We start from the raw sequence: 65,136 nt of genomic DNA, 5'->3' as shown, positions 1-65,136 counted from the left end.
TCCAATCCCCAGGTGCCTTCCATGTGTAAATTCTTCTCTTTGGCTTCTTGAACCAAGTGTTGGTAACAATCAATCCATTTCGTTCACAAAAGTCAATAAGCATTTGACCTCTGTGATTCCGTCTTCCTAGTCCATGTGATCCAACAATATTCTGATATGGTTCATCTCCAACAATGCTGTTCCAGTCTCCCAATATGATGCTGTTTGTGTCTCCTCTTCCATCTTCCTGAAGAATTTCTTCAATTGTGTCATACACTTTTTCCACTTCATTCTCTTCAGACTCTGATGTTGGCATGTACACTTGTATAATCAGTATATCTACCGGTTCCGCCTTTAACTTCAGAGCAATAATTCTGTCATTACAAGCAATCTTCTTAACCTGTATTTATTCTTCAAGTGACAAAAGTTGGTACAGTTTACCAAGTATAATACATTTTAGAAAATTCCACCATCAACATCAGTGCACTTTGCAGCTCGTATCAGGACACAGCATGTTGCTCGTCTGTACACACTGCAGTGAAGTAGCTCTTATCTCGGAAACCATTCAGAATAGGACACGTGCATTCACAGTGTGTCAGAGGTTCTCTTAGGACTGTGTTCATTAAAAATACAAGATGTGAATTATTTTCAAAATTTCACTCTTTTTATTCAAAGTAGTCTTCTGAATCAATACATAGCTGGAATTGATTGAAAAGTTTTTGAAGTCAGTCACTGTACTCCTTTTGTGGAATCACATTTAAAACAGCAGTACATTCCATTTGGATGTCCTGGATGGTGTCGTGACAATCTCACTTCATCGCCAACTTAACTTTTTGGAACAACCAGAAATCTGCTTAAGTCAGATCTGGCAAATGCGGAGGATGATCAAGGACTATGATCCCTTTTCTGGCCAAAAAAAGTCACGCACGATCTTCGATTTGTGGAGTGGGGCATTGTCAAGGAGCGACCAGGGACCTTACTCTCGATATTCAGGTCGAATTTGAAGAATTCTCGCCCACAAACAATTGAGGACTCCGAGATAGTGAGAATTCACTGTTTGACCTTCTGGCAGAAATTCCTTGTGAATGATTCCTTTGGAATCAAAGAAAACGGTTAGCAGTGTTTTTGCTTGACTCTTTTGCATGCGCACTTTCTTAGGTTTCAGCTTCTTTGGGCTCAACCACAGTGCACTCTGCCACTTTGTCAGAGGCTCATATTAAAAACACCATGTCTCGTCACAAGTAACAGTCATTTTCTAATTTTGTATCACTTTGGGGCGACTGTAACGTGTCTTTGCAGTGTTCCACTTTGACATGTTTTTCATCCCCTGACAGCGGGTGCGGTACAAACCGCACACAGATCTTCTGTTTGCCCAAATCCTCAGTCAAAATTTGATGCACAGTACTTTTTGGTATTTCCATCTGTCTGATGCAAGGATTTTGGTTACTTTTTTCACATTTTCTTCACTGCAAATTGTTCTCGGCTTTGATGCACGTCCTCCCTGCTGTCACGAAATGCAACTCTTAACAGTCACTACCATACACACTTCATCATTTCATACACTTCTTCAGCTGTGTTGCCTAAGTTCAGTATTTGATGTTGGCTCTCTGTTCAACCACCATTTTCTGATGAGCATCAGAACAGTAGTGTTACATTGAAGGTCAGAACACATTGTGCAGTGATGCTTGCACTTTGAAATTATAGACAGCCACAGCTGAAACTTCAAGAATTTTAACGCCACAACTTGCCAACAGATGACATTGCATGGCAAAATATAAAAAAAAAGAGTTCTAACGGATCCAGGACATACCGTGTGTACACTTTCTTTGCTTAGAAGGATTGATACTATGACCTAGAATATTGGCCTTTCCTCATGGACGCCCTGCATATATCCACTACATTTTTCAGTCTGAAAGATCATCAGGTGGTATTTGATATGTATACCTGTCACTGTTGAATTGTCTATCTAAAATGGGTCCATTATTTCAATCATATGGCTCTAATAGAACATCATACTTCCCAGCACTTTATGGAACCCGAAGGTTCATTACCATGTTTAAAAGAGCCCTTCACTGGTCCCTATCCTGAGCCAGATCAATCCAATCCATACCTTTCCATCCTATCTCTCGATCCATCTTGATATTGTCCGCCCGCCTGTGCCTTGGTCTTCGGAGTGGTCTCTTTCCTTCCAGCTTTCCCACCAATATCCTACCTGCATTCTTCTTCTGCCCTGTTTGTGCTATATGCCCTGCTCTTTTCATTCTTTTTGTGCAGTTTACTCCAACCTCCCTTCACTTCATCTCTTTTTTGTTCTAAATATTTTCCTCAACACCCTGTTCTTGAATACCCTCAGTCTGTGTTCCTTAATGTCAAGAGACCAAGTTTCAAACCCATACAGAACCCCAGGCAGAATTATAGTTTTGTATATTCTATTTTTATGTTTTTAGGCAGCAGATGAGAAGACGAAAGCTTCTGGACTGAATGTTAGCAAGCAGTACCAAAATTCAGTCTCCTCTTAATTTCCTCCCGAATCAGGTTTTGGTTTGTTATCGTTCCCAAGTATCTGAACTGTGCCACATTTTCAAAACATCCTTACCTATCTTTGTGTTATGATTTTGCCCTGCATTTAAGTGACAAGACAGCAACCTATACTTAGTTTTCTCCGTGTTTACTTCTAGACCAACCTTCTTACTAGCATCAGTTAAAGTTTTTGTGTTTCTTTATGGTATCTATCTTATCGCCCAGTAGATTCACATTGTCAGCATAGACCAACAGCTGATTTATCACATTTAATTTTAGTCCCACCAGGTTTTCCTGGGCCTTCCTAATGGTATATTCTGAAGCGAAGTTGAAAAGCAGGGCAGATAGAGCATCTCCATGTGTTAGACCATTCTGGATAGGAATATTATCAGACAAATGTTTACCTATATGGACTTATAATATTATATGTTTCATTTAAACACGTTTTAATCAGCCTAACTAGTTTCATGGGTACCCTAAACTCTATCAGAATATTGTATAATACTTCCCTCCTAACTGAATCGTAGACTTTCTTGAAGTCTACAAGTAACTGATATACTGTCTCGTTTTTTCTCCAGTATCTGACAAATGCAAAAGATCTGATCAGTAGTTTATCTGTTACATCAAAATGCACACTGATGATCCTTGATAATTTCATCTACTTATGGACATTTGCACAGATTTCTTTTTGTTTGAAATTTGCACTGCTTGTATATGCTTGCTGTGACCTATATGTTGTACCATGAAACATTTTTTGCCGCTAATTTTGTGTCATAATGTTACTGTCAATTGAAAATATATCATCTCCAAATTCAGCTACAATCTGCTTTAAATGACACGATTTAGATGGCTTTGCTTTAGGCATCGTGATAAAATGAATCACTAATGCAACACAGGACTGAACTTTTCACACTCAGAACCTTTTGTCAACTGTATCTTTGTCTGTATGATCAAGGGCAAGAAACTGAAGACAGAAGGAGTTTCATTAAGCAACAGTATGTCATAAAACGCGAGGGATTCTGACTAGAAATGTTTGTAACTAAGCAAATTCCTTTGCACAGGACTTTGAAAAAGCCGCATTGTGAGTGACCGCTGTCATACCCTGCTGCCAGATTAAAATGTTTTATGACTTGTAATGTCAACACTTTCCGCAAGACGAACTGAAAGGATGGGGCATTATTACATACTATGGTAACAAGTATTTGAGGTGCAGTTGCAGGCTGCCTTTGTACAGGCAGGAGAAAGAGAAAGAAAGAACACTTGCATATCATTCACATTTCTGATAACATGAAGAAAAATTCCCTAAAATAACAAAAAACCTTAAACCCGAAAAAATACTTAGAAAAGTTACATTTCTCTAACCAGCAGCTCATCGCCGGGTTTTATATATTTACGGGCGTCGAATAGGATACAAGGAAAAAAAGATGACATGTCATCAAAATCCGGCCCTAGGGATGAGACGAGAGTCATTTCCGATTGAGATACGAGGCCGGAATTTATGAAGTATAGATGGCACTGGAACCCTACCGTGAACTCAGCGTTGCCGTTTGAACCAAGTTTCTTTTCTGGTTCCATGATGATCGTTTTATATTACCAAGTTTTGCAGTTTTCTAAAAACTTGTTTTCTTTAAGAAAACCACATATTAAATATTCGAAATAAACCTTGTATAACACAATGATTTTTTATAACCGGCATCTCAGAAATACTTAAAACTTTAAGTGAAACACTCAGAAAAAGAACTAAATAAAAATGTAAAGTTGACACTATAAGTTTTAAGAACATACTATGTAGAAGTAAAGTCCAAATACAAATATAATATTTTGTTCCATTTGCAGAATATGAGCCAGACCACATTTCTTTTTTAAGAGTAGACAAGAATGTGATGCCGTGCGGATCGCGGATCAGTGAAGAATACTCTCCACAAACAGAAGGAATGTGTTACAGAATGTTTAGACTTAGACGTTGCAGATCTAAGGTCGTCGTAATCGTGGTAATGTTGTTCTTAACGTTCTTACGGGCCATAGCCAGATGATAGTAGTTCATGTACACAAGCAGGCTGTGAGTGCAATATTGACTTGGTTTGGGAGACAGAAGCACAGAGTACTATGAATTTCCATGAATTTATTATACATCAAACTAGATACCAAATTAATAAAAATAGTTTTGAATGTGAATGACTGCATAGCTTCATTTTCAGAGTTAAGGGCGAAACACTGATTTTATTGATTAAGTTTTCTTTGTCTTTCCCGTTATTTTGGAGTAGTAACACTGACCCATAATTAACGTGCCTTTATTGTCTTGTGTTGACATCTTGGAGATAAGGAAGAGGAAATATTAAATATATAAAGGTTTGTGGCATCTTTATAAAGAAACACTATATTAAGGTTGTGTTTTCTGTATAATGTACTTCGGTCAAGTGTTCGTATGAACTTGTTGCAGCACTGATTTCAAGGTCTTTGTTATTTTGATATGGAGCATTTGACAAAAATTTAAACTAATATAAGCCCGTTCGTGCTCTCAGAATTATATGTTAACTTTAAAAATTTATTACACTGAAGAATAAACCACGTGTACCATTTTTATATTTATTTCGTCATGCCTCGTCAGCAGAATGCTGGAACAAAATCATGATAAAAAATTAAAGAGGCTTAATAAATTCATTGACATTGTGGGCATAATTAAAATATATCGGAATGACGTAAATCGAAATAACATTCAGGAAGTAGATATGAGCGGATTAATTTAGGGGAATGCTTGTTACCATTCAGTTCAGAATCATTTGATTCTCGTCCCCTATTAAAGGACCCAATGATTGACGTATCGAAACTATAATTTTATCTGTTATCTTGTATGGTTGTGAAGCTTGGCCATTGACCCTAAGGGAACAGCATAGATTAAGGCTTTTTAAAAGCATATGGTTGAGAATATTTTGGATCCATGAGAGGTGAAGTATGAAAGAATGATGCCTAGACCAGCCTTTGCACTGCGACGATCAGTGATCTGTTATGCATTCCCCTCTGTTTCAACCATTCAGCACCTGGCTTCATAAAGTTGTTGCCCAGGCAATGAAATCTTAAATAAGCTGTAGCCTTAGTCACACAGAATGTGTGTGTCTATGAGAGCAGAAGTAACAGAAGGGTGCAGAAAGTGCCATAATGGGAAACTTAATCATTTCTTATCCTTACAGAATATTATTAAGATGACAAGTTAAGGGCATTTAGTATGCATGGAAATAGTCTGAAATGCATATAGATTGCGTAGGTATATGTAGAGGCCATCAGCACAACAATGGATTATAAAGTGATATTATACTGTTTAACATTTGAGTTGTTTTATTTTCATCCCACTACATATTTTGATCTACAAAGAACATCATCAGGTGGTTTTTATGGATATATGTCATTACTGAATTATCAGAATGGATCTGTTTCTTATATATGTCAAAAATATTCTGATCTGAATTTTAATTTTAAGTTTTTTCTATGCTGTATGGCTCAAATAATGTGTGTTATAAGTAAAATGTGTTAAAATATAGCAGTTAAGTACATTTGGATAAAAATAGAAGTACATTTTTTTATTTAATTTTAATGTTTTTGGAAAGGGGGGCTTTACTAGTGTCTGAATGGTATTAAAGAGTTTATGCAACATGGGTTGGTGCACAGTGAATGTGAAAATTTTAGCTCCAAATTAAAATTTCAAATATCTTCAAAATGGCTCCCATGCTTTTGATTAAATTCAACTGATTTATGGGAACCATCTCAATGAATGAAACTGCAGAGGCGTTATCTTCAGAATAATAATGGTACATCCTCTAGTGGCCCAAAGTGTGAAATGTCAGTTTACTCAAAAATGACTTGACTCATTTTAAATAAATTTTTGTCATCTGTACAAGTAGTGGCTTTGCTCTGCCAAATATATATATGAGGAATATATGAGATGCTTTTCATTGCTTCTCTTTGCCTGCTTTCCTTATTTTGAAATAAGAAGTTCTGGGAAGAACTAATTGCCTTCTTTCCTAGGATAGGACATGGACACCTCCAACATTTCTGTATTACCATGGGAATGTCATTACAAGGTTGGTACCTAGCAATAATAGGGGGATACACAGACAGACCCACAGACACGTGTGTCGAACAGTTTTTTTTTTGTGTGTGTGTATCCTCTAATCACAGTAACATTTTTACCTAGCCATGGTAGCCAGGGATACACTTTACTGAGCCATTGCCTAGCAATGGTGGAAGGATACACATGCATACAGACTGAGGGAGGAATTTGTGAAGTAGGTCATTGAGATGGGCTCAGGTGCCATGACATACATACTAAGTTTCATAAAGATTGGTTCAGGCAGTCATAGGTTAGAGGGGGAGTGTATTTACAGCAGCATGGGCATCACACTTTTAGGAGAATAGGCTGATAAAAATAACAGTAAGCTTATGTTATCACTGTGCTGCCTATGTTTCCCCCCTATCAACTTTTGAATGGTTGAACCAGTCTTTATGAAACTTGGTATTGTATATCATTGTACCTGAGCCCATCTCAATGGCAGATTGTATAAAGCCCTCCATCAGTCTCTGTGTCTATTCTCCAGTTGTTGCTAGGCAGTGGCTTGGTAAAGACATTACTGCAGTAATGAGGAATTGTTGGATGCTTCGTTTTCTATGTGGTCCATATCATATAAATCATATCTAAGGAAAGTAAGTGGTTAGTTCTTCCCAGAACTTCTTGTTTAATGTCATACCATTGCATGTGTATTATGACATGAAAACCAGGAGAAACTGTCGGTTGCTAGTTTAGGGCACAGTAAAGACACGATGATGCAGTTATACAGGATCCGTAGGTATGCAGTGGCCTGTAAACAGAACGTGTCCTTAGCAGTGGTTACAGAAACAACAGTAGAGGAACCATTTGAAATGCTGCAGCCAGTAATGACATGAGCAGAACAGGACATTGTTCAGGTCCATTACCAGGCAACAGCTAGTGAAGACATAGAAGATATAGCATGTGCTGTAGTGAGAAGCAGAGTGTGTGAATTAGTGAGAGCATTATAATTACTTGTGGTTAATGATTTATAAGTGTTCACTGAATCCAAACCTCATGTCTAGTCACTATATTGTGGCAGTATTTTGACTCATTCAGCCCCCATGAATGCATATTCAAGTTTGTCCTAATACTCATTTGCCTGCGCTTTTGTCAGTTGTATACTATTGCTAAGCTACCTGACCCTGTAACAGGCCATGGAGGCCCATGGGGTTGTGAGATGTCAAGGCTTCCACATTTTCTAGACATTTGGCTCACAGATGGTGATGAGGTTGTCAGCCTTACGCACCAACCACCCTTAACCCCCCAGGAGGATCCCTGGTACTTATTTCTGTTAGAGGCCTATTCGACCCCAGGGCCCTAGTGCTGCTGGAAGGATCAGGTCAATTGAAAAATCAAATGACCTCATCAGAAATTGAACCCATGACCTTCCAGTCTGTGGCATAGTGCCTCAGCCAACTGTGCTGCTGTGTTCCTCCTTTACACTATTACTACTCTAATAAAATATGTTGAAATTTCAGTGGAAATTTGCTAAAAATGCACTTCATAAAATATACATAAACACTCTCAGTATGCAGTATATGTTGCTGCTATCTAAAGGAAACTGTGTAATACCCAGTCAAATCTACCTTCTTGTGTTCTCATCTTTTGCTCCCATCCTTAAGCAATTGTTAAGAGAATTAGAGACCATTATTTTGGCAAGCAATTATCTTAGTTTTATCATGTATTTACTTACTTTTTCTTACATAGACACTGATAAGAGTGTTTTTTTAAACTTCTTGCAGATTTATTGCATTGTCGGTGTCACGTGGTCTAATTCCTGACGATGACATCGGCATCCGCAGAAGTAAAACTGAAAAGGTTCCTCCATTATGGGCGTGAGACAGCTTTGTATGAACCAGGTGATCGTTACACAAACAACTACTTTTTACTGGATAATGTGACTTCCATAGAGGCAATGATTGCTGATGGGAAAGAGACGGATCCAGTAGCCCACATTGTGAAGGTGCATTGTTATGCTGTTCATATACGTATATAGCTTATGCTTATTTTACCTTAGTTTTAATGCCCATAAGACCTGTGCAGATGGTAGCCGAGCTTACTTTCATGCACAGAAGTTGGAACAAAGCACTGACCTTCAGTTAGCAGAAGGCAAGGCAGTGATAAAGTTCCACCTGCCTTTCCATGTAAGATGTAAATGTTGGCATGGGTTTGGATGACTCTTGCTTTGCCATTGGTGTTTTGAAGCTCAATTTGACACGAAATAACAGTGGATGGATCAGCATCTAGCAGTTCTGTTGCACCAGTTGTCTTGCCTTCTGTTAGAGGATAGTAGAACTAATATTCTGCAGATAGTATCACTCAGTTTTTCATCTCTGTCATTAATGCAACTTAAAACTGTTCACAGTCTCTCTTTAATTTAAAATAACGTTAAAAATCACATCAGTTGCTACATGTTTTGGCCTTACTTGGCCATCTTCAGGCAGTTATTCACTTTTCAAAACTGTTGGACTGCACTAGAGCGTAAGTCAATATATTTCCATGCTCTTGCATTCTAAAATGTGTCTGTTTGAGAATGAAAATGTCTCTCGCCGGCTAGTGAGAATATACATATGAAGGGGGCACCAACATGGATGCCAAAGAAAGAAAATAACAAGGAACGGAGAGAGAGAGTTTCATTCTCATACAAACGCATTTTAGTGTGAACAACGATATGCAGTAGCATGGAAATATATTGACGTAGCATCTAATGCAGTGCAGCAATTTTCAAACAGCAGACAACTCCCTGAAGATGGCCAGGTAAAGCCGAAAGCAGTTGAGATGATTTTAATGTTATTTTAAGTTAAAGAGATATTATGAACAGTTTTAAGTTGCATTAAAAATGGAGGTGAATGAGTGAGTGGTACATCAATGCAACAGGATGCTCAAATATAATGTTCTCCAGATAGAATTACTTTGCTAACATCCATTTACCTTTGAACAAGATAGGGCTGGGGACAGGATATTTAAATTTCTATGTGTGATCTTTTGTGCTATATCATCATATAACTTGTGGATGGATACCAATGTTTCAGAGGAGCATTCCACATCCATCATGAGCCTGAGAACTGAGGTTAGCACCCTCCTCCAAAACATTGGTGTCCTCCTACAAGACCGATGTTGTCACAGCCCAGGAGATGATGGTCTGAATAGTCACTGTCATGAAAGCCTGAAAAATTATATAAATACTACTGTATAAAACCCACACAATCACTCATTGAAGAGACAACACCATTTGCAAGAAGTTTTGCTACAGGAGAAAGCAAATGCAAAAATAACGCGCAGTACCAGAACCAGCATACAATTAATTTTTCAGACCACACAAATGAAGATCATATTCTGCTGTGATTCAACAGCAATAGGTAGTGCCAAAAATTTTAATTACAAATAAATACAGTAATATACAAAATTATACTTTGATATGAAACAGATCACTTATACATGACCAAATAAACCAACAACGTTCTAAAAACTAATTAATTATTAATAATAATATATTGTGACATATTTGCGCTATGCAGGACACCCCCCTCCCTTGCAATTGCTGCTGCTACGGTAACAGGCCAGTGTGTGTGAGATCAGGAGTGACACAGTGTGGATTGTGAAGTTGTGGTTCTTATCAGTCATTTAATATTCTCAAACAGTGTTCACTGCTCCCTATATAGGCTCGGCATGGACCACCCACAGAAAACACATTGCAGATCAGCAACGGATATCACGTATTGTCAGGCGTGTCCACCCATGTGTTGCCTAGCCACAGACGTCCTATATTGTTCAATGCTCATTGGTTGGAATATGTTTATGTATTCATTTCCTAGAAGCAGCCCAATCTGGAGAGGTAGTAATGGTGAAAAGAAGTTGCTGCAAGAAAGAAAAAAAAAAAGAGCCACGCGAAGGATGGCGAGGCCAAATGCAGACATTGCAAATACAGCCCTTGAAAGAAGAAAAAGGTGATACACTGTTAGGCTGTGCAGGATGAACAACCTTAAGGAGGGAGCAATGTGACAGATTGAGCCGTTTGTAGGAGACGATTATGTAAACATGTTCCAACCAACGAGCATCCAACAATATAGGGCGTCCATTGCTAGGCAATGCATGGATGGTGTGTGCTGAGCCTATATAGGGAGCAGTGAACACTGTCCAAGAAGATTCAACAGGAAGATGTCAGTATGTGAGAAGACCAGGGCGGAGATCAGATCAGTGATCAGCAAAAGAAGAACCGACAGCAGCCTTCATGTGGTGTAGTTACAAGGAACATTAGAGTGTGTTCTCAGTTACAAAGTGTTATAATTATCGTGTGTGATAATTTTCTGTAGTTCCACCTGGCGTACTTCTCAAATAAAACAGCTTTGTCAGATCTGTAATCTGTTAATTGTTTGTTATGGACACCCAGACTCGTGACAGTATTTTAAGTTTGCACATCAACTGTAACTGGCTGTAACACTGTAAATAACACATATGACCTACCCCCAGTGGGGGGCTGTCAGGAAACATAGAATGTGAATAAAAATGATTTACCTGATGTACAGGAATTGGTTTCATGGAGCCTATAATGATAAATAGTTCTCACACACAATATGACATAAATACAATGTTAATATAAGATATCTGTTCATGTTTGGTCATCTGCACAATAGTACCTAAAACAGTCTCCATTAACCTTTTGCATTGTGTTGTTGAATTGTACTTTGAGTTGTTATCCCTAAGTGGGTATGAACACTGAACTGCAAAAAGGTGTAACTCTGAAACAAATACCAGACCAAAGAAATGGTGAAACTTAAATTTTCTCTGTTCTGTAGGCATTCAGTGATGGTTATTCTGCTCATCCGCAGTCATTGGTGTATGCTTTAGCACTGTGTACCCGTCAACAGACAAGTGAAAATCTGCGGGTAGCAGCTTACAATGCCGTCAAGACAGTATGCAAAGCCCCAAAGGATTTTCTCCTGTTCATCAAATTTGCTTATGATCTGGCTCATGAGAGCTCAGGTAAGTTAGATTTAACCTTTTGCTGCTGAGTAACTAGTGATGAGCAATATCCCCTGTACTGACTAATTTTTGCTGTTTTCTTAAATATGTAAATGAAAACAGATCATATAGAAATTGATTTAATATCTGTAGTAGTGTGTAGAGCCATTGCTATGCAAGACCATGAGATGTGGGCAGCTATACCAGGGCTGTTTCTGGGCAGTGGCTTGATAAACATGTTCCTGCAGCAACATGAACACAACAGTAGAAAAGCTGTGTTTTCTATGTGGTCTGTGCTGAAATGTTATAAGCAATGGACAAGGTTAGAGAATGCAGTTTTCTACTGGAGTCTGTGAAGAGAGGACTTGAGCACATGAAGCTGGAGAATCTCTGCTGTTAGAAGCCATTACCAGGAGACATCTAGTGAAGACACTGCATGCTAAAGAAGACTTAGTGTGTAGTGATTTGTGAAGTGTGGAAATCAGCAATAGTGTTATAGTTATTTATAATTACGACCTGTAAGCAATCAGTAAATCCAATCTGAACGCCCGTTAAGAGTCACTCTAACATGTGACAGTATTAAACTCTTGCCTAATGTTATGAAGATGGTTTGGGAACACATGTGTATTCCATTTTTACTCTCTGTGAGATGTAGGGTATCCCCACAGATAGATACAGCAGTTTCTAAACTCTCCTATAGATGACATTGATAGGAAGCAGACCGAGATGGTTTGAAGTTTATCATTTTCCTTATGTGGGGATTGGACTTGTGAGTTAATTGACACCAACTTATGTACATTACATATTCTCTTCAGGATCAGCCTTAATCATGATATGATATTTTATTAAACATTCAGTCAGTCTCATTATTTCTTGTGTTGAAATTCCTCGTTATAGTTAACATAAGGTAGCATGTAGACCCGTTGCTAGGGCAGCAGATTCTTAATAAATAGGGTTATGCAACTCATTGTTGGGTGACATGAACACATTCCCACAGAAATGGTTAGCATACGAGAAGTTACTTGGAAGACAGTTGGGGCAACCAAGTCAGTTCTGTATGGGAATCTGTGAGGAAGAAAAGGCAGTTGGAAGGGAGCCGTCATTCAGAGAGGACTTGAGCCTGGAAGCTGAAGAATATCCACTGATAGAAGCCATCACCAGGGAACAGCTGATGAAGACACAGCAGGCTGGGAAAAACTTAGCGGGTGCTGTGGTGATTTGTGAATTGTGGAGATTAGTGATGGTGCTGTAATTGCTTGTACTCATGAGTTTTGTGTGTAAGTGGTCAGTAAATCCAGTATCCAGTCCAAAACCCCATTTATGGTCACGCAAATGCTATGTGACAATACTGAAACCAGCATCCACATGTGATATTGGGGTGACAGATAAGGAGAAGGTTCCACCATACATTGTTTCTTTTGGGGTTTCAGTTTTTGCTTTATTTCTGAAAAGGAACTACAGGCTATGAATTTGAACATTGGAATAACCAGGAATGCACGTATAACTGCATGGAGCACTTTCAGCATCTGCTGTGATTTGGTGGTCTGTGGCCTTGTCGATTGTGCTGAGGGTCCCAAATGCACTCATCAAAGTTCTCAGAAAGATCATGTGTCCCTCCCACTGGGGTTGGTGGAATGACTTGAAGCATGTTGTCAGGTAGTGTCTCCACAGATAAAAACAGATAGCCAGTGAGTTTTAATGCATTCATTCAGAAAATTGGTTTGTGATATGCATGTTTCTAAATGCCACACTTGTAATGCTGAAGATGCAGCATGGATACAGTGTTGAATGTGCATGTAATGTCATGTCCTCTACACCATAAGCATTAATGAAATGCTGGTCTTTGTGATCTGGCTGCATCTATGTATAAAACCTGTTTCACAGTACAGTTTTTAACACTTCTTATTTATCACACATTGCAGGTTGGGGTCGTGGCTGGCGACGTGTTGTAACTGATTGGTACCTGAGGAAAGAGCCAATGGAACTGAGTGAATGTGTAACAAAATTCCGTGGTCAATATGGTTGGACACATCGGGATGTTATTAAGCTGTCACATCCAAAGTCATCAGATGTTGGTAATGATGGCTCATGTCACGAAATTGGTGTTTCATATTCCTTGCAGTCATTAATTTTATAATGAATCTGTTCATAAGATTTAAAAGTTTGTGACGATGGTATATTAATACAATTATTCTGTTTCTAGACATTATCCATCATCCTGTTTTTATTTAAAGCACACAGCCTTTCAGGGACTGGATTCTGTTTTAAGGTGGAACCCACTCAGTTTGGGCCCAGCTAATAGAGTTAATCCTTATCTGTGCACACCAGCACCAACACAAGACAGGACATATAAACCATTCACAGCATAAACTATCTGCCAGAGTTAAGAGAAACATTGAAAACATTAAAAAGGCTCCACACATGTGAGGCCTAGCACCTATGCCAGTGCCCTAGTTCACAGCTGTTCTTAAAATCAGAGTACTATCAGAATAAAAAAGAATCATGAAATAGTTCATGGACATAAGTGCTAGGCCTCATATGTGTGGAATTTTTTTAACGATTTTAATGTTTGTCTTAACTCTCACAGATGGTTTATTCTTCTCTTGGTTTATATATCCTATCTTATGCTGGTGCTGGTGTCCAGAGATAGGGATTAGCTCTGTCGATGGGACCAAACTGAGTAGGTTCCACCTGAAACTGGAGACAGAATTCAGCCTCCGAAACGTGGTGTGCTTTAAATAAAAACAGGATGATAGATAAGGTCCTGTAACACAATAAATGTATTAATCTGTTTGTTTATTTAACCCTCTCTATTATACAGATGTGCATGTACATTACTTGACAGGCACCTGCATCCTTTGATACTTTGTATTCAAAAATAGACAAAAAGATACAGCACAGAAACAGCTCAGTACTTAGGTCCACATGACTAAAGAGATTACATTTTGTCCATGGTTTATGCTGACCGTCTTACAGTGTATAGACTTTTTCACCTTATTCTTCACTTCCACACTACATGTTTCAGCACTAATGTGCCATCTTCAGATGTCTTTATGCACGTTAAACTATTGTACTGCATGCCATAATGTCTTCATTCTGAAGTGACTAAAATCTGTATTCGTCATGTAGGACGATGAATTCTAAATAATAAAACTTTTCAGGATTCTTCCTACGTTGCACTCAAACACGCAAATTACACCAATCCTCTTTTATGTGAGCATTCTTCCTACATATATTTGTGTATCGTGTTCTGTGTTGTGTTTTGCTCCTGTTACTGCATGTGTTGTACTGCTGGATCCAGATGAATCAGTGTAGCAGGACGCTAAAATATAACATTGAGATTACATTTCTCGGAAATGTGTCAGAATGTAAAATAAAAGTTCAAGTTACGATTACAGTAATTAGATATTAAACTTACTCAATATATGTAATAAAATTAGGAATAGTAGAAGGAATTTGACAAGGCATGTGTAAAGAATGGAATTTTATCAGATATACAGACAAATAATGAATTAACTACCTACAAGGGGAGAATTGTTTGATGCCTAAACTGTGGCAGAGAAGTCAGCCTGTTCAGTAGAACAGTACAGACCTTCTGATTATATTTTGTAAAGAGTACAAGTTATGAAGCTCCTCATTATGCAGTTTTCTCCAACCTCCTGTCACTTCATCTCTCTTCAGTCCAAATATTCTCAGCACCCTGTTCTCAAAAGCATTATTAAATAAGTCATAAAAAAGACACTTCTTTTGGTCTCATAACCAAGTACATTTTTCATTTTTCAATATCACATCAAAATTTGGACCTGCTTTCCATTTTATAAGTTTGAAAACTGGAAGTGTGTGAGAAGTTAGGGAAGTCATTATGAAAGTCTTTGCAACCTCTGAAGTCTGAACTCTTTGGATTCTGAAGTAAAGTACATTGTCTTATGTGACCTGTGGTTTCAGCAATAGCTGCAGTGTTGAGGTATGTTGTCCATGGCCTGAAAGAAGCAAAGAAGGATTTTGGGGATAAACCGGAGGCACAGCAAGTGATGTCCTATCTGCAGACAATTGAGGATTTTAAGCATTGCGATGATGAACACCATGCTGCAAGACTCATAGAGATGCACTCCCTTCTGCTTGAGCACGTCCCTGGCCACTTCCTCAAATCAAAGGAGGTACAGGAAGTTTGGAACACATGGCTGCTTACACAGCATTTGGGTCCAAGAAATTATATTTATTTATTATTTTTTTCATTTCATGCATCCTGTTGTGTTATTACTTGTGTATACAATTCTTTATTGGAGTCCGTCATAACACAACCACATAATGGTCAAGGTCAACGTTATCTTATCTATATGTTCCGGCTTTTAAAGCCATCATCAGGCAAAACACATGATTACTATATTCACACACTATTGAACTGCAATTTCGTTGTGACAGTAAAGCTGGATACTTGACAGCTGTTACATTATAAAATACAAGATATAAAAATACAATGAATTATAAAATTATTATAAAATGAAAGTTATGGAATAAAAGATTGTTAAAAACTCTTCATGTGATATTGCGTATCATCAAGTCAGTTGTTGCAATTTGGTTATATTCCAGTGGACATACAGCAGTATATTCAAGACTTGTATACATATAGTAAACTGCGTGGAGGCCCGGTATAGATGTAGTGTAGTTTTGACATTAATTGTTTGGCCAGTTCCTCATTTTACAGTGTATTTTGTCTGTTTTGTAGGGAATACAGATTGCTCTTTCTAATAGAAACAAGAGTCGTTGCCTTTCCACCTTTTCACCTGAAGATGGAAACAGATGCGCATTCTAAATTGCCATGTTCTTTAGACTAGCAGCTGTCGGACGAGGTCCAAAAACTCAGTAATACTACGAGTGTGTGTTACACGCCATCATCAGAATCAACTTCAGCTGCATTTATTTTATTTCCTTTTATCATCAGGTGTGGACTGCACTTATACCACACCTTCCTCTGGGAGTGCTACTGCAGAACCTCAGGAGACTTGGACGGCTGTGGCTTCTCAAGGGAAATCGACCCATTGTGGCCAAAGTATTGGATGCTCTGAATAACCAGTCTGCTATTGCTGAATCGAACTTACATCCAGCTCTTGTGTTTGTGACACTCCGCAATTATGAGTGTCTGGGAAAGTATGTCTCATATATTTATTGTATTAATGCATTCACTGCCAAAAGAAAAAATTTATGTGTATGGATACTGGTTCCTCCATCAGGTTTTGAACATAACAGACATTCGTCATGCTCTGAACACTGCAGCTGGTGAAGGTTATTGTTTTCTTGGATATGATGCTGTGCTGTTTGGTAGATGGGTTTGCAATGTACTGTACCATCATATCCCAGAACACTGTGTAACCTTTATGCTGATGTGAGAACCTTGTATATCAGCACAGCGTATTGTTAGAGTAGGTAAAAGATAAAGTTGTCCCTGTTTTTAATTATTTAAGCACTATACCATGAAGATATAAGAGCCAGGATAGCAAAGTTGGTATGGTGACTGGCTATGAGCTGGATGGCCAAGGTGAAGGTGTTTGAGACCTTGAGAATACTTTCCTCTCCATGTTGCCCAGACCAGCTCTGGGGTCCACACAACTCTCTATCCAGTGGGTACCGGGGATTCATTTCCTGGGTGTAAAGCAGCCTGGATATGAAGCTGACCACTCTCCTCCAGCTAGTGTTGAGGTCAAGAAGGTGTGGATATATATATGTCCACTCCCCCATGCGCCTTCATTGCATAGTGCTTAATTAATTAAGCACAGGGACAGCTTGTCTTTTTTACCTTAACTGGATTTAAAAGACTAATAACTGCATGGAGATGAGCCCCTTTTTGGGAAGCTAATCATCTACTCAAGAAATTCACAGCATCCTATGGAACGTGGAGATTCGTTACCACGTTTGCAAGACCCAGCCACTGGTCCCTGTTCTGAGCCAGATGAACCCAGTGCACACCCTTTCGTCCTGTTTCTTTAAAATGTATTCTAATGTTAATCTCTCATTTTGCATATGTCTTCAAACTTATCTATTTTCAATATTTCCTATCAGAGCTTCATATACAGCTCTCTTCTCTCCATTATGACGTCATTCCCTGCTTGTCTTGTTTGCTTTGATTTGTAGGCACGTGTGAAAACAACTTTCTTTTTTCAGTTCAAGACAAGGTCAAGATGAGAATTTGAACAGATTTTGAGAATTGAGTATTACAATTATTCCTAGTAGGCCTGCCTTTGTGTGTGGGGGTTATATGTCAGTTAATTATCTTGCTTCAGTTTCTGTAATGCTTTGAAATATGTTGACAGGTCACCAGCATATGGACCACGATCGCCTCGGCCAGATGCTAAAACAAAGTCACCACCACCACAACCACATCCAAAAGTTGTAGAGGTGTTGAATCAACTGTTGATGACTACTTTCACGGTAGGCCCATGGACCAGTTGATTGATTTCCACAAAACCTGAAAAAAGTAAAGCTATCCCTATACCAGGTCGTGAAGGCCCATAGGGTTGTCAGACATTGAGGCTCCCACATTATCTAGATAATTGGCTCAAAGATGGCAGTAAGGTTGTCAGCCCTGCGCACCAGCTGTGCTTTACTCCCCAGGAAAATTATTTAATTAATTCCTGGTACTCATTTCTGTTAGAGGCTGAGTCAACCCCAGGGCCATAGTGCAGCTAGAAGGATTAGGTCAACTGAAGAAAATCCAATGACCTCATCGGGAGTTGAACCTGCGACCTTCCAAAATGTCTTCTCACAAAGTTATGACCAAGAAAGAAAGCAGAGATGTCACATTGTGACATTACACTGTCCCACCTCCCATTTAGTCCCAAAAAACATGCACAACCAAGGGCCCATGCAGTTTTGCATCACTTTGTACCTTACAGGTCCTGCCCCGCTTTGTTTGTTCATGCTTCTGATTTCTGCAAATTAAATCATGTTAACTATGTTCCCCTCACAATGTTGGAGAGAAAATTTACTGAACGCTGTTCAGGACTATTGAAAACAGTAGAGGCGATCATGCTGCAGATATCTGATAGGTTGCACAGGATAGTTCAGAATGAAATGAACACTTTCAAGAAGCTTTAGAAATAAAATTTATGGTACAGTATTTACATAACACATAAGATTGATGCAAATTTTCTCCAAAATTCTTGCAAACTTTATGGACACCCAGTGTGATCCCAATGAGGCACACAGCAGACGTCAGTCTCATACTCCATTTCTTCTCACAGTTTTATCAGCGTGTTACTGGTAACGGTGGATGACCAGAACTCTGTCCCTTGCAGTGTACCCTTTGGTATCAGACTTATACCATGTATAGAATGACTTTTGTTCCAGTGGGTCCTACTTGTATGCTTCGTGGTACTCCCACACATGTAGCAGAATTCATCTTTACATACCAATGGACATATATTGTTTTATCTATGGAGTTGTCATTTTCCTAACATGCACCTGAAGTGGATGGAAAGAGAACCACATTTTTGCCTGGTATTAGAAAAAACTTGGGGGCACACAGTAGCATAGTTGGTTGAGGCGCTATGCTACAAGCCAGAGGGTCACAGGATCGAATCCAAATGAGGGGGATTTTTTCAGTTTACCTAATCCTTCCAGGCACACTGTGGCCCTGTGGTCGACTCAGCCTCTAACAGAAATGAGTACTAGGAATATTCTTGGAATATTCTTGGGGGTAAAGGGCGGCCAGCGCGTAATGCTGACAGCCTTACCGCCATCTATGAGCTGATTGTCTAGAAAATGTGGGAAGCTCAACATCTCACAACCCTGTGGGCCTCCACAGCCTGTTAGTGATACTTTTACTTTGTTATTAAAAAAACCTTGGTCAAATTAACTACCCATGAGTATGTAGGTATTACCCGGAAATGAATATTGTATTGTGGCGTGGATGGCGTAGTGGGAGGTGGGGGTCGCGTGAACTTTGTGATCTCGCGAGTGACGTCACATACCCCCACTCTGTCGATCAGTGTGCAACGCTCGGTAGACACCCCTTTCCCCGCGGTGACATGACACGGGACGCCGCAGTTGCTACGTAGCCGTAAACGACTCCCGGCCGCGCTGCCCAGCAACACCTTTGTAAACAAAGCGGGGAGTCCGTGCAACGACTGTTCCTAGGCAGTCAGTAAACACAACGTTACGCAACAGTGGTGCCTATTACATAACTGTTTTCTGTGTTATCCATAACGGGGTTAAGTAAGGAGCAGCAAACACTATTCAACAGTTAGTTATGAGTTAGCCAGTTTGTGAGTAGCAGTTACTAGTAAGTGAGTTACTAGAGAAAGAGTAACCAGTCAGTAGCTGTCTGCCTTTCGTCGGAGTATTTGTGATACTGCCGATGGCAGTAATTGTGAGATTGTAAATTGTGTGATTGTAAGAGCGAATGTGCAATAAATTCGCTATATCCAATACGGTGTGAAGTTACTTGTCGCGTTATACACCCAACACGTGACAGTATTATTAGTAATCTGAAAGTGTTTACTTTGTTTTGAATTACCCTATATTTGTGTTTCAGTTACTAGTACCAACAGGGATGCGTTACTTAGTGGCAATTGACGTACGGAGCCAGATGGTACATGGCAAATGCTGGCACTGCTCTAACATTTCGCCCACACAGGCAGCTGTGTTGGTAACGCTTTGCCTGGTAAAGGCAGAACGCGATGTGACAGTGGTGGCTTTTGGTGCTGAAGGTTCAATGCAACCAGTGGAACTGGACAAGAATATCACCATGAAAGAAACGCAGAACAAACTGAAAGAGGTATCGGAAGTGTTTGTGTGTTTCTGTTTGTTAGCACATCTTTTCCATAATGGTAGAATGAGGATATTTAGAGTTGTGTAACATATTGGCCTGCTCATATCTTCATGCTCATAAGAGACACTGCTTTGTCCAAGTAGCAGATTTTCTTGCAGATAACCTCCTCATCCATCCTTGGCTTGCCTTCAAACTATGAATTTTGTGTTCTTTGCATTTCAAAGACCTTTAACTGGAACATTTTTCTAGATGCACTTCCAAACTGCAACCTCTCATGTATTCGCAAAAAGTTTCATTCACTTTGAAGCTTTATCACTTCCTTGCCATAAAGAACCATTTGCTTTTCAGGTTGAAATGTTCCTTCATACCCCGATCTCTCATACAACTTTCAGTAACATATTGTGGCATGTAGACCTGTTGCTAGGCAAAGACCACAAAACAAAAAACTAGACAGTTGCCACAGGCAGCTGCCTGTAAATAGCAATAGTGTCGCAGTTTTTGTGTGCAATGTGCGCCAAGATAGTATAATCAAGATGAGTCTAGTGGCAGTCAGTCAAGAGTTACTGTAGCTGAGGCCAGGGAGAGCTCAGAACCCAGAAGAACGGGAATGCTCGCCGTTGGAAGCCATTACCTGAAGACTGGTGAAGACACTGCAGGCTGAGGAGACCTTAGTTTGTTTTCTAGTGAACTGTAAAGTGTGTGTGAATTAGTGAAACGGTTATAGTTTACTTACAGTCAAAGATGTGTAAGAGTTCAGGAAATCCAATTACCAATCCAAATCCTGTATATAATCACTCGAGTGACGTGACAGAATTTTCCAGCGGTGTGATTTTCAGTTTTTCCTACATCTTGAATTATTTTCATATAGGCATAGGCCCACTATCAATAGCCATAATCACCAAATTTTCAAATTTTCCACAAAGTTTTTTCATTCCAAGTTTTTACATCTTTGTTCTTTACAGTCTTTGATGTCTGTTATAGTAATTTGTATATAGAGATAATAGATGGCGGTAGTTGTGTATCATATGTATATTCATATATATTCACTGAACCCTCAGTAACTACTGACAGGATGAGCGGTGCTAGTTGAAACTTGTTAGACAAGCCTACAGAGAAGGGGGGGGGGGAACACACTATGCACGCTTATTTCATTTGTCACCCTCAATTTACAGCCAGACATGCTAATTCACCATAATTTTTATCACACCTCCTGTGTGTGTATGTGTGTGTTGTTGTGTGTATTAGTGACTGTACACAGGGTTTAGAGTGGTGAATAGATTTATTCAACGCTCACAAGCCGTAACTACAAATGCTTATAAACCTCTAAAGATTAATGCAACTATAACTTATAAAATAAAGTCTTCAGCATCTGCATACTGGTTGTTGCTTTCTAACGAATCTTATCTGGTTAACACTGCAACTATTGAACTGCTTTGAATGACATCTGTCTGTTAAATGACTTAATGAAGAGTCTCCATGGCACCTTATATAGGCTAGCTCGTATACACCGAAATTCCTTTTTCATGAATCTGTTGTCATGCAAACTTGCTTATTGAAATGCTCACTACTATGCCATTGAAGTTCCACTGTTGACTGCGTTGGGAATGTGTTTACCTAGCAATGGGTTTTTCTGGCTGTATAGCTTAATGCTTCGAACAAATCCGTCACAGTATATATGTATGTAATGTAATATAATGTATCTGTAATGTATGTAATGTACTGTGACATGACTCCTGAAATCTGGAATAGTCCCTTGCTAGCCAGTGGCTCACCAACACACATTTTCATGACAGCAGGTCAGAATATGATCGTTGCTAGGTGACAAATTTGTAAGCATGTTCCCTCTGCAGCAAATAGCTGCAGAATAATCATTGCTGGGCAACAGTTCCCGTGACAACGGTTAAACACAGAAAGAAAGTAAGAGAGAAACTATAAGACATTGTGACTTATATTCAGTTTTCCCAAAGTTATAAAAGGAAGACCTCATTTGAGAGCTTGGTTCAGTGGAAGAAAGTGCAGTGATGCAGTCTCATGAGTTCAGTCCTTAGCTGTGGAGTGATAACTAGCAGACAGCGGAAGCTGAAGAAGTAACCAACTCATCAATCAGAACCAAGTTAGTCATGCGGAACAGAGGACACTCGTCCAGTAAAGAATGGAGCGAGTCTTAGGCAACCATGGAATGTGAGCTGTTATAATTGGTTGTAATTGTAAAGAAGTGCCAATAAATCCAGTCATCCAATCCAGAACCTGTTACATTTATCATGCTAACCCCTCATACATGACAGTATCTATGTATGTATGTAGAGTAATGTATCTTTTTATTGCTAGTGAGGTGGGACTAAGTCCCTTGTACCAGCCCAAGAAGATAGGTGAGGGTGATTGTGGAGCGGTTGGTAGAATGAAGATTGGCAGGGGAAACCGAAGTACTCAGAGAAAACCTGCCCCAGCGCCACTTTGTCCACCACAAATCCCACTTGACCAGACCCGGGATCAAACCTGGGCTGTCGCGGTGGGAAGCCAGCGACTAACTGCTTGAGCTGTGGCGTGGTCCTAGTGTAATGTATGTATGTACGAGGGTGAGTCAAATGAAAACCTTAAATTTGTAATAAAAAAACGAAATTTCGCGCCATATCCTGTAAGTTGGTAAGCGTGCTACAAACAGTGTGCAGAATGGCCTGTAGGTTGCAGCATAGTGCAGTTGCACGAACACCGCCACAGCACCAGTATAAGATGGCTGCCCACTTGAGACTTGCACCAGGGAAGAACAGCGTTCTGTTATTCGGTTTTTGTGTAGTGAAGGTGTGAAACCTATTGAAATTTATCGAAGAATGAAGTTTCAGTATGGTGATGCATGTTTGTCGCAGCAGCAAGTGTACGAATGGAGTAGGAAGTTTTCAAATGCTGTGACTTCACTGGAAGATGCTCCTCGTCTGGGTCAGGCACATCGAGTTGTGACTCCAGAGAACACTGCAGCAGTTGAAGCCACAGTGAGGGAAAACTGCCAAGTGACATTGAATGAAACTGTAGCAAGTTTAAACATTAGTCATGGTTCAGCACACCACATTGTGCACGATGTGCTCCAGTTTCACAAAGTGTCTGCAAGATGGGTGCCACGGCAGCTGACTCCTGAATTGAAAGACCAACATATTGATGCTTGTGAAGAACTTCTGCGGCGCTTTGAACGAGAAGGTGATGACTTCCTTGCAAGAATCATTACAAGAGACGAAACCTGGGTTCACTTCCACCAACCAGAAACAAAGAGAGTGAGCAAGGAATGGCACCATTCCTCATCTCCAAAACCGAAGGAGTTTCGAACATGACCAGCGGGGAAGGTTATGCTGACTCTCTTTTGGGACAAAAAAGGCATCATCTTGGAGCACTATACGCCTGGAGGGACAACTATCACCAGTGCATCATACTCAGATCTCCTAAAAAATCATCTTCGGCCTGCAATCAAATCAAAGCGACGTGGACTGCTGACCACAGGTATCCTTTTGCAACATGATAATGCAAGGCCCCATACTACCCGTACAACAGTTGCGACAATCAGTGACATGCATTTTGAGTATCTTCCTCATCTGGCATACTGACCAGACCTTGCCCCAAGTGATTTCCATATGTTTGGACCACTCAAAGAAGCAATGGGAGGAAAGACATTCTGTTCTGATGAAGAGGTACGCCATACGGTGCATGAGTGATTGCGCAGACTACCAAAAGAATTTTTTTGTAAAGGAATTCATGCACTTTGTGAGCACTGGAGGACTTGCACTGAGCGTGGGAGAGTTTATGTTGAAAAGTGATACAGCTTTGTGCCACTTGTGCACAATAAATCTCAAAAAAATATTTAAGGTTTTCATTTGACTGGCCTATGTATGTATGTATGTATGTATGGCTTGCTAGCAGTTGAATGGCTGGGTGCAAAATGTTATAATTCTCTTAGAAATGGTTCTGGTGGTCAAATGATTTTACTGTTGTTCGGCATTCAGCGTCCACCAATGGACTACCAAACTGCAATCAGTTTGATTTCCAGGGTAATGTAGTCGGAGTCAGTCGTATGTGGAAAAGTATGTGCAATTTCTTTATGTTGTCTTTTCCTTTGTCCCTAGATACCAAATGGAGCTGTTGATCTGTCCCAGCCACTGTTGTGGGCCAGGAAGATGAAGAAACTGGTAGATGTATTTATTATCTTGACAGATACCCAAGTGAGACAACGGAGTGCTGATGTTATCCAGTCTCTGCAGCAGTACCGTAATGCCCTGAACCTCCCCAATGCAAAGTAAGTCACCTTCCTCATTGTCTGGCTTGGCAGTTAAGGTGGTGTTTGTTGTTATGGTTTATTTAATGAAGCTGTCATCATCCTTGTCTTCATAAGCATCTTCATTGAATGGTAGGTCATTAACGAGTGGACAGGATGTAAAATGAAGTGATGATGGCCTAGTTTGAGGTACTGTTAACAATATTTGCCTGGTGACACTCCGGGGGGGGGGGCATATGAAATCGGTCCTGCCGTAAAATGAAACCCAGCCCCTCCTGAATATAGTTAGCCATCACCACCTGAGGCAACTTGCTCACTGTTTTATAAGGTTCCAAAGACCTGCCGCTGCTTGTGATTACCATGGTAATAGAAGATAATGTTGTTTGATGGTTATGGTTTTCTGAGGTGTGACACCTTGTAGTCTGGTAGATAGGCAAACAACATGGGATGGCATCCCAGAAATCTGTAGTCTTCACAGTCCACTGCTGTCAGAATCACTTAACCAGTTTCTTTCCTGCAGCCAACACTGTGTTTTTGTAAATAATTAAGTTGTATTTTATCTCTCCTGTTACATGCTCCAGTGCCCCAAAATATTAAATATGAACACTGGACTGCTGAATGTGCATTCTCATGTATCTTTTTGATCTGTGGTCATTTTGGTATGAGTACCTTCATTTCAGCACTTGTCAGTTCAAATTTTTATATGTTATTAGTTTTATATCCTCCGCTGCACATCTTGTTTATATTATGTTGTTAAGAGAAGATAAGAAAATTCATGCAGTATTGTTTTATCCATTTTTACTTTGCTATTTTTCACAGATAGATGGCATTTTACATTCTTGTAGTTTTGTATGTACAGGACACCCTCATGTTACGGACATTTGGGTTACAGAATTTTTCCATTATAAAAATTGTAAGATGTGACTATGAAATTCATGATACAAACTGTTTAATTTCATACTTAATGAAATCTGGGTTAAATATTTTTGGTCCTTTTAAAGCAGTGATAATTTTTAATAAACTGAGATCATATATATATATGCATTTTTTTGAAGACAATGGTATTTGTAACTGACCATTGGATAACCTCTGTCCTTGCATCAGTGACATATGGGGGATTGCTGGCAGAGGGTTGGTGTTTTTATTTTATTTTAGATTGTGCAATGTGTTACCATTGTAAGATGTCTGGACAGAGGCCATCTAGTACAGGTGCAAATAGCACACTCAGAAGTCTCCAAGAGTCTAAAGGTAAATGTAAAGCCTCTGTACTTAATTAAGCACTGCGCCATGATGACACCCTGGAAGTGGAGGTGTAGATCCACATATTCTTAACCTTTGCAATATTTGGAGGTGAATGGTCAGCTTCAATCTCAGGGAATGCATCCCCAGTAACCCTTGGGTGTTTGGCTGCATGGGCCTCACATCCGATCTGGATGCTGCAGGTAAGAAAAAAAACTCTCACCTCTGCTGAGAATTGAACCCCAATTTCTTGGCTGCCTGGCTCGTAGACCATAGCTGTACTGAGGACATCCAGTTCGGCAAACTTCACAGCTGCCGTCTTGCAGAGGTGTCAACAGGTTTCACATAGCTCTTGTATTATGCAGTGTGTTGGAGGTGAAGCCATGATGAACATAGTGGCAGGAGTGACCACGTGCTTAGTGGAGAGATGTGTTGAGAAGGGTTTCAGTGTCCGCGTGGGGGGTCCTGAACATTCGATGTGGCCTGGTCTTAAGAGTCAATGCATCACACTTAGCTCCAGCAACAAAACCCAAAAGACTAAGATTTATATGAATTTATTTATTACTGACTATTTTCAGTTTTAATACATGAAATAGTAAACAGTTACATATTTTCATTTGTGCATTATTCTTTGAATTCTGTTGTTCTTTATTGGACTATGAAGTGTCATGTCATAGCTTCACTAATATTTTACTCAAATATGATATTTGTTGCCGATCACAGTGGCTGTGTGGTCTGAGGCATTAACTGTCTTTGCTCACTTGAACTCTGGGATCATGGTTCAGATCCCACTCAAGGCATAGATGTCTGTGTGTGCGTTTATTCTGTGTTTGTGTTATCCTGTGCGTAGGTAGCAGCCTTGTGATGGGCTGATCCTCCATACATTACTACCAACTGTGTAAAAAGATTACTAAACTGAAGAAGAGGCCAGAGCCCAACAAAAAGCTGTAGAGCCACTGATGAATGAATGAATGAATGAGGCATCTGTACCTACATAGTACACAACTGAAGCAATGAAGTCTTACTGTTGGTTTCATGTCCTTGTTCCATCACTTAGGTTGGTGACCTGTGGTTTGGCTGCTTCACACTTTGCTGTGGCTTGTCCCAATGACCCTGGTATGCTGGATGTAGCTGGCTTTGATGCTCAGGTTCCACGTGTCATCGAAGCTTTCTCCAGAGGAGCATTCTAAGCATAAGCTGGTATCTCTCTTAGTTGGAGAGAAGTGGATTCAAATGTGACAATGTGCTGTGTGCTTTAACCCTTTCGTTACACCTTCAAGCAAATATTCTCTTTCTTTTTCAAAACAGAAGATGCCAAAGGAGAGGCCCTTTTTATTTGTATGTTCTATAAGGCTGGAGACAGGTTTCAGGTGTGTTGGAACCTTGCCATTTTCATTAAGCCCCTTGAGGATTTCTTCACAGGGCAACTTGCCTGCCTTGCAGGTGCATATAAATGACCACAAATCATTGCCCTTGCAATGCAGTTGCAGAATATATATTAATTTTAGATCTTTATTTGTAGTGATAAATGAAATGCATTATTTGGTGAAGGAAAGATGCAGGAGAGCAGAGGCTTCTGTGTGTAGATAAGAAGGAAATGCAGCCAGAATCAAAGTGGGAACTTAGAAATGACTGATAGACATACTACAGCTAAAAGAGACTGATATTCTGGGTTGTAATGGCATATAGTTTGGAGAGAGCCCAAAGTTTCAGGCAAGCACATTGCCTCTGTCTTCAGGGTAGAAGAGTAAATAAAGCAAAAAACCAACAGAAGCAGGCAGCAAATGGCAATTTCAATGGGTTTCTGGCTTGGCTTACCCTATGACATGTCCCCCCCCCCAAGATGGTGGTGACAGGTTCCTCCAAAAGGCCACGCTGTCTGAACTACATGGCATGACATCCTAGAATACTCTTATGTACTCTTGATAGTCACCGCTGTGAAAAACTCAAATTCAACATGGTTACAGCTGCTTCTGACACAGCGGCCGCCAGACTACTGCTTGAGGGTTAATGGCTGCATCACTGTGGAACCAGTTTGATTTCAGTAACATGTCTGGTAACGTTCATATAACTTGTACAGGAGCGTTGTGCAGCAGAGATCTTTTGACACGTTATATGAAGATGTGGAAGTGTACAAAATTTTGTTCATGGTACAGAATTCACCCTTAAGTACATCATTGGTAGGACTTTGGAAAGAATTTCTTCTTTGTGCTCATGAGCTTGCTATATAGTGGTTGATTTTCTTTCCCCTTTTTACACATTTTTCTTGAATATGAGTAGATACTTTTGAATGTAAATAAAAGTTGATAAAAATGGTCATGTTGTCAGATAAATATGGCATTGCAGGTATTTCTGTAGTTAGTTTGAAGTGATTTCTAAGACTTCTTTTTTTGAAGTCACCAGCAGTAAGAAAATAATTCACACATTTGAAAGGTATCTGTGAAAGCCATATGTCTCTGTTTTTTCCTGTTAGGTTTTTTAATAACATTTTTTATATGGCCCTGTTAAAAATTCCACATTTTTGTTATTTCTTAGACAACAATGTGCATGTATTATGTTACTGTTTTAAGGGTAAGTGAAGTTCATGATGCAGTAAAATGTGAAATGTATAACAGAAACATGAAGGCATAACTCAGGTGTGGAGTAGACACTATTGCAATCTCCATTAGGTCTGACATTTGCGTAATGTGGGCACAAGTCTCCGGGCTAACAGGCTGATGCAGTTGATCAGCAGTACACGTGTTGCACTGCGTAGAGGCACACATAATTTTGTTTGTATATCACATCAAAAAAATGTTTCAAATAGAAGTTACAGCCTTTTTATTTTATATGATATAATTGACAAATTTGTGACATATGAAGTTCTTGTCTAGAAATTTTGCAAGAGTTTAATTTTGTGTTCTTGTTAAGTATATGTATTGGATTGCTTGGACCAGGTGATATTCGCTTGCAACATAATGTTGATCCTCAGTATCAGTGTTTACTGAAATCCATTGAATACTTTTGGATATGAAACATGTGGACACATGGCCAAAAATTGCCTGTCCATTACACATTTATTTCATGCAGAGGACATACAAAGCATCTGAAACATCTTTGAGGATGCACTGTCTGTAGACAGTGATGTAAATCGTTCTGTCAGCTTTAAAATCTATTAGATTCTGTTTTCAACAACACGTGATGGGAACTGAAATCACCATACGGAGATCTCATTGAGCATGCAGGACTTTCCTTTTGTGTGGTTTCACACTCAGGGTATGTTGTACCCTCAGGGATGTTTTATATACACAGAAGGAGAAGTAGAGATTAGTATTTAAGGCGCATCCAGTTTTTGAATGTGGGATTTAGGAGGGAGAAATTAGAAGGGTGCATATTCCTGGAATTTAAGACACCTCAATTTTTCAATGGGGGAAAAAGAAATGTGAAAAATATGCATCTTATATTCAAAATAATATGATACTTGATGAAACAGAAGACAACTCAAACAACTCATCTCAAGTGGAGATACAACTAGACTGCAGGAAAGCAAAAGAAAACAACACAAAATCTCCATTGCGGCCAGTACGATGTCTGCCCACTTGAGGCAGAAGCAGAAAATGAAATATGAAACAAAAAACAGCTCACCTTGGCAGACTGTGTAGGGACTGGACTGCCCTAAGCAGGAGGTAGAAACGACGGCCAGAATGATTTTATAAGGAAAGGAACCAAACCAAATTTTAAAACAAACTTCACGAGTCGTTTCCAAGACTGCAGTGAGTTTCAGAGACATGCCCCAGAGGTCCCACAGGAGTGGAGGGGAGAAATGAGTGAGGGAGGGGGCATGTGCATGCTAGGGTTGCAGCACAAAACATAAACACATCCGAAGGGAAATTCTCCGGTGCCTGGCTAAACCAACAGCACAAAACAGACTCTCATAAACTGTACTTATTATGTGAGAGTCGTGTTACATGGTGGTGTGTCTCAGACGGACGTATTGGCAGTAGTACTAACGTGCTTATGGATCTCTTATCCTGTGGAAAGCGGACTTAGTATATGACATATAGAGTGACATGTCTGTGCTATGCAGTACCTATTGTTCATGAATGATAACATTTATACAAGCAGTTGTTTAGATACACATAAGCAGAGCGGACAGAGAGAGATTTTGGATTCTCGCGGTGGTGACTGGAGGTTAACCAGCTTGTGGGACATGATGCAATATAGTCTGGTAGATCGTAGTGATGTTTCTGAAGAACATGCTGGACTCCATCTTAAGATATTCTGCTGCTGGTATATCTGTCACTTCTTGGTGCTATCATCTGCCCCATTCTGGGTCCCTCCTCTGCAATATCAGGACAGTTTCTCTCCTGCACTGCCCACACTTGTTCCTGTGAAACGTCAGTAGTGTTCCACAAGACTGTGTTGTCTCAACTCACAAGACAGGTAATTTCGAGACTATTGTGTGTTGTCTCAACTCACAAGACAGGTAATTTCGAGACTATATTTCTTTGCGTTTCTGTTTCCTTCACATTCTTTCTAACGTTAATTGTAGATGTAATCAGTTGGCTTCATGAGACTTGTCTTGTGTTTCAGAGTTCAATCTAAGAATGTGACTGTCAACACAACAAATAAAGGAAAGATCATATTCTAATGAAGACAAACATATATTAATCTGTACCTCACTTATTTATTGTATGCTTAAGCATGTAGCATAAGTTTATGCATACATATAATAAATGAGGTACGATTGATATATGCTTGTCTTCACTTGAATACAACTTTTCATTTATTTGTTGTGTCAGTGGTCAGATTCTTAGATTTTACACATGCAACAGGTTGCAATCTGTAAAGTTTAAAAGAGTTTACCTATGTTACAGTAGAAGTGCCAGGAATAAGCCAGCAAAAGTGGAAGAAGATTGTTGTGAAAATCGGTAATGTAACTTCACTAATGCTCGGATATTGTCATGGGAAGAGGGAGGCATGACTTTTAGTAGAAAGTCTTTTCAGCATTACAGCAAGCGTGTCCAGTGGAGACACTCAGTTTCTCACTACTCTCGTCTCCTCCTCCTCCTCTTTGGTGGCCTGTACTGATCACAAATTTATACAAGGTTAAAATGTTGGAGGAGGACTGGTCCTTGTTCTTATAGCTGGCTTGTTTCTTTCCTTTCTGTTTCATTGTGTTGGCAAGGTTCCACTTTGTATTATGTTGTAATGTTTCAAAATAAAATTTCAGTTATTGGTTTTAAGTATATCAAGCTGAAAATTGTGTTTCAGCACTTCAAAATGGGATGAGTGTAGTTTTGGGTGTCTTCACATTAAAAAAATGAAATAGATCTGTCATAATCCATATATTATGCACTTTATAGTGTAATAAGAAAAGTGATTTTCTGTTTTTGATTATTTCTATATATTAACATAATTAGTAGCTTAAACTTGTCCATGAGATCAGATGTCAAAATGTCACAGTTCTTTTTGACATAAGGTGACATGAGATGTTTGGTACTGAACTGGTGTGTGGTGTGTCTCATCTATGCAGACATTTCTTCACACAAAATGTTTTGAATTCTAAGTATATTTGCTGAATTATTATATGAGAGGAGAATTGAAACTTTTTATAATGGAATTTTGTCATGGATGTATCATTAGCACGTAGTATTGTAGTTAGAAATACATTTTTCAACTGTTTGTTCCAACTGGGTATTCTCGTCTGTTAATAATACATAACAGGGTGCAGTAGACTACCTTATAAATGTAAGAAGTACCAAAAGCTGCATATGAGACTAAACCCTGAGCATAATTCAATCTCCCATTTTGAATGAAGCCTAGTCTTTTTTTAAGGATATTTACATCTCTTTGTTTTGCTCATTGCTTCAGTATGTGAGAGCTGTTAGAATGTACTGCTCCTGGTTTGCTTGGTTTTGTATTTCCAACTGCAAAATGATGAGTTACTTTCATTTTGAAATAGTAAGGGAATATTATTTAATTACATTTAGGGAAATGGGCCCATGATTGTGCTTTATCCCTGATAACAATCATAATGTGTGTTGTATGCATGCAGATGTGATGTTCCGATGTTGCGAACATGATGGATCTGCTACAGTGAGTCTCATCTTGCCTCTTCGCACCATGTGGATTTGGGCAGTGTTGCTGAAGTTTCAGAGGTACATGCTGCTCCCATGTTCAGGGTTAAGGTGAGTGCAATGAGTCACTGGTCTGACATACCCGCAGGGGAAGGGTGGAACTGGAGCCTCTCCCTCCATGAACATTGAGCCCTGATTTTGACCCTGAAGCTGGAAGCACAATGTACTTCTGAAACGTCAGCAACACTGCCTGCGTCCACACAATGCAAAGACCCAAGAGAAGAATAACATGGCCTGTGCAGAACCTAATTGATCATTTTTTTAACTTTGTTTTATTTTGAATCTCACTCCATTTAGCATCTGTGTGTTGCATTTATAGGTTCTTAGGTTCTTTAATTTTAAAGGTTAGGTTTCACCAATTTTAGAATCAGAGTCACGTAATTAATATAATTTTGTTTATGGTAAAAGGAGGCTGGCTCTTTGAGTTGGAAATGTGATGTACTGTTTATACTTAAGTGAGAATGGTTACAGTGCTCTGAAATTGATAGATTGATGGGGAGACATACTAAAAATATGTTAACTCTTTTTATTCAGTTGAACAACTTATTGGCATGAAAAGTTGGAACACATGCATTCCGATAGACATCAGTCAACTTCATATTAATCAGTTTGAAATAAAGTTGGAAGTGTGTGAAGTAATGGGATAGACTTAAAATTTCATGTTGTAGCTTATATTATTAACTAGTAGCGAAAGGGTTAACATTTATTTGAAACTATCATCGTAATTATCGACTTAACAGTGAACTTCGATTAAGGTATTCAATTAACATGGTTATTGATAGACTCTTTCTTCAATTGGCCACGTGAAGAATCTCTGTTTGTTGTGACAGTGGACTGTGTTAGTGAGATTATACAGAGTCCAATTCAACGCCAGGAACTGAACAGTGGGTCATGAAGCCTCAGACATTCACATCTTCAGATCAGCTTCTTGGTTTTAGACTCCACATTGCAAGATTTTAAATACAGATCAGACCATGAACTTTGGTGATATAAATTCAAAACTTTCATAAAATGGAATCATCAGAGTATTGTTCAGTATTGGTTTTTTTTTTCTGAAAACAGTTAATACAAGTTGATACATAAGTACACACAACCATACAGTGTTCAGAAGCTTGATACTAAGATAAAAATGACAGAAGGAAAGTATCTTGAATGAATCAGTGTGAACTGGTTTCTTCATTGTGTAAATTCTTTTGTATACCTCAATTACAAGGGTTGTTCAAATGAAACCTTTTCAGGCATTATTGTGTGTGAAGGAGTAGAGGCTGTTAAGAAGTAGTCCCCATGGATGCTGAAGGAGGCATCCCAGTGTTGCACTAGTGAACTGATCCCCTTCAACCAGAACTCCCTGACCCGCTGCTGGACCACTGCGCCACCTCGGCCCTGCCTTCTTTGTTGGACCTGAGCCTGCAGCCCTTGGATCTCATAGCCATGGCACCCTGACATCCCCATGCCAATGCACAGCGCTGATGTGGAATCCTCTGATGCCTTCATACCCTCATCTGTGCTCACGGCAGCTTGCATCAAGTTGCATGACGATACCCATCCCCACGTGGGCCACACTGTCTGGTGCTTCAGTGTGCAGGAAGGTGTTGAATCATCTCACAGACAGCCCAGACTTGTTACTTGGGATTTTTACATGTTTGGTCCCCTCAAGAAAGTGCTAAAGCATTGTCGATTTGGACACAGATGTCGAGGCCGTATTGGTGAAGTGGTTCCAGCGGCCTTGCAGAGGAGATCCATCAGCTGGTTCAGCAATGGGATGCCTACCTCATTGCCCATAGGGGATTTTTTATTGGGATCTACTCTTTTGCCCAGAACAATTGTGAAATTATGTGTCATTTGACTCGTATATTACTACTAATAGTCTTACAAGAAGCTCCTTATCCCTGTGATACAACATGCAAGCTGGATACATTACAGAATGGTAATATTTCTAACCCTCTCAAGTTGAACTCCACACACAGCTGCATCCTGTTTGATTTTCTTTTGACCTGTTCAGTGGAGTTTCCCATTTTCCGTCCAGGAACACATCTTGATAAGTTTTTGTAAGGCTATTCAAAACGCATACTGACTTATGTTTCGGTGTTCCATCTTGCATCCGCAAGACATGTTACGGTGCTCCCATCTGTTAAGCATTTAATGGGTTTAGGAGATTTGTAAATTGCTGTGTATACTGAAATTATAACCTATATTATATAAATAGAAATATCTACTATTTTAATCCTGCATAGTGTTGTTGCGTTGAGACAGGAATTGGATTAAAGTGGTTTGTACATCATGGAATTTTAGACGACTCCATGTTCATTTTTAAATATCACTGCCGTACACTTTGGAACCAGGTTTTTAGTTTAGTTTCTGACTTTGTCTTGCCTGTACCAGTAGCATATACAGTGAAGAGTATAGATGTGCCTTTGACTTGCAAATGCAGTCCAGAAATTGGCTCGTAACTTGAAAAATCATATGTTGAGCTCATTATTACATGGAACATATGGAGAGTTACAGTCACAGTCATTTTTTAATATTTTAACCCATATTATGTTATAATTCTGTTTTATTATAACATAAATAAAGGGACATCAGATGACATAGTATTAAACATTTAAAACTAAGTTAATTTGTATGTTATGAAGGATTGTTAAGGAGCTGTGGGTTAGAGTCACCAGGACATTACAAGATGGTGTAAGTCTGAAATTGAAAGTGTAATTGTGATCATAAGTTGGGAAGTTGTAAGTTGATGTGCGACTGTACTGTCATCTGGGAGGTGATGCCCTGGGGCCAGGTAGTTTGTCAGTGCTTCAGATGCATGTACTGACCCCTCTCGAAGGTTGAAGAGGAAGCCAAGCAAGTAATGTGCTTGCCAGACTTACTCTTGGCCCTGAAGACGGAGGCCGTACATTCATCAAAAACGTGTGTGAACTTCTGCTGGGCTGTACATCTTGTCCGACTCTAAGAAACAGTATTTCTGGTTGTCACCACAGTGAGAACGTTGAAGCGAACAGATACAATGAAGTTCATAGTATTTTGTTTTGCTATGGCAGTAGTTCAGCTAGAGTGCAGCATGTATTTAAACAAGTACACGCTTTAGTACTTTGATGGTATAAGTGCTGTTGTCTCCTGTTTTGTATAAACAGTACACAGAATAACATTTTCTTGTAACAAATTGTATGTTTCTGTCCTTTGGGATGTGACACCTTGTAGTCTGGTAGATGTCAATGTTTGGGAGGAGCTTACTACCCCATTTCCTCCTGCTGAGAAGATTAAGGCAGGATGTTCCATCTACACAGACTACCTATCATCACATTCCAGATGACCATAGTCTTAATATTCACTTATGTGAGAACCTCAGAATTAGTAATAGCACATGTTTCAGGTGTGCTTGATCAGCAAGACTTAATTCTGTGCTAAATGAAGTATTATGTCGCAAGAGTTAGGGAATATTAAATGCTATTTATAATTTGTGGTTTATGAAATTACTTTACTTTCCATATTAAAGAGTGGAAACATAATATTAAATGCCCACATAAAATTATTATATACATTTCTCTAGCACAATCAAAGCTTTCTTCCCCCCACCTCATCGCAGTACCACATTTTACATGCACACAGAATGATTATCTGGTAACACTCACACCTAGTAGTTGTCTCCCCTCTGGTTTCTGGATGAAATGTATGTTTGCCTCTTGGAGCATGATATGACAATTGTATGGCATTCTCAGAACTGATGGATGCATTGCATTATGCACATGTGCATATATACACTGGGAAGATCACAGGGAGAGGAGGATGTCATTGAGGTTATGGTATGGCTGTGCATGACAAGCCTAAAATAACTTGTAGGGAGATTATGGCAAGTGGATGGAACTGGCTCAACACCATGTTTAACAGCAGGCTTTCGTATTAGCGGTGTTGAACCTTTGGATTGCCAATCACAGTGGCCACATGGTCAAAGGCATGAACTGTCTTTGCCCACTCAAACACTGGGATCATGGGTTCGAATCCCACTCAAGGCATGAATGTGTGTCTATGTTTATTCTGTGTTTGTGCTGTCCTGCGTGCAGATAACAGTCTTGCAACTGGCTTATCACCCATCCAAGGAGGCCTACTGACTGTACAAAGATCAGGAAACTGAAAAAGTGGCCAAGTCAACAAAGGGCTGTAGAGCCATAGATAGATAGAACCTTTAGATTCTGCTACCGGAGAGTTTGTTAATTAGTAAGATGGATCTTAGGAAAATTGGTTGTGAGGGTGGGAGGTGGCTGGAACGGTTTCAGGATCATGTCCCTGTAAGTGTAATGTCAGTTATGTTCAGCATTAGCGCTGTTAATGTATGCTATACTTGAAATCCATAACCATCACCACAAAGGAGAATTGCGCATCCACAACATAAGCAAACTTTTCCCATTTGACGCGTTGTTCTGTTTGTTTGAGCAGTAGGAAATATGGATATACGCATTGATGTGTAAAGTCTGAGGTTCTCGCAGTAATGAGTATTGAGATGGCATTCCTCTGAGATGTGATGCCACATAATTTGGTAGCTAGGTCCCACCAAAATATTGGTATTTACCTGCCAAACCATGCACCATCACATCCCAGAAGACTCAGAATAGTGATGTGCGTCTGATAGATGCTGTGTCATTAACAAAAAATACCTCAAAACCAGAGCTGTGGCTACAGAAATATAAACAGAATAAATTATTCACAATGTAGTCAGGAGTGGTACTGGAATTGTAACGATAGCTAATTGTGAAATATTTTTATACTGATGTGATACTTTATGGATTTGTGAGTTTGAGATATTCCACACTTGCCAGATGTCTAGTTTCCCAGCAACTGTAGGACTGCCATGCTTCCTCGTGTGGTTGGTTCCATGTAGTGAAATTTTTTATTGCTTTTTGGTACAGATAGAACACCAGCGCTTGTAATTTCCTGTCTGTTAATTGTGTGCATGGTTCAGATTGATAATGATTTGATTACATATGTAAGATAAACATGGAAGTGTGATGTGTTTCACAAAAAAGAAATTAGCCATAGTTGAAGAAATTTCAGGGATACAAGAACAGGTTTTTTAAAACTATATGACACCTTTCTTAGATTTATCTAATCAAAACTACTGTGTATCTTTTAAGCTGTTTTGAGGACCAGAGACTATCTTTGCAGCATGTCTTCAAATTTCTTTTCTCACAGTATCTGGCTGCAGATTTGGCTTCTCCTCAAGAAGGGCTCAGCTCCATAAGTAAGTAAGTATCTAGCAGCAGATGTGTTTGTCATATTTACATGCACCACATTTGCAGTTACTAACAGTGCCTTTTAAAGTTTTCAGAAAATATTTAATGGATTTGTAATGAATCATAACCCATTTTTGGCTTTCTGTGCCAGATGTGCAGAAGTCCAGAACCACTTTAAGCTGCACAAAAATTCTGTTGACAGTTCAGTATGTAATTATGTTAGTGAATTCACACATAATTTCAGAGTCATGTTATTACAGTGAAACATGTTAAGTTGGCTACTTGTAAACCGGCCACAGTTTTGTGGAACCTGTAGAGTTTATTAGCTTATAGATGAGTTGTTCACCTGTCTGCTATCTTGGCCACCTCTTGGTTCTCTGCATATTTTAACCTCTCTGTGTTGGGTACACCAAAGTGTCTACTTTTTGTTGTATCAGTCTACAAATGAAAATCTCTCATCATCTGTCTCTTGTATGTTAGCTGCTAAACACCATTTCTGCTATTCTTTGTAGATCTGTCTAAAAATTCGTTTTTGATTAATCATTAAAACTCATGTCTTTCACGTCATTTCAGACCAACTGATTTGAAATGTTGTCACGAGAGTTTAACGTGGTGGCAAAGTAACAAAACAATAGTTACGTATCTAGTCATTATAGACACAGAACCTGTAAATTTTAATATTTTCTTTTAAGCTGGCCAGGTTTGAGTACAACCCTCAGGTGGCCAGCACAGCTGTCATTATTTCATTGTGTGTAGAAAGTAGTTTGTATCTGGTAACTACAGCCAAGACTGATTAACACTAAACTGTCGTGTCTGTATGTCATAAAACTGTCCTCAGTTTTAGAGTATGTGAAAGTTACAAGGTTAACATACATCAGAATATGATTCCTTCATGTATTCTTGTAGGTAGTAGTTGCAGTGAGAAGTCGAAGGTTAATAATGTAGACAGCAGAACTGTGTGGTGCTAACGAGTGTCATAATCTGAATCAGTTGTCGTCTCATTAATAGTATAGCTACTGTGGATGTTCGGTTTATGTGGAGGGCGTGCACCTCTCGTTACAGTTATGAAGAGTCAAACAGCATAAATATTATTTGTTTACTTACTTCATTTACTGATTTATATACAGTTGACAGAAGACATTTCTGGTTGACATCTGTTTCACTTCATACTCCACAATGTATATTGAGATATCAGTCTTTAAAATTAAAAAAAAAAAAAACAAAACAAAAAAAACTGCTTTATTGTCTCAAAAGTCTCCTTTATGCTTTGGCTCAGAATCTTATAAGTTTGCAGGATATTTAGTTTCTGAGCTTGGAATTTACATAAGAATAAAAGGCATGTTTTCACAAATAGTAGCATTTCTGCACTTAGGAAGCTACTCCCAAACTGTGAATGTCTGTTGTGAAATGTACAGTTCAGTTTCACAAAGTTTGTCTTGCGTGACTGTTTATTTTGAGTCAGATTGTGGTCTTCTTGAGTTATGGCAATTGTTAAAGTATTGTAGGTGGATACCACTATTGTGCATGAACAGGCCACCTCCATCTTCAGGGTTTAAGTTTGAAAGGTTGGTGTCCATCTCTGGGACTGCACTGTATCACAACCTAGAAGACCACAGTGTGAATGCTTGCTGCTATGAGAACATGAAAACTAATATGTTACTCTAATATTTATTATTATGGGGATGAACTCAGTGAGTTGAGATTTGCTCCCCAGCAGGGCATTGAAATTATTTTTACTTCCATATTTATGATGGCTCTAGGTTCTACACCAATTGCAGGAGTAAAATCAAGTGCAAACATGATACTGCTTACAACAGAATGTCTTTTGTAGCAATGCTTCTCAACGGGTTGGATGGCTGGGATGTGAGGTGTCGAGAGATTAATATAACAGTAAAATTGCTATAAAAATATACTTCTTGAAAATAGAGCTGTTTTATGGGACTGTGGTTCTCTAACAAAATGACCAGTGGTACACGAAAATGCAAACAGGTTGGGAATCACTGCTTTGTAGCATGCAGCTCAAAAGTTGTATAATCTTTTTTCACTGCCTGTTTAAGTAACAAAATGGTGTCTTAAAGTTATGTTATAATTTTGATGTAATTTTAGCAATTATAGTGGACTTAACATGTGGAAGCACCTGTCACATGTTCAGGAGTGAACTCTGAGCAATGCGCACTTTTCCGAAACATGTAACATTACATTAGCAAATAAACTGCCCATAGTTTTTCATATCGGTAAGTCCTTGAAGAATGAAATGATATCTAGTGAGAAACCGTTGGTGGTATTATTATTATTATTATTATTATTATTATTGCTATTCTTACCGTGAGGAATGAAATTATCCTTGTTGTCTACAAACCATTGAATTGAGACGTTACTACAAAGGAAAATACTTCATAACTCATATAAATGTGAATAGTTCTTAATTTCTTTAGGGTACATTGACAAAAGTATAAATCAGGCATGAACTGTGATGTTATGAAATGTGTTACTCTCTAAACTTAGTTTGTGTCGAAGGAAAAAATATATATGTAACAAATAAAGAGAAGCTAAAGGGACTGTTTCTACAAATATACAAGGTACTAGTAATTCATACTGGCCTCATGTATTGTAATACTGTAAATTGATATCTGCTATATTAATTTGAACAATGTAAGTTATTTTTTAATTTTATTAGTGTGTAGGTTTGTAAGAGCTTGTAGGACACCTGTAATAATGTTTCACTGTCTTCACTCTTACACATCAATACCTCCTCTAGCATTTCATTATTTGACAGACAGCAGAAGCTTCCATTTTATATTACTGTAATTTATATATATTTTTTTTTCTAAAATTAAATGATGTGCTGGGTACAATCGTAGTTATGGCACCATCTTTTATTTTTGCTGGGCATTTGTTATAGTTTGTTTACTTGAATTAAAAGCAATGTCTGTACATGATCTAGCCTGTATTTTTATTTGGTAATATTATACTGGAATTGATATTGCAGTTATTATGTACCTATTTATTATATCACGACAAGAAATGGAGCAGTAGAAACAGAAATGCTTGCTTTTAGAAGCAATAAAGTATCTCATACTTAATTATGTACTGTAAAGTTTGGGTATGACTATCTCAATTTCTGTAAAACACTAATTTGACCCTTAACCCCTTGAAGACTTCTTAAAATGGTACTCTGCCTGCTTCTGCAGCTTCGTTTAAATGGCTCCAAAAGTCCTGCTGTTGAAGTGTTTCATTTGTCGATTTCTTTGATATATTGATAAATGAAATGCTATGTAGGAACATAAGCCTGCCATCAAGACAAAATGTTAGCAGTTTTGAAGCACAAACTTAAAAACATCTCAAGAGACATGATATGACTATCTCGAAAAATGGCCAGGCATCTCTCTGAGGTCTCTTGACAGAGGGTTAATAACAAAAACAATAACTAATGATAAATGCAGATTTCCCAGCCATTTATATTTGTAGTGAATGTTTTGGCCCATTTAATCTGGAAGGATGATGTTTCACAGATATTCAGTTTTTGCTACCTATGTCTAGACCCCTCATCTGATGGCTATTTGCAAATATATAAATATTGGCTACCTACTTACTGCACTCAACACCTCAATTCATTGGCTGGTGCTTCATTGCCGTGAATGATCGTCATCTTCAACTGATACCTGACTGGCCTTGAAACGTGAATGTCATACAGAAACCGCTGTCTGGCTTAAAGAATGTTCTTCAAAAGCTTCATGAAGCATTTCAAGGGTTTCGGTAGAGGATTTACTGAGCTTCATGCAAAACTTGATGCAGACATGTTGCTCACTTTTGCCATCGATTGCAGACAAAATGAAACACACAGTTGAGAAAGCACTCTTGTAAAACCAATGCGTGTTCACAGTGGGGTGTCACGTGGCAGATTGATGCAATAGGCTTTTTGAAGTGTGGCCTTAGCCTCCTCTTTCATCTTTCAGAGGCAGTTACAACAGTAACAGTCCGGGAACTTTCCGATACCACCTCGTACTGCAGATGATCATTTTATCTATCTAGTATCTATTAACCTTCAAAGTAAAAGTATAGCCGAGTGGCCATGCGACACCATATGGCTACGTGCAGTCCACGTATGCACACAGTGTTTTAAAATCTAATTTTAAGATAAAAATTCTTGTTCTACTTACATTATTTTTGGGCACCCGCTTTATAAGTAGACAGTCTGACCTCCTGTATCATCAAACTGAATACAGAGTCTGACATTGCAATTCATGCACTTTGGATGTAACTCCGTTTCCCACGTGAAGAGCACACACGACACCTCGGTCTCGTATTAGAGGAAGTCGGCCAGTGATGTCGAGAGGCCTCCTCTAATCGTAACACTTATAAAACATTGCATTCAACTACCCACCATGGCTTCATTTTGCACGGAACAAGCCGAAATTGAGAAGCCGTTGATATACGACACCAATTCAGAAGGCGGTACAGACGACTCTGAAAGTGGCGAGGGAGCAAGGGGGCATTGCGGGGATATTCCAAGAACAGTACCTCTGTGTGTCCAGTCTGAGATATACACAGTCAAGAGTTTCTGAAGGACAAAATACGATAAGACTTCACCCACACTCGTGCATACAGAAAGGTTCGGGCATGACTGGAGAATGTGCAATATAAACATAAACTTCCTCCCCTTTTGCCAGATAAGACATAGTAAGACAGGTTGCCAGCAGCATGCATTTATACTGCAGAAACTGTATGCATATTTGTGGACAGACGCTCGAAATTGGGAAAAAAAATTTTTTTTGAATTAGTGTAACAATTCATGATTTGTTTAATCCATCTTGCAGTGCGTACACTTATCTATCTTCTTCTCTTACTCTCACTACATGTTTCGGCATAAAAATGCCATCTTCAGTAGCACCTGAAGATGGCATTTTTATGCCGAAACATGTAGTGAGAGTGAGAGAAGAAGATAGATAAGTGTACGCACTGCAAGACGGATTAAACAAATCATGAACTTAAATCAGTGCAACAGGACGCTAAAATATAACATAGTGTAACAATTTTTACAGATTTTAAAATCTGTAAATTAAATATCTGATTCTATATTCTTTCTAGATAAAAGCAGCATTTATTTCATTCGTTTATCACAAAAATTGTAGAAATCACAGCATTTTCAGTAACATGCTCACAATATTATATTTAAGCATCCTGTTGCACTCTACACGATAAATGATAAAAACTCCGTCCCAAGTGCAAACAATATATATTATATGGTTCAGTGTGGCAGCAACGTAAGAGTATACACCTGATGATGGCCGTTAGGGCCGAAACATGTAGTGTAGAAGAGAGCAAGATCAAAGACATATAATATATATTGTTTGCACTTGGGACAGAGTTTGTATCATTTAACATGCTCACAATTTTTAATACTCTACAATACTCTACTCTCCGGCCTGCTGCCATTATGGGAATTTAAATGGCCCGTCTCTTAAAGGTTATGAATGCTGTTATCTCACATGACAAATTTGAAGGAACTGAAGACCACATGTCATATAAATTTCAAACAAATCTGCAGTTTAATATGTACTGGGCACTGGGACTTTTGTGCAGTTGTAAAATGCATTCTTAACTGTTTAATAGTTTATTGAAGTGAATGTATGACATTCTTTAACCTTTAACGTCCGAATGTCACATATAGGTCGCAAGCAGGAACCGGAGTTGGCCGAATGACCTGTATATAGGTCGCAGGGTACGTGCTCTCTTTGGGAGTGCTGGCAGTTTGACCTTGGGTTGGAAACCAAAACAAACCTACGTGAGGTCATGTCAGTGGTTCATTCCTTAGCTCTGAAGAAAGAAATTGTTTATCCCGCTACTGGTTTTGATACTATTTACGTTTAGATATGACTGTTTATGACCTGGTCAGCCAAATATAGCCCAGCTTTGTTTCGAGAACTGATGAGGAAATATTTATCGGTGCTTGCAGAGCCTTCAAGGAAGTCTGACACATTCAAGGATTGCNTCATGAACTTAAATCAGTGCAACAGGACGCTAAAATATAACATAGTGTAACAATTTTTACAGATTTTAAAATCTGTAAATTAAATATCTGATTCTATATTCTTTCTAGATAAAAGCAGCATTTATTTCATTCGTTTATCACAAAAATTGTAGAAATCACAGCATTTTCAGTAACATGCTCACAATATTATATTTAAGCATCCTGTTGCACTCTACACGATAAATGATAAAAACTCCGTCCCAAGTGCAAACAATATATATTATATGGTTCAGTGTGGCAGCAACGTAAGAGTATACACCTGATGATGGCCGTTAGGGCCGAAACATGTAGTGTAGAAGAGAGCAAGATCAAAGACATATAATATATATTGTTTGCACTTGGGACAGAGTTTGTATCATTTAACATGCTCACAATTTTTAATACTCTACAATACTCTACTCTCCGGCCTGCTGCCATTATGGGAATTTAAATGGCCCGTCTCTTAAAGGTTATGAATGCTGTTATCTCACATGACAAATTTGAAGGAACTGAAGACCACATGTCATATAAATTTCAAACAAATCTGCAGTTTAATATGTACTGGGCACTGGGACTTTTGTGCAGTTGTAAAATGCATTCTTAACTGTTTAATAGTTTATTGAAGTGAATGTATGACATTCTTTAACCTTTAACGTCCGAATGTCACATATAGGTCGCAAGCAGGAACCGGAGTTGGCCGAATGACCTGTATATAGGTCGCAGGGTACGTGCTCTCTTTGGGAGTGCTGGCAGTTTGACCTTGGGTTGGAAACCAAAACAAACCTACGTGAGGTCATGTCAGTGGTTCATTCCTTAGCTCTGAAGAAAGAAATTGTTTATCCCGCTACTGGTTTTGATACTATTTACGTTTAGATATGACTGTTTATGACCTGGTCAGCCAAATATAGCCCAGCTTTGTTTCGAGAACTGATGAGGAAATATTTATCGGTGCTTGCAGAGCCTTCAAGGAAGTCTGACACATTCAAGGATTGCTTTTCAGTGGCGAATTATCAGTCAGGAAGTCAGTGTCGGATTGTCTAATATTTCCTTATCAGTTAGAAAGTCAGTGTCAGACTGTCATATGTCTTTGTATATCATTTTTATTTTGCGTCTTGGAAGAGGTATAAACCCCCTGAGCCAGTATTACTTTGTGAGTAAAAGACATCTTCGCCACTGCGACTTTCAGTATGTGTCAGACTGGCACTTTTTTCGACTAGTATTATAATTACTTTGCATCACTATTTTGCGAATATTACCAACAGGTGAGAGTCTCGCTTTGTCAATCAACATAATTTATTCGATTTTGCTAGAAACCCCCCCCTCCCCCAAGATGATTCTTCAATTGCACAAGCCGAATATCACGGTCAGTGGCATTTCTCAGGGGGCCCAACTGAGTTGACTGGAGTTGAAGAAGTCACAACACTGGCCAACCAAAGGGAAACAAAGATGTTGTCGTGTGTTTCACTAAATAAGAAAAGCAGGAGCACCCTCTTCTATTGTAAAAAGTGTGATTTTGCTCTGTGTGAAGTGGACTGTTTCGAGAAGTGCCACGAGTGTCGGTTTGACTATCATAGTGAAGTGACGTAGTTCATACTTGCGTACAGTAATATTATTGTATATAGAGTGATTATATTTACAATATCACCAAGTCTCAAAGCTGAATATCACAGTCAGTGGCGTTTCTCGGAGGAGGCCAAGGTTACCAGGGGCCCAACTGAGTCGACTGGAGGTGAAACATTCACAACACTGGCCAACCAAAGGGAAACTAAGACGTATTTGTTCTCAGAATAAGAAGCGCAGAAGCACGCTCTACTACTGTAAAAAGTGTGACGTTGCGCTGCTTCAAGACGTAGGTTGCGCTATGCATGTTGGACTGCTTCGAGTAGTAGTACACGTGCATTGAGTGTGAGTTATCGTAAACTGTGAAGTGACGCAGTTCAAACTCGCGTACAGTCTGAACAAAATATTATTGTACGAGTATATAGTGTGATTATATTTACAATATCACCATGATTCAAGGCTGAAGAAAAAACAATGGGTAAGTCCTTTGGAATTTCATAACATATATAATAAAGATTATATTTTGCAATTCATGACAAAATAATCACAGTTAATTTTCATTTGTAAAAATTGCTCTTCTGTGTACATGTAGAAAAATTTATTGTCTTTCAGGTTGTTCTTAGTTTTTATTTCTATGTTGCATAGAACGGAAAATATGGATTTTTTTTCTGATGGTTTGCAAATTTAATTAATTGGTGATTTAAGTACTGGCCGCAGGGGGTTCCCGGCAATTTAAAAGTCCGTACATTAAAGGTTAAAACACTTGGAGCACCATACTTCAGTGATCATACCAATGATATTTATCAGTTTTTAATAATAAATAATATATCTATGTCATCTCTAAAATCAGCTAACTCTTCTTAATAAGACTACAATATTCCAGTATGTTTTAAAATAAAAGTACATTTGTTATAAGAATGCAACTAACCATTTTCATGTGTTCAGTCCACAGTAGACTTGCTGCCGTTTATTTTTCTAATTTTGTCCCTAGATAACTTATCAAAGAACAGAAGCCCAGCAGCTCGCTCGATGCTTTCAGGTGGCACCTAAAAAAAATAGCACAAGTCAAGATCACTTACTTACACTAAATGGTGCAACAAAAACTTTACTTATAAATGGTAAAAACGTGCTGCTCTGTGGATCTGAACGTAAAAAAAATACAAGTTGTGCCAAACATACCTAAGTATCTGTACAAAAACACTTATGAAGCATGGTTGTTCAGTAGATAGAAACATATTTTTTGAATGTTAGAAATACGCATTTCATTTATAATTGTCACATATTTTACCAGAACTTATGTTGAATACTTCCTGTTTCCTTGGCTTAGGGGCTTAAACATGCATTTTCCATCAGACGTGATATACGAGAGGCCATATGTATTTGTTGCAGTACCTAACTCCAGGGGCTGAAAGGGTTGCCTGGTTCTTCTACAAAAAAACTATTTACAATCATTTGAAACACAGTAATCTTAACTGATTAAAATCTTCAAATTCTGTGGGCACTTCGTGGATTTGATGAATTGATCTGTAGTGATGTCCAGTATTTTCAAAGAGTGGGCAATATGAATGTAAAAAAAAAATATTTTTCTGTGCAGTGAATAAAGTGAACTGAATAAAAATTCATTCAAATCCATATTTACCATTAAAATCCTTTTTTGTGTCACTCAGTGTATTATAAATCAGTATGATGGAAAAATACTGTCTCTATGTTGTAAAATTGAAGGGGATCAATTTCTTCAATGCATTTCATGGAGATATTTTTGTAGGAACAAGAACTAAACATATATTTCAGTTTCAAGTACACAGAACTTTGAAGTGCATAAAATAATGGATCGGTGTTCACAGTCTCATGGCTGTCATCTGAAGTAGTTATGAAAATAACACATTTAAACATATAGCATAGTTGGTTGAGGCATTATGCTGCAAGCTGGAAGGCTGTGGATTCAATTCCCAGTGAGGTCACTGGATTTTTCAATTGACCTAATCCTTCCAGCCACACTATAGCCCTGGGGTCGACTCTGTCTTTAACAGAAATGAGTACCATGAATCCTCCTGGGTGCCCAGTGCATGAGGCTGACCTCGCTGCCACCTGTGAATTGACTGTCTAGAGAAAGTGTGGGAGCCTCTTGACATCTCTCAACCCTAAGGGCCTCCATGGCCTGTTGCAGGGAGAGCTTTACCTTTCTTTTTACCATTATCATAAAGTACATTCTCATGTTATTTACAAAGGTCTGGCATGACGCGTAACAGTGTTCCCTTATTTACTTGCTCACAATGAGAAAACTTCAAGGTGCCAGGATAGCTCAATCGGCATAGTGATGGGTTGTGGGGCCCACCCAGTGTCCCATCCAATGGGTATCAGGAACTGTTTCCCTGGGGGTAAAGCAGCCAGGCCACTCACTCCCATCAAGAATGGTGGAGATATACCTCCACTACCCCATAAGTCTTCATGGCATGGTCTCTAATTAGTTCAGCACAGGGACACGTTTGTGTTTTTGCAATCATTACTTCTTTGCAACCTACCTGAAACGCAGTCAGAGGTGTCTTGTCATCTATAACTTGATTGGGCATTACATATGCTTCCATGTCCAGCTTTTGGTCAGCAGTCTCTGCAACTATTACTTTGAAGAAATGTGTTGGCACAGCCACAGAATTTGCTCCTAGAACCTGGTATCTGATGTACATTTTCCCATCACTCTCTTTCCTATAGGAATCACAAATTATATGTGTATATGCTATGAGATCTGAGGTTCTTATAGCAATGAATATCAATATTATTGACTTCTGGTACATGACACCATGTAGTACTGTATATAGGAACCTGGTGCCTCCCATACCAAATTGAACAGAAGTATGGGAAGACTGCAGTCAACGCTAGTTCATTCCATGAAACATTGAATAGTGATCGAAGAGTACTATCTTGTGGGATATAATGCTATATGGTCTTCTGAAAGTCAACTGACGTTTCAGAGAAACATATCACCTCCATCTTCAGGGTCAAAAAATATGCCAAGCAAACCTCAAATCCAATTAGTGATTTGTTAGTGAACCCAATTTTGATATTGCTTTTCACTGCAGGACCCATAATTTCACTAATTTTATTCAAGATCTTACAAAATGTGATTAAAATGGTGAATGCTGATTGGATTGCATTACCAAGTTACACCAGAATAGGAAGGCCAATGTGACTAAGGGTGTAAACGCTGTCAATGTGCGTGCATTTGTGACTGTTGACTGACCATGGAATAATGATCATTTGGACACACTGTAGCAGTGTCAATAGATAGAATCATTGGTCAGTGAGGGATGACTGTATAATCTTGATAGATACAATAGTAAATGCTTGCTAATCTGGAGTATTTGGGGAGAGAGACCACCTGGATTAAATGATATTCCAGATTAGTGAAGCAGAAGGTAGCCCTGAAGGCCACAAAAACTTAGAACACAAATAAATGGAAAATTTCATGAGATTATATATATATATATAATGTGTGTATATATACTGTATATACTGGTGATGAAAATAAATGCTACATGTCTTTTAAAGTATGCACTAAACTGTGGACAACATTTTTCATATTTTGATCCAAATTAGTGAGTGTTTACTGTACAGCCAACGTTTGCAGATAGAGGGTGTCGCGTGGTCAGTGCAACAAATCCCCACAACCGTTAATTTCGGTTTTCTAGACTGTTTCCTTGAAACAGCTCCTCAATTATCATCACAAGTCTGAGTGGACCCCATTCCAGAAAGTTGGCACTAAACTTCGCCGACAAGTGGCGGTCGCTCAGTTGGTATGGTTCGATTCCAGACTGAAATCATGGAGTTTTTGTTTGTTTTTTTACTGTACAGCTCTCTGTAGAGCCAAGCATGATGGTCTGTTTGGGACATGCTCAGTTCGAATCTCAGCTGGGTTATTGATTATGTGCCTGCAGGCATGCGCTAGAACAGTCCCTCTGAGAGACTGTGCCTGCTTCCAGATCCTTTCCAATTCACCAACCATCTGACACTATACAATCTTTATATTGAAAGCACCATTAAATAAACCATAAAAATTCTCTGTGGGTGTATTCAAGACATATCCACATGCATTATTGAGAAGAACACGAATAATGAATATTGGCAGAAGGAAACTCATGTATGCACAGAATAGCTTCAGTATCACTCGTCTGCCAAAACTTCTTATGCACTGCCTTGGCATACAACCCAAGGCTTCACAGAAAGAAATCAACATCTGACTGACTATCCCACATTACAAAAGGATACCTTAAATATAAATTAATAAATTTTATGGCTAAAGCAACAGCAACACTGGTTCTCTAGAGCAGTGGTTCTCAACCTTTATGAGACCACGGCCCAGTAAGTTCTTTTTTTATAAGACGAGGGCCCAGTCCCAACAAATTTACTCGTAAATACCTTTCCAGTTTTGTTAAAGTTCATGCATTAAGCTAACGTAATATTAGTAATTAATTATACCAAATCATAAAGCGTACTAGTACACTTATGTCTACGGTGTGGCATGGTGACAAACATAAAATTACATTTAAATTAGTTATCAATCACTGGACTAATGAAATCTTGTAGCATTTTGTAGTTTCCTCAGACCAACATCATTAAATTAATTTGTGCTAATTTTCATTGACATATCCCATGCTGATCACCAAAAACTTATGTTATTCAGCGTAAAATATATTATTGTAAAGTTCTAGTATTTAGAGGTGACAGTCCAGGAAAAGCTGCGCAGTGGATGGGCAGGTCCATTTGTGAAAGTTGAGGGGTGTTGTGATTAGTCATTCGTCTGCATTTAGTGCGAGCAGACGTCTCAAGAGCATTCTTCCTTGTACAGTCAAGTTAAAAAGTTTTGACTCTTGGAGTCATATTTGAGTTATTATTCTCTATTTACTCTATTAATATTTTATTTTATTGCTTATTTTTATTCGTTGATTTTCTTTTTTGTTTATTTATATTTCTACATTTTTTCTGTCTCCTTTAACATGCCACCTACACAAAGTAAATTGAGTGGAAAAGTGTTGCATTCACAATCAAGAGAAATGGTTAGTAATGTATACAGGGTGATTCATGAAGTTTTACCCCGGCTTATGGTACATATTCCTGGGGTTATTTCCTGCAAAATTTCCTTATAAACTTGTGGTCGATTTTAAATAGTTATGGAGTAACAATAGATTTTCGAAACGCATCATTGTGAATGCAGCGCTATGCTTCAGCGTTGGTGACCATACGTTCCAGTCAGCTATGTCAGCAGATAAGGTAGACTGGTTTGAATGTTGCGCATAGGTAGATAGGCAGAGCGGTTCATACACGTGCGACGCATTGTGTTGACGTGCAGGGAGACATTTTTGAAAATCTTACGTACATCCAGTCGTCTTCTAAAGCACTATAGTTTAAAGAAAACAGATTGATGGAAGGGTGTGATATGCAACCATTGGTATGTTTACAGATTGGGATGCTGAAAATAATGTAATTTTGTAACACAAAATCGATGAAAAATGTTGCACAATGCAAAATTAAGAAATTGGAAAAAAATTGGTTTTAGAATGCTTCTTTCTTAAAACATTAACGATTTAAAAAGTGTTTGTATTGTATTTCTAATTTGTTTTGACTGAAATTCAAAGAAAAAAGATTTTTCGCCAGTTTTCAAATTACTGTATCTCTTTAATTATGAGATGGATGCCATTAGTATATTAACATTTTTTGTTCCAAATTACCTCAGGAATGCCCTCCCTAGGTGGGGGTAAAACTTCGTGAATCACCCTGTATAAGTATATGAAACAGGCTGGGCCAACAATTACAGTGAAGAACATAGGAGTGGAAGTAGCAAAGGCAACAGGTGTATCGGACAGTAGTGTCAGAAGAATAATAAGAGAAACAAAAAATATCGAACCTGGGGCTTCCACTTCCCTTTTGACACCCCATAAAGAAATACCTAGGAAATTTCCACTAGCCACTTTGGACGACTTTAACGAGTCTGTGGTGCGAAGAAAAAATAATGACTTCTACATACTCAAAAAACGGAGATCTACCCTGATAAAAGTTCACGAAAACTTGAAGAAAACGTTAGATTTTCAGGGATGCATCTCCACATAAAAGAAAATTACCACAGTGACATGGACAACACCAATTATGAAAAATGGTTAAAAGAGCGACTTATTTCTAACCTTCCCCCAAATTCTGTCCTTGTCATTGATAATGCTCCCTATCATAATGTACAATTAAACAGAGCCCCTAACTCAAATTCAAGAAGAGATTTTGTGATATCCTTGCTAAAATATTACCTTCCATAACAGTGCTCCCTATCATAATGTACTACTAAACAAAGCTCCTAACGCAAATTCAAGAAGAGATTTTATGATATCCTGACTAAAATATCACCTTCCACCTATTACCTTCCATAACAGTGATTTTTCATCATTGCGGAATCCAGACATATCTCGTAATATGATCATACCGCTCAAACCGAAATACCTTTCCTATAAAATAGATGGAATCTTTGCAGAACACAATCACAATATTTTACGACTCTCTCCGTATCACCCAGAGCTCAACCCAACTGAGTTAATATGGGACACCGTAAAAAACTGGGTTGCTCAAAACAATACCATATTTAAGATGGATGACGTCATTAAACTGGCAGACCAAAAATTGGCTTCCATGACTGCAGAAGAATGACAACGTAGGTGCCAACATGTAAGGAACACTGAGCAACAATTAATGGCATGGGAAGGCCTTTCGGACGCAGGACAGGAGTTCGTCTTCCATGTTGGCGGTGATAGTGATGACAGTTCTGATGATAGCTCCAATTCATCTGGTGGTGATGAGGTAGGATAGGCATGTGGAGATGATATCTATGCGGACATTGCTGGTGTTTCCCCTTTAGAATAGACCCGTGTAATATGTAAATAAACTTTTCATGTATATAACAGTGAAAAGTGTATAACAGTGTACGAGTATAGTGCATAATAGTCTGCCACTCGGCACTTAAAACTTAACATCAGATGTGTGAACATCAACACAAAATAAACCACCATCACTATGCAACACAATGAGGTAAGAAGTTATTTCCTTTTCAGAACGCCTGTACAGCATTCCCCACCACACTTGTCGGCATGCTGGAGGTCTCCCCGCCACTACCAATACTTCTCCTACTCCATGTCGGAGGACTGTCAGCTCTAAGTACTAAAGCTGTATTATTAAATTGATTTTAATGATGTTGGTTTGAAAAAAAAATGGCAGTGAGAAAAATATTCATGCATTGTAACTCACCATAGAAGTCATTTGCGTAGGGGAAGAAGCAGAAAGATGTCAACTTGCCGGCGAAACACTTATCATCACATACACACGCCAAATAATTATATATGTAAAGTATGTAATTTGATACATAAAAATGTATGAATCTCTCAATTCTAAACACTACTTCCAGAACTAATTAAGATTTTGATTTTAAAGACGCAGCACTTTAACACATCAATTATAAGTTATTGGAAGTTAAACTTAGTTTCTTTTATCACAACTGAGTTTGGAAGGTTTTGGTTAGGCTAATGAGACTTCTGTTTTCCGTCCATTAGCTTATTAATTCTGGGATGAATTGAAGTGACAGCGAAATGGAGACAGTCAGAAAATTGCAAGCAGTTCCTCTGTTTCGTTTTAAGCACAGTCATGGCAGAAAATGCAGTTTCACAAAGATATGTGGTGGAAAAACAAAGAAGAAACCTCACTGCTATTTCATGTAAATCTGGATATTCATTTTTCATTCTTATCCAGGAATACTCGTAGTATTAAAAGTACTTTCCAGTCCTTTGTCCGATGATAATTCAATAAGTTAAAGGGTTTCTTCATGGGAAAGGGCTGTCTCTTTGTGTTCAACAAAAGGGTTCACAATCCACATATTTTGCCTCCGGGGAGCCTCATGTTTGGGATAATATTTTAAACATCATCATCATCATCTTCAAGTGGGCTGCAATAATATCTGAAACTGAATTCTGTGAATAGAAATCATCTGCTTCCATAATATAATCTGAGTACGACTGAAACATTTCACTGTTTCCTTCTGCAATCATATTAAGCCAGAGTTTGAGTTTCTTCTTGAATGATTCGATCTTGTTCCACGCATTAAATATTGTTGTATCTGGACCTTGAAGTTTTAAATTCAACTCGTTCATGTAAGAAAATATGTCGCTGAGATATGCCAGCCTGGCTACCCATTTCTTATCCTGGAAATAATGGGACAGGTTACTTTTCTTATCAGTTAGAAAGAGCTCAACTTCCTTTTGCAGTTCATATAAGCTCTTGAGAACTTTACCGTGTGACAACCAATGAACTTCCGAATGGAAAAGAAGATTTTGATGATCAGAGCCCATTTCATCGCACAATGCTTTTAACAGTCTTGTATTTAAAGCACTGTTTCTTATATAATTAATACTCTTAACAAATTGAGACAGGACTTCATTAAGCTCAGGTGCCATTTTTTTGGAGGCCAGGTTTTGCCTATGAATTTAGCAATGCGTTGACACTGAGTTATTGCCCGCCATATCCTTAATTTTAGAGACCAAACCTGAATTTCTACCTGTAAGACAGGCAGCGCCATCAGTGCAAACTCCAATGCAATTTTTCCATTCAAGACCCCTCTCTTCAATGAAACCATTTAAAACTTTGAAAATTTCACTACTGGTAGTGTGCGTAGGTAATTCAGAAACACTTAAAATGTCTTCCTTCATGTCACTCTCATCAAGGTCAATATATCGTACATATGTAAGTAAAATGCTGCTGTTCTGAATATCTGTAGTTTCGTCCAGTTGTAATGCAAACAATTTCGATTTTTTAATTTTTTCAATGACTTGCGATTCTGTATCTTCTGCCATATCAGATATCCGCCTACCAAATGTATCATTCGACAGTGGGATGTCTTTCATTTTACTTGCCGCAGACTGGCCTAATACTTCATTACAAGCAGCAATCAAAGAAGGCTTAATGAGTTCTTCCCCAATGGAATATGGTTTTTTTACATTTAGCTATCTGTAGTGATATTAAATAGGATGCCGTAAGAAGTGAAGTGTCATTGGTTGAAGCTTGGTAAATAATTTTTTTTTCTACTTTAAGTGCATCTCTTTCATGCATAAAGAATTCAATGGGTTTGTTGACTAGATCGGAATGTCTTGTGTTGAGATGTCGGGTAAGTCGCGATGGCTTCATAGCTTCATTTCCCAGAACAGTAGCACAAATGACACATTGAGGTCATGGCAATTGGTCAGTGTTAGGGCACTGTATGAAACCAAATTTTAAGTAGCTGTCCATGTACTTACGAATGGATGCAGACTTTTTCTTCTGTGTGCTGGTGGTTTTCCCTTCATTTTGTACACCTGGAGATTGCTATGTAGGCTTGAGGTGGATGAATCACTACTTGTTGCATCACAAACACCTTCAATACAAGATTTCTTAACACCAAAATTAAACAAAGTCCCCTGTCTCTTATTCATATTAAAATTTAAATCACTCAGGTTTCGAAACAAGCACTTACACACAGCATGCGAACTTGCGAAGAAACAGTATTCAGTATTACTAGATTTGAGAACTGGATACAGACTGCCTTGATCTTCAATTTCAATGGAAACATTTTCTTTATACTTCCTTGCTGATTGGTCACTGACATTTGCAACATAGATGTTATTTCACTCAGTTCTGAGAACAGAGGATATGCCGCCCATTGTTGTAATCAGCTTGCAGGCAATTTTTATGACTGGCCACAAACACCGGTATTGCCTTTCCCGTATGTTGAAAGATCTGAATGTCTGAAAATTCCCAATCATTCACGAATGCTTCCATGTTTAAAAATATGCGGCCTGGTCACTGACATTTGCTACACAGATTTAGGAGTTCTGTGTCTAAGCTTCTTGACACAAATATTATTCTCCTCAGAATATTTCCACTATAAAATATTTATTCATGAAAAATGCTTAGAAAATGAAAATAACAAATTCCAGAAGAGCCTCTTGCGGCCCAGTATAACTGATGTCAGGGCCCACTACTGGGCCGCGGCCCGGCAGTTGAGAAGCACTGCTCTAGAGATCACAGTGATGTCCTACCTTGGCAAGTACAATGGACCAGTACATACATATACATTCTTGTATGTTCTGGTCATTTTACGGACATATTTCTCCAGCCTGTTCCATGAGTGTCTGTTGAAACCAACCCCAACTTGGGGAGCCATATTGGAAAGAAGAAATGTTTGATCCACATGTTTCTGACATAGACGATGATTACCAGCAGCTGCCATGTGACCCCGGTCAAATCCACTCCCTCGATAGTCTGAGTTAAGGGCCCTAAAGACAATATATACAATGGATGGCTCATTATTGTGGTTATATTTCTTTTCTCAGATATTCTGTGGAGCTGGGATGGATCAGTCGGTATAGCAACAGCTTGACAGCTAGCGTTCAATTCCCTGCAGGGACAACAGATTTTTCTCTACTCAGCAGCATCAAGACCAACCAAGGGGCCAACCCAGGCTCCTATCCAATGGGTACCGAGGGCTCTTTCCCTGGGGTTATAGTGGTAGGGACATGATGGTGACCACTCACCTCCATCTAGTGCTGAGGTTAAGAATGGTGGATCTATGCCTCCACTCCCTAACACAGCTTCATGACATGGTGCTCAATTGCTTTAGAATATGCCATTAGAAAGGTCCAGGAAAACCAGGTATATGTAAAGCTATCATTCCTGTAACAGGCCATGGAGGCCCATAGGTTTGTGAGACGTTGAGGATCCCACATTATCTAGACAATCAACTCACAGATAGCAGTAAGGTTGTCAGCCTTATGTGCCGGCCATCCTTCAAGCCCCAGGAAGATCCCTGGTACTCATTTCTGTTAGAGGCTGAGTCAACCCCAGGGCCATAGTGCAGCTGGAAGGATTAGGTCAATTGAGAAAAATCCACCTCATCAGGACTTGAACCCACAACCTTCTGGCTTATAGCATAGTGCATCAAACAACTACGCTACCACGTGCCCCCAGGAAAACCAGGTGGGACTGATATTGAATGGGACACATCAGCCGTTGGTCTATGCTGATAATGTGAATCTACTGGGTGGTAATATAGATATTGTAAAGAAAAACACAGACTTTAATTAATGCTAGTAAGGAGGCTGGTCTAGAAGCAAATACAGAGAAAACGAAGTATATGTTGCTGTCATATAAACACAATGCATGGCAATATCAGGACATAAAGGTAGGTAACAGATGTTTTGAAAATTTGGCACAGTTCAGATACTTGGTAACAACGATAACAAATCAAAACCTGATTCAGGAGGAAATTAAGAACTCGGGTAATGCTTGACAAAAGCAGTGCCATAGCTCAAGCGGTTAGTCGCTGCCTTCACACTGTGGTGGCCAGGGTTCAAACACGGGGCTGGTCAAGTGGGATTTGTGGGGGACAAAGTGGCACTGTGGTAGGTTCTCTCAGAGTACTTCGGTTTCCCTTGTCAATCTTCATTCCACCAAATTCTCCATCATCATAATCACCCAGGGAAGGTACAATAGGTCAAGCAGTGACAGCGTGCCAAGTGGACCCAGCTGAACTCCACCCCCACTATGCGAAAAAAATACTTGGTAGCATTCAGTCCAAAACCTTGTCTTCTCGTCTGCTGTCTAAAAACATAAAAACCAGAATATACAAAACAACAAATTTACCTGTGGTTCTGTATGGGTGTGAAACTTGGTCTCTGACATTAAGGGAGGAAGTGAACAAGGGGATTTTGTGAACAGGGTGCTGAGGAGAATATATGGACCAAAGAGAGATGAAGTGACAGGACATTGGAGAAAACTGCACAATGAGAAACTTCATTACTTCTACTTCTTACCAAGTATAACTAGAATGATCAAGTCAAGGAGGATGAGATGGGCAGGGCATGTACCACGACCTGTAGAAGAGGAATGCGCAGGATTTTGGTGGGAAGTCCAGAAGGAAAAAGACCACTAGGAAGACTGTATGGGCTGGATTGATCTGGCACAGGATAGGGGCCAGTGGAGGGCTCTTGTGAACATGGTAATGAACTTTCAGGTTCCATAAAATGCTGGGAAGCTCTTGAGCAGCTACACAACTGGCAGCATTTCAGGGACGGCTCATCTCCATGAAATTAGTTAGTTCAAGGACAATTTTACTTTTTTTTCCTACCTTTACCTTTACTTTTACCTGCTTACCACAAGATATCTTTGCCTCATTTTCATAAGTGTGGTACATAAAATCATGAAAGTTTACTTATTAGGTCCATATTTGGTTGGATATTAAGCTGCTTCATCAACTGCTGAGTTTACTTGTATGGTACAGAATCAGATATAGAAGTATGGTAGTATTCATGGCTTACTGCAACATGGCATTCTGACAGAGTCAGGAATTAAGGGAAAATATAAATAAGAACACTTAGGCACTGGTTGGAAGTTAAATTGGTTACCTTAACCATGGCAGGCAGTGACGAACGCTCTGTTCTGGCTAACAGAGCGCTTTCAGACCCCTATAACTGGTGGAATATAATATGAAAATCTTTTATTATTAAAAGCTGTAATTAAACTTTGATTCAGCATGTGATATTGCATTACATATTTTGTGAATCTGTTGGTTTATAATTTGTTGTAATTTTGTTGGTTTTACAACTCGTATCATGAGATATGTCCTATTTTAATGTAGTCTGATCTGTGATATGGGTAAATATGAATTGATTAATGTATAGATAATTCTGAATTGTTGGAATTGTTGCGTGTTTGATGTGAATACTCATTGCATATTTGCGAGTTTATTGGTTTTGATCTTATTGTATCTTGCTGATTTTATAATTTATTTGAGTGAATGAATGTTTGGATAAATTTTGTTATGCTGCATATTGATATATGCTAGATATGATAGTCATTACATATTTTGTGATTTTATTTGTTATGAATTCTCGCACCTTGCTAATTTTATAATTTATTACTTGTGTCATGTTCTACACCTGTGTGGTCTGATCTATGGATAGTGAATGTTGAATGTATGAATGTATGGATGGACTGTGATATATTAGATTGCGATACATGCTAGATGTAAGTAGTCATTACATATCTTGAGTGTTTACTGGCTTAGAATCTACTGTATTTTGTTAATTTTATAATTTATATTATGTGACATGTCCTATATCAATGTAATCTGATCTACAGGATGAATAAACATGAATGAATGAATGAATGAAAAGCTGTATGTGCCTTACATGCCTTTGCATGTGTTGTGAGAAAACTGATGTTATCCATACCTGAAATAAGGATGCATTGATGCATCTTCAGTGAATTCACATTTAGACCGATCAACAGATTCATTGTATACCAAAGACTCTTTTGTGAGGTGTTCAAAAACCCAATGTGGAACTCTATTTCTGCGGTCATATGACAGCACATAATCATCAAATGATCGTACAGTGTCCAGGCCTGGGAAACCATATTTCATTATCTGAAAGAAAAATGTATGATATATGTGAATAAATTTTAATTCGCCACGACCGCACATTTAAGAATATGATCCACATTTTTCAGTAAAAAAATTAAATCTAAACTTAGATGCACTGAACCTCCGACACTCTGATGGATTTACTTGGAACAGGAGAAGATTCCAAAGGAACTAACTCCTTTTCCGTAATTGAGGGTTTGTTTCCTGGAGAAGCTGCCGAAACTGTACCAAAAATTGGTAGTCCTGGCATTCTTCTTATTTCATGTAATAAGTCGTCTTCATCATTTTGATTAACGTGTAGACACTTCCATGCATTTTGCGTCAATTTCCATCTCTCGGTAAAATTACCAGTAAAAAAGCCTATAAGTCCGGCAGTTGCTAATGCAGTAACACGAAAATTACTTTTCCACGCCATTTGGCTAACAAGCACTACACCACAGAAATCTACACAACCACTAACATCCCGTAATCCTAAAACCCTAAGACCCGCAACGCCCCATTAATTTTTTCTTCCCCACCCACTTACGAACATAACATCCTTAACCTTCACAAGGAAACATAGCGAACAGGGGGCGCCACTGCACACGCGTAACGCGCACTGGCGATGATGAATTCTGAGAATATAAAAGATAAATTTCCGAATTGTAACTGCTCCAAATGTAATAATACACTGTAGGAATTGTTAAAAATGGTGTATCAGTCCAGTAATAATCTATGATTCACACTCTCTGTATATTAAAAAGTATATTCAATCCATATTATGGACTTCTGATTGTCTGTTGGTGAGCCATGGTTGGTACGGCTGGTACGGTTGGTACCTCCGAGCAAAAATAAGAAACAAAAATTGTGGGCTGTTGCATGTGCTGAAGTCTATAAACTTGGAAGTCCGAAAATAGTGTATTTTGAAAGTAGGAGGTTAAGTTGGAACAATGAAAACAAAAACCGGTAAACGTGAAAAATCAGCGATACATAAATTCGATATAAAAACAGCCCGTGACTTACTGTTGGGAGAAAGCAAGTTTATAACAGAATTATTGGATAAGCAGAACTTCCCTGTTCCAGGGAATAACGATTCAGGTAAAATATACACTCTTCCAGTTGGTGTCCACGAAGCTCTTCGTGTATCGCTTTATGTATTACTTTGAACGTAGATTAATGAGTTTTTCCAAGCTGCATAGACAGCGAGTCATTCCCCCTAAAAGCTTTAATGACGGACCAGCAGTTAACTGTATCATTTATATGTGGTACAAGTGGCGTTAAGGTCAGCATAGGTGTGTCAAACTCGCGAATGTTACTAATGGAATGGTGCATATATAACCAACTGCAGGTCAAACTTCGGCAATGTGCAGTCAGTCAATAGATACAAAACTTTCGTGACACGTAAGGAATAGTGCTCAGTCCAACAAGGACATGAAAGGAATTACTAGTACTGCAGTATTTCCCCTGACGGCTGACTGGGTGCCTGTGCCCATCGTGTTTGTTGCTTACAAAAGAGGATGAAATTCTTTGGTAGAGGGTTAGAATTTGTATCACTTAAATTTCCCACATGCAGAGAATATTGGCACTAGTCGACTGGTAGCAAGTGTTTTGTTGCTATTGGAGCTGCCAATTTTAAGCTGAACTTCGGATCAAATATTGTGCTAAATTAAGTAGTAGGTGTATCAGTTGGAATTGTAGTGGTGACCATACAAAGTGCTGAAATTGATGCAGAAATACAATTGTACTTCTACAAAGCACCATTGATAGGAATGAGAGTGAACAGCAAGGAGGAATAAGCTTGGGCTATCAAGGAAATTAGTGTGGGAGCCTGTAGAGGTAGAGAGAGAAGGATGTTTTAGTAATCTGAGAACAACAAGATTAGTTTAATTGCTTACTGTGTCATGTTTCTAATAGGATGTTGAAATATGGTGCTCATATTAAAAATACTATTGTGGCAAATGTAAAATTACAAGCAGTGCTGAGGCATCTTGTTTAGTTCTTTGCAGTATGTCTGTCATGTTCCAAAGACCTCACTTGGTTTTGTAGTTCATCTCTGAAGTTTGTGAACTGTGGCTTAAAGAAATTCACACAAGTGGCAGTTGACCTTTCAAAGCACAGTGGTTATGATATGTACTACCTGGTTTAACAGCGTACAGAGTGTATTTATGTGTTTCATATGGCTCTCAGAATGACAAGTGATTATTTCCTTAAAGAGTTTTAATTGACAAGTCTTTGTGATGGAGACTCAGTTTGTTCTTTATGAGGCAGGGGCAGAATTTCTAAGTGTTGATGTAGATGATTTCCAGGCTTCAGCTATTAATATTCCTGTTGTTTGTCAGTCCAGAACCTTTTGTCTTCTCATCTGCTGTCCAAAAACATAAAAATTAGAATATACAAAACTATAATTTTGCCTGTGGTTCTGTATGGGTGTGAAACTTGGTCTCTGACATTAATGGAGGAACATAGACTGAGGGTGTTTGAGAACAGGGTATTGAAGAGAATATTTGGACCAAAGAGAGAAGAAGTGACATGAGGTTGGAGAAAAATGCATAATGAGGAGCTTCATAGCTTTTACTCTTCTCCAAGTATGATCAGAATGATAAAGTCAAGGAGGATGAGGTGGGCAGGGCATGTAGCACGAATAGGGGAGGCAAGGAATGCGTATAGGATATTGGTGGAATAGCCAGTAGGAAAGAGACCACTGGGAAGACCAAGGCGTAGGTGGGCAGACAATATTAAAATGGATGTTAGAGAGATAGAATGGGATGGTATGGATTGGATTGGATTGGTTTGGTTCAGGATAGGGACCCGTGGAGGGCTCTTGTGAACACGGTAATGAACCTTCGGGTTCCATAAAATGCTGGGAAATTCTTGAGTAGGTGCAGAATTGGCAGCTCCTCCAAAAGGGCTCAGCTCCATGAGTGAGTAAGTAAGTAAGTAAGTTGTTTGGTTATTAGCAAGAAATGATTCTAATTGTTATGATACTGGGGCGTGTATACCTGATGCTGGATGCAACCCCAAGATAGATGACTGTACAGTGGCCATTGCTAGGTAGCGACCCCAAACAACAGAGGAATGGTGTTTTATGTGTGGTCAATGTCAAGATGTTATAAGCAGGGCAATAACCGAGTAAAGCAACTCTGACTCTGGCTGAGTTCATTAGTGTAGTGGAGTGGGTTGTGTGAGTGAGTTAGAGAACTGCTATGATCCAGCCATGAGCTATTGCTGTGAGAAGCTGGTAGCGGAGGCCAGGGATAGTTCGGGAGCCCAGAGGAAGGGGAATACCTACTGTTGGAAGCTGCTAGTGAAGGTGTGACTGTTGAAACCAGTGTGTCTGTGTAATAGTGAATTGTAAAGTGTAGTCATGAATCTGTATCTAAGAGTCCAATAAATCTGGTCATCAATCCAAAGCTTGTTTATAGTCATTCAAAATCATGGCAGTGTGTATATTAATCATGTAGTTACTATAGGATTCTGACGATGGTGTATAACACACAGAGATGTTGGGTTTTCGGACTTTATCCATCGTCCTGGTTTTTAAGATAACTAAGAAAAACACAACGTTTTGGAAGATGGATCTGTTTCTGAAATGTCGTGTTTTTCTTAGTTATCTTAAAAACCAGGATGATGGATAAAGTCCGAAAACCCAATATCTCAATCAGCGTCCAGTGACCCAACAGAATAGGTGTTTTTCCCTCACCTGAGGATGGAAACAGATCCAGTTTCCGAAACGTCGTGTTTTTCTCAGTTATCTTAAAAACCAGGATGATGGATAAAGTCTGAAAACCCAATATCTGTATATTCATCATGGTTGTGCTATCATGGGCAAGTGTTAATGAAGTATAATTTCTTTTCAGATATCGTAAGAGGCAGTTCTGACAAAACTTTTGGTGTTCACAGCAAAAAGAAAGGTGTGTACCACTTTATAAACATCAACTCATCATAAATAATAACCTTTAACGTACAAATGTTAATTTTCATTTCATGCATCCTGTTGTGTTATTGTGTACAAACAATTCTTTATTGGAGTCCGTCGTAACATAACAACATAATGGTCAAAGTCAACATTATTTTAGCTACATGTTTTGGCTTTTAAAGTCATCATCAGGCAAAACACATGATTACTATATTCACACACTATTGAACTGCAATTTCATTGTGACAGTAAAGCTGAATACTTGACAGCTGTTACATTATAAAATACAAGGTATAAAAATACAATAAATTATAAAATGAAAGTTATGGAATAAAAGATGGTTAAAAACTCTTCATGTGATATTGTATATTATGAAGTCATTTTATTTTCATCTTGTTGTTATATATCTGTGGACATAATGGTATGTTCTAGATTTGTATACATGTAATGAACTGCTTGGAGGCCTGTGGTATAGATGTAGTATAGTTTTGACATTAGTTGTTTGGCCGGTGCCTCATCTTACAATGTATTTTGTCTGCTCTGTTGGGAATACAGATTGCAACTCTTGAGATTTAGAATTCATAACAAATTTTTTGCTTGTACCATCTTTCTGCAGTCTGACACAGTAATTTCTGTAATTCATTATGTTGTGTCAACTTGCTTTGCATTGAGTTTCAGATTTTTAAGTATACAGTCATTCTTCATAATTAACTTCATTTGAATTTATTCATGCCATGACAAGGCAGGTTATAGATGAAACAATGAGGGAATTTTATTTGATGCCCTGTAATCTGCTAAACTCAACAAAGAACAGTATTGACTGTGCAAGATAAAGAAGTGTGTATATTTGTTTTGGTGTGTGTGCATGTGTGCGAGAAACTTGAAAGGTCAGTTTAACTCTTTGAAAGTTAGAAAATGTTATCCTTTATTTTTCTCTGACAGTATGTTTCATAAGTTTCGAGTTTACATCAAAGCAAAGATTTGCTGTACATCCACATTTTGCATACTACCAGAAAGTGTGATCATACTTTGTGCTGCATGTCTGATGCCGAATGCACTAGTGTGGTTTGCTCATCAAAGATTTAATGGATCAGGCACAAATATTTTCCATCAGTTTCCACAAAAACTGTGTAAAATAGAACAGTGTCACCAGAGGTTCCTGTCCTCTGTGATGTGACACCATGTAGAGGTAGAGGGCAGAGGGGTAATGATGTACCTGGCTAAACAGTGTCACTTCCTAGAAGACACTAATCTCTGTGGTCATTGCCATAGTTACATCATCTTGAACTTCACTAATGTTTACTGTTGACAGCATTTTAGGTATAAACAGTAAACATCTGGACAGAAAACAGTGACAGCATAAGTCATATATACCAGTAATCCCTGGTTGTACATATAACGTACTTCTGCACTTGTGGAAAGCACTGAATACTATGCGGTGGAAAAAGTAGGTACATGGGGGTAATCTGGGAGGTGCTCAGCCAGGATGATAAATTTCATGAGCAAGTGTCTCCCCCCCCCCACAAGGAAATGCCAGGATAGTGCCTCAAATAATACCATGTCTATTTCCTCACATATTCTTTGCAGTTCATTCATCGATCATCCTGCCATCTGACACTGTGTAGCCTGAGCTACTGACAGTGTCATTAAATATGTTGGATACCATCAACAGGCTGTTTTTTGCGAGATGAAGGCAATACGTTTTTCTTAACTCTAAGCAAACTTATGCAAGACTGCACAGTGTCACATTACAGAAGATGGTAATTATCGCAGACTTGTATTTCTTCATGCCTGCAAGAGATTCCTTTACTGTGGTTTGATTGGTCAGATGATTTCACTCTGGTCAGACTCTTTTCCTTGAAGGTTACTTCATTTTTCATGAGCAGGTTCCAGTTGTCATGTAACAGTCCAGGTGGATGTGTTCAGTAGAACAACCATTTTCATTGTGGTGCTGCTTGATGTGGGTGATAACCCTGGATCTCCTGGTAGAAAACTGTGCCTTGACAGTTTGGTGCTATGGGACTGCATGGCAGAATATGACACCGTGAACATCGTGCACCACAATCAGCATAAACATGATGTTGCTTTGTTCTCGGTGAAGTTTCTTCAGATGAGAGTCTTTGGGTGATGCCATTTGTTCAGCTGCTGTTTAGTTACGGCTTGTATGTTTGAACCATTGTTCTTCGTGATGATGTGGTGTGAGATCATGTTTCCTTCTCTGTGGTGGAGGTTAGCAAGTTTATAATGGTGCCCCTCGTGTTCCTCAGTGTGAGGATGTCTGTCAGGGTGTTCAACATGGTGTCCTCTTGCCTCAGCTGCCACTTCTTGTGTCACTTGTTCAAAAGCATCAGTGACTGAATAAGCTTCACAGATGTGTTCAGGATGGTGCATCACCCTGCATGCTGCATAGCCTTCACTGACCATCACAAAATCATATCACTTAAATGTGCAACTGTCCAATATGGCAGAGGTTCCATGGTGCTTGCATCCTGCAGACTCCAATACTTGATCCCATTACATCATCTGACCTCAAATCTTGTCTGTGGTTGATCTTATGACATCCTCATATTACTGACTTGCAAATACGTAGGCGAGTCAAATGAAAACCTTAAATATTTTTTTGAGATTTATTGTGCACAAGTGGCACAAAGCTGTATCACTTTTCAACATAATCTGCCCCACGCTCAATGCAAGTCCTCCAGCGCTCACAAAGTGCATGAATTCCTTTAGAAAAAAATTCTTTTGGTAGTCCGCGCAACCACTTATGCACCGCGTGGCGTACCTCTTCATCAGAACAGGACGTCTTTCCTTCCATTGCTTCTTTGAGTGGTCCAAACCTATGGAAATCACTTGGGACAAGGTCTGGTGAGTATGCCAGATGAGGAAGACACTCAAAATGTAGATCACTGATTGTCGCAGCTGTTGTACGGGTAGTATGGGGCCTTGCATTGTCATGTTGCAAAAGGATACCTGTGGTCAGCAGTCCACGTCACTTTGATTTGATTGCAGGAGGCCGAAGATGATTTTTTTTTTAGGAGATCTGA

General features: G+C 38.9%; 3 protein-coding genes across 3 annotated transcripts in view; 2 read left to right on the top strand and 1 right to left on the bottom strand.

The window, feature by feature from the left end:
• Positions 1–4,466: 4,466 nt before the first annotated feature.
• On the top strand, positions 4,467–35,876 carry LOC111870750 (60 kDa SS-A/Ro ribonucleoprotein). The gene is made up of 10 exons (XM_023863269.2): positions 4,467–4,848; positions 8,323–8,543; positions 11,377–11,563; positions 13,465–13,617; positions 15,488–15,699; positions 16,485–16,690; positions 17,851–17,968; positions 20,073–20,315; positions 24,416–24,585; positions 26,861–35,876. The coding sequence occupies exons 2-10, from the start codon at positions 8,364–8,366 to the stop codon at positions 26,991–26,993; spliced, it is 1,602 nt and encodes a 533-aa protein (XP_023719037.1). The 5' UTR covers positions 4,467–4,848; positions 8,323–8,363; the 3' UTR covers positions 26,994–35,876.
• Positions 35,877–45,514: 9,638 nt separating this feature from the next.
• LOC111870742 (endonuclease G, mitochondrial) lies at positions 45,515–58,978 on the bottom strand. Its single transcript, XM_023863257.2, has 5 exons — positions 58,319–58,978; positions 58,007–58,200; positions 54,815–55,051; positions 47,243–47,423; positions 45,515–45,766 (listed from the first exon to the last, which is right to left on the bottom strand). The coding sequence occupies exons 1-5, from the start codon at positions 58,610–58,612 to the stop codon at positions 45,662–45,664; spliced, it is 1,011 nt and encodes a 336-aa protein (XP_023719025.1). The 5' UTR covers positions 58,613–58,978; the 3' UTR covers positions 45,515–45,661.
• Positions 58,979–59,018: 40 nt separating this feature from the next.
• LOC111870736 (surfeit locus protein 6 homolog) overlaps positions 59,019–65,136 on the top strand; it is an 11,631-nt gene continuing 5,513 nt past the window's right edge. The window contains exons 1-2 of the mRNA XM_023863244.2: positions 59,019–59,274; positions 62,034–62,087. Of these exons, the coding sequence (XP_023719012.1) occupies positions 59,127–59,274; positions 62,034–62,087 (202 nt within the window). The 5' untranslated portion in view covers positions 59,019–59,126. The remainder of the gene's footprint in view (positions 59,275–62,033; positions 62,088–65,136) is intronic.

Source organism: Cryptotermes secundus, unplaced genomic scaffold, assembly GCF_002891405.2.
Source record: "Cryptotermes secundus unplaced genomic scaffold, Csec_1.0 scaffold204, whole genome shotgun sequence".
NCBI classification, from domain to species: Eukaryota; Metazoa; Arthropoda; class Insecta; order Blattodea; family Kalotermitidae; genus Cryptotermes; species Cryptotermes secundus.
The sequence above is the reverse complement of the archived record's forward strand: the minus strand, read 5'-3'. Positions and strand labels throughout refer to the sequence as shown.

Bases quoted from the DNA above. Each gene is read 5' to 3' on its own strand.
- LOC111870742 (XM_023863257.2), bottom strand. From the start codon at position 58,612: ATGGCGTGGAAAAGTAATTTTCGTGTTACTGCATTAGCAACTGCCGGA. The intron at 55,052-58,006 runs GTATGGATAACA...TATTGTCTTTAG, and splicing joins TCAATGCATCCTTATTTCAG to GGCCCTTAACTCAGACTATC. The intron at 47,424-54,814 runs GTAGGACATCAC...TGATTCCTATAG, and splicing joins GGTCCATTGTACTTGCCAAG to GAAAGAGAGTGATGGGAAAA.
- LOC111870750 (XM_023863269.2), top strand. From the start codon at position 8,364: ATGACATCGGCATCCGCAGAAGTAAAACTGAAAAGGTTCCTCCATTAT. The intron at 8,544-11,376 runs GTGCATTGTTAT...TCTGTTCTGTAG, and splicing joins CAGTAGCCCACATTGTGAAG to GCATTCAGTGATGGTTATTC. The intron at 13,618-15,487 runs GTAATGATGGCT...CTGTGGTTTCAG, and splicing joins TCCAAAGTCATCAGATGTTG to CAATAGCTGCAGTGTTGAGG.